At 40.2% G+C, this 72,089-nt stretch overlaps 1 protein-coding gene across 6 annotated transcripts; it reads left to right on the forward strand.

The window, feature by feature from the left end:
• Positions 1-798: 798 nt before the first annotated feature.
• LOC114691792 (THO complex subunit 2-like) lies at positions 799-36,390 on the forward strand. Of its 6 annotated transcripts, none has more exons than XM_037209239.1 (10): positions 799-1,011; positions 8,057-13,390; positions 14,635-14,775; positions 14,890-14,930; positions 17,852-18,004; positions 26,378-26,535; positions 29,754-29,880; positions 30,130-30,207; positions 32,395-32,617; positions 34,291-36,390. In XM_037209239.1, exon 2 carries the CDS (start codon positions 8,286-8,288, stop codon positions 13,050-13,052), a length of 4,767 nt encoding a protein of 1,588 aa, XP_037065134.1. In that variant the 5' UTR covers positions 799-1,011; positions 8,057-8,285; the 3' UTR covers positions 13,053-13,390; positions 14,635-14,775; positions 14,890-14,930; positions 17,852-18,004; positions 26,378-26,535; positions 29,754-29,880; positions 30,130-30,207; positions 32,395-32,617; positions 34,291-36,390. The 6 variants fall into 6 exon arrangements, with proteins under 6 accessions (XP_037065134.1, XP_037065137.1, XP_037065133.1 ...); XM_037209242.1 differs by having other exon boundaries at positions 32,451-32,617; XM_037209238.1 differs by lacking the exon at positions 30,130-30,207.
• The last annotated feature ends 35,699 nt before the right edge of the window (positions 36,391-72,089 follow it).

Consider the following 72,089-nt stretch of genomic DNA (forward strand, 5'->3'; position numbering starts at 1 on the left):
AATCTAAAGAAAAAAAAAGTGTAGCCCTCACCCTTCATCAAAGCTTCTGCTTTTCATAGCCGATGGAGACCATGACAGAAAACCACAACTAGTCAATATCCCAATAACCCCCGTGTAATTTCCAATAGCTTTATAAAATATTTCCATGTTTGTCAAGATGCATGCGTCCTTCAGATTAAAAAAAGTTTTAGTTTTAGCCGGGCGGTGGTAGTGCACACCTTTAATCCCAGCACTCAGGAGGCAGAGCCAGGTGGATCTCTGTGAGTTCAAGGCCAGCCTGGTCTACAGAGTGAAATCCAGGACAGGCACCAAAACTACACAGAGAAACCCTGTCTCGAAAAACAAAACAAAACAAAACAAAACAAAACAAAAAAAAGTTTTATAAATAGCTTTAAGAGTTCGGTTGGGAACAAATCTTTATCGCATTTGTGCGCACTGAACAATTTTAGTCATGCTTCCCTAGCTTGTGGCCTGTTTTGTAGTTTGGAGACTCCTTAGCACACTTGCAGAAATAAACTGAAGTCTCCCTTTAACACACGTGCAGATCTTCCATCAGTTAAATCGCCGCAAGGTTTTCCCGAAATTTCACGGAACTGTTTGAACTGAGCATTCCCTTTGGAATGAAACTGCGAGCGACCACACCGTCAGCATCGGGGAGGTGTTTTCTAACAGGAGCGCCCTCAGGGCCAGGTGACCCAGGTTACCCCAGTTCAGTTCCCCGCCCCGCTTAACCGCGGCCCGGCCGCGCATGCGCGGAGGGCACGCGGAGGAACCGCTGTCGCTCGGCAGTGACGTCAGCCAGGTGCCGGGGAGCGCCTGCCGGGTTCTCCACGCGCGTCGCTCCGTCGGGCCGGCTGGGTCTGGTCGGGTCTCCGTCGAGCTGGGTCTGGTGGACGCGGAGCGGCGAAGCCCCTTCCCGAGCCGCGGCCTCGAGGCGGTTCCCGGCGGCCGGGGCCGGAAGGCGCGGGTCCGACACGGCCGCGGACGGCGACGTGGGCCGGGCGCGAGGAGGTGAGTTCGGAGGGCGGGCGGGCGGGCGGGCGTGGGCAGCGGCCTCCGTCCCGGTGGGCCGCGACTGGACGCCCACCCGTCCGGAAACACGCCGGGAAAAGCCGGGGCTCCGAGTCCTTCCCGGGCTTTCTCGGAGGAGGCGGAGGCCATCCACTTGCGTGCCTGGGCTCTGGGTGGCTCCTCTTGGCGTCGCTCAGGACACAAAATGCCCACCTGACGGGCACTAGGTGGTGTCTGGACAGTGAGCTTCGGAGAGTTAAACTGTGTCCCAGGTGCAGTAAAACCAGGAACGGGAGCAAAAGGGGTGAAGAGCCTGAAAGTGTTCCCGGGAGCGGTTTCATTGTTCTTCTCACTGTTGTTAGAAGTACTTTTCGGTAATAGTCTGAGGCTGTAGAAACGCTGGGGACGGGGGGGACGGGGACGGGGGCGGGGGGCGATTAGATTAGTTTAGGTTCGAGAAGAGGACGGAGTACCAGGCGTTTAGGAGTGTGAATTGCTGTCTCTGGGTTTGCCTGATGCATTGCCCCTCAGAAATGGAGCACCTGTAGGAGCTATTTTAAGAATCACATTTATAAACAAAATCAGAATATCAGCCGTGTTAAATTAACACTGGGAGTTATTGTTAATTTTTCACGCGGTGCAATAAACGTAGCCAAGATGTTCAGACAAGAACACTGATTGTTTAGAGTGCTGAAAATACTACACTTATGCATTTAACAAACGTTAGGTATGTCTCCATGATATGCTCAAACATTTGGCAGAAGTTATTCTTTTGGATGCCTTTTAAAAGACGTCTTAATCTTAAAAAACTCATACAAGTACACACATGCTTCACCTACTCTTAACAATTATTTTTATACCAACAAACTCCATAGTTCCAAGAGAGGACATAGAGAGCAGTGGTTCTTAACCTATGGGTCACGACCCCTTCAGGGGTCAAACCACCCTTTGACAGGAGTCACCTAAGACCGTCAGAAAACACATGTTTACATTACGATTGATAACAGTAGGCAAAATTACAGTTATGAAGTAGCAATGAAAATAATTTTATGGTTGAGGGTCACCACACATGAGGAACTGTATTAAAGGGTTTCAGCATTAGGGAGGTTGAAAACCACTGACAGAGAGGTAAAAAAAACAGAAGAAATTAAAAGAAAGCACATAACAAAACAGACCAAGACAGTGAGCTGAATGAAAGATTCTGGCATTATGAAAATAAACCATGTAGGCCGATTTTAATTCACACCATTGCTAATATAGAGAGGTGTGTGTAAAACACACCAAATACCTATATATCAGAACCAGCTGAATGGAAATAAGGAAAATGTTAATTGGCTAATAGTATAAGGGTTTCCCTTCTTCCTTTTCTTTCCTCTCACTCAAAATAGGTCTAAAACCAGTAGACCAAACCATAGCAAAGAAGTTTTTGCCATATTTTTGCTCAGAATTTTAAGACATTTTAGTTTGTCATTTTTCATATTGAGGGATTAGTTTATTTCCTGAATTAATTCCTTATGTTACCCAAATACTTTTCAAGTTAATCATAATACTGTCATCTTTTATTGGACAAATTCAGAAAGCGCCCATATTTCATAAATATACTGCATGACAAACCAATCGTTTTAAATTAATAATTTCTCGTTTTGGAAGCTTTTTTTTTTTTTTTTTTTTTCGAGACAGGGTTTCTCTGTGTAGCTTTGCGCCTTTCCTGGAACTCACTTGGTAGCCCAGGCTGGCCTCGAACTCACAGAGATCCGCCTGCCTCTGCCTCCCGAGTGCTGGGATTAAAGGCGTGCGCCACCACCGCCCGGCGGAAGCTGTTTTTTAAATTGGTGTATTTTATTGTATGAGTGTTCTGCTTGTGTGTATGTATACCACATGTGTGCCTGGTACCCATGGAAATCAAAAGAGGGCATGAAGTCCCCTGACACTGGAGTTACAAATGGGTGTGAATCACTGTGTAAGTTTTGGGAATTGAATCACTGTCCTCTGCAAGACCAGCCAGTGTTCTTAACCACTGTGCCATCTCTCCAACCCCTGAAGCTAATTTTATAATATTAATTTGGTGAGTGTGTGATATATGTATGCATGTATTGGCAAGTGTGCTCACCCACATGTTCCTTGCCAAGGCCAGGGGTCAACATGAGGTGTCTATCACTTTCCACCTTTTTTGTTTGTTTGTTTTTTATTTTTGAGATGGGGGTCTCTTAATAACAGTTGTATGTTCAACTTGTTTATTTTTTTAAAGTAGATTCTCTTTTTGAGTATTTATTTTTCTTTCTGCCTTTGTTCTTAGTTCTTTATAGGTTTTCTGCCCCCTAACTCCCCCCAAATAGGTTTCTCTGAGGACACAGTAAGAAATCCTAATTGCAAAGGTATAACAATAGATTTGTTTGAGCAAAGCAACTCCTGGGCGGGTTCTCTAGTCCCAGAGATTGAGGTTGGAGAAGCTGCATGCCTGAACTAAAGCAGGGAGATTATATAGGTTGTAGGTGAGGGGTAATGACGTGTCCACCACAAGCTGGGTTTGTGCCCAAGTATGGTAAAAGCTGAATGCTTTAGTTGGGGACTTGGGCAGCTGGCAGTTTCAGGGGAGGAAGCAGCCTTAGCCACCAAGAATGTAGAACTGGGCTTTTTGGTGCCTTTCCTTTGGAGATTCTCTGAGTGGGCAGGGTTTGGAGAGACAGGAATGGGGCTTCTCAGACAGTGCAGGAGCAACCTGGAGGTTCCAACTGAACAGTTCTATCTTTAAATTTACATTTTGAAGCAATGCTTACAATATTTTGTTCATTTAGACAAAATTACATTTTTTTGTCACCAAAATAATTCACTTTATATCTTTTGCTATATTTTTCCTTGAAATGCAGCTACTTCCTTTGTATAGTCCTTGCCATTAAATTGAATGTTAATTAGATTATCTAACTGTCACTTTTTAGTAAGGACCTGTGAAAAAAGCTATTTAAAACACTATCCTCATACCAATAATTTATGAAAGCTCATTTATTAATAGAAACAGTTATTTTCCTTTCATAGAAATTAGGGAGCCAAGAATACTTAAATATGTATTTAGCCATTCATATTTGAGAATTTCAACTTAGAGCTGACTCAGATACTTTATCTCTATCACTTTTTTTCCCCAGATAAAGCAGTTCTTTTAGCATCATGATTTTTTAAATGGCCCTTTTTTATCCTCCCAACCCCCTTCTTCTTTCCCATGTTCTCAAGTTCAGTATTTACATTCTACTTAGGTCTACCTGAAATAGCAAACTCCAGTTGACCTTAAATAACAAAGTTATCTTAATAACCACAGTCAGCAGAAGAAAAATAAAGGCTCTTTTACACGATAACTCTACTAATTGTAGTTTAATATCTTAGAAGTGTTCACAAGAAAAAATTTAAATTGGACATACTGGTCAAACAGAAGACTAAATTAGATGATGGAGACAAGAGTGTCAAACTACCACACACTTCAGCCTCATCAATCTCATGATTCTCAAAAGGCTTCCGGATAAAATGTTCTCTCCATTTCAGTGTAAGTTCTCTGTTAAAGTGTGTTAAACAGTATCCGCTGAAAGCACTGTAGACTTTTTTAAGACCGTTGTGTAGGAGCCATATCAGTAGGGTCTGCAGTGAAGAGAGGGTCAGTAGGCTCCACTCCAAGTTTGGGATGGGCAAGAGGGAATTTATAGCTAAGAATTAGAGTTGGGGGGCGGGGTCAGTGAAGAGAAAATGCCTAAGGGAGATTCTGTCTAAACTGACTTCTAAAAGTCCTTACTGAAAACAACCCGGAGTAGTTAGACATCACTTGGGGAATAGTGGAAGATAAGGAATCTGTCCTTACTGTGGTTGTGATCTAATATGAAGACTGGGTTCCAGGGTTCTTATTAAACTGTCTACCCTGTTGATTTTCAACCTAAGGATTTCCTGGTGTTCCCATTGTGACATAATATATGACCAGTTTTTATAAATCTTCCACAAATACTTGAAAAAAGATATGATCTTTTTTTGGTATGGTACAGAATGAATATCCCTCATCCGTAATACTTAGAACCAGAAGTATTGGATATTTGTGGTTTCCCCAGATTTTAATATATTTGCATATATTTGATATATCTTACAGATTGGACCCAAGTTTGTATATGCCTTTATATATGGTATATAATGTAACATATAATAACATTTTAGCAATGTTGTAATGTTTTTGTGAATGAAACAGAGTTTTGTGTTGTGTAATTTTTTTCATTTGTGGTGTCCGTTGATCAGACTTCAGACTTTGTATCAAATTCACATCTCTAACTTTGGGGTTAGGGATCCTCAGCATGTATGAAGTTTGATATATTTTTTAAAATATGACTTGATGCTTTGTTCAATATATTAAGAATTTATGATAGTCAAGTCACTGTTATATGATAACAAAATAATTTATATATATCTTAGTACTTTTTACATGAATCTGAGTCTCTGTATGTGGTGTGTGTGGAGGAGGCCAGAAGAGCATGTCAGATCCTCAAGAGCTTGAGTTACATGTAGTTGTAATATAGGTATGGATATGGGTGCTGGGAACCTGACGGAGGTCTTCTTCAATAGCAGCCAGCATTCTTAACTACTGAACTATCTCTCCAGCCCCAATATCAAATAATTTTTATCAAACTTAATACTTCATTAAGTAGGTCATTTTCTTTATGATGTAGGTCGTTTTCTTTACTTGATGAATATAATATCACTTAACTTGTTTAAAAATTTTTTTGTCCTTACTGTTTTTTAAAGATTGCCTTATTTTTTACATAAACGTCCACTTTAAATGATGTTACAAAAATTCTAGAGATGCCTTTTACATTTTAACCAGTTATTGGAGCTTGGTCATCTTACAAGCATTTAATCCATTCACATTCCATTCATTGTAATCATTAATCTCTTATTATCATTGGCCATTTTTATAATAGATATAATTTTATACTGTCTTGTATATTGATAAATAGTTGCACATGTATTCTCTCTATAATAGTAACAAGATAGTCTACACTAGCTATTTTGAAGTGATCAACTGTGTTTGAAAGTAGCTTCCATTAGTTTCCATGCTGGTTGTAATGACCTGTGTTTTGGTGTGTATTATTTTCGATTTTGTTGTGGAAAGAAGAAAATTCAACTGTTAAAACAAGAGTTAAATAAAAAAAGTAATGTTGTATGTGATGCTTATGTCTGTTACCTGACATTTTTAATATTATTCTTTTTGGTCCTCATTTAAAGTTATTTCATACTCACTTTGTTCTCCACAATACATTTTTGTTTAGAGTGTGTGGGATTTTTTTCCAACCAGAATGAAAGAAGTGAACTGATACTTTTCCATTGCAATTGACACTATACAAATAAATTCACATACATTTCTGTGTTTAGGCTTCATAAAATGTTTGATGCAAATCCAGCACTCATAGACTGTAGACTTGTGGTCTAGCTGTTCCTGACTTGTGTAGAACTGTCAGTCATAGATATCTGAGATTTGCCAGAACCTGGCTCAAGACAGGGTCTAAGGTCACTTAGGGTGATCGTAGGTCTATTAAATAGTCATCCTTCAAAGCTAGAGGCTTCTCTGGCTGTGCAGCAGAGGGTGTTACACACCAAGCAGATTTGTCCTCTCTGAAAGCCTTGAAAGGCCCTATAGAGCCTGAGAACTTCAGCAACAGATGCCAATCTAAATCTGATAAGAAAATAAAACATTTTAAAATCACTGAACAAAATGCATATATTTGTGTATTTGCACATACCTATCAAATTTAGAAGTAAAAAAAAATTATTTTAAAAACCGTTTTCTCACAGGAAACCCCAGTATCATCTGTTACCATTTTACATTAATTGGGAGTAATCTTAATCATTTAGTTGTCATTGAGGATTCATTGGGTCTTACTCCTTCAAGTCCTCTTCACTCTTCTATTGACTTCAGAGCAGTGGTTTTCAATCTTCCAATGCTGTGACCCTTTAATACAGTTCCTCATGTTGTGTTGACCACCAACAATAAAATTATTTTGTTGCTACTTCATAACTGTAATTTTGTTACTGTTATGAATCATAATGTAAATATCTGATATACTTATCTGTTGGGTTACCTACTATGTGACCCGCAGGTTGGTAACTGCTACTCTACATCTGCAAAATGCTTCTGCAGAGGACACTGTCCATTGCTTTATGCGAGCTGGATGGGCAAGATACCTGGAACTACTAGGAGCTCTTCTGGAGGGATAGATTAACTCTAGATTATCTATGTATCTTCCAGCCTCCTCCTTGGTTCACTCAGTATGAGCTGAATATTTGTGGTTTAGGTTAGAGATTTCCACCCAGGATTTGGTTAGCAGACAGGAGGCAAATGGGTATTTGTCAGCCTTCAAAAGGAAAATGATGATGAACCAAAGTGGTAATTAGAGCAAGTTGAAGAAAGACACTTTATGTAGAGATGTGGTAGAATTAAGGGAACCAGCAGGGAAGGAGAGGCACTTGGGGAAGTTGCCTCCTCGAGGTTTAGGGGGACCAGAAAGAATAGCATGGTAGGATGCAGGGAAAAGGTTTTCCAGCAGTGTGGCCCACACTAGAAGCATGGTTGAACAAACTGTAGAAGGGGAAAACTCAACCTCAGCCTCCTAATCCACAGAGATCAAAGGCTCCCAAGTGGTAGTCACCAAGGGGTCGTTTCTCAAAGCCAGAACCAAGAGGAGTGGAGACTCCACCGGGGGAACTGGGAAGGGTCCCTAGTAGAGTGAGCAGATCAAACACAGGTTCAGCATGAGGAGAGAGCAAGGCTTAGGTGGGATTCTGAAGACAGTCGCAGGGTCTGCTGACTAGCCTGTCAGAGTCAGCTGTTTCACATAAGCCAATATGAACAAGCCAATAAGATTGTGATACCTAGAAAAATGATGCAGAAAGAAGGTAAGGCTGAGAGAAAACCTGGGTGGGTACTCAGTCCTTCACTAACGACAGCTCCCAGATGGAGGTATTTGGCGCAGGGAACTTCTGAGTCGTGCCTTTGGAAGTTTATTTGGCTCTTTCTTCGTTGCAGTGACCTACAGTGTGTGTGCCAGAGGGCACAAAGTCACCCGGACAGCAGACTGTGACACTGCGCATCAAGCACTCCCAGCTTCCAGTTCCTGAATCAGAAAAGTACCTCAACCCTAAAACCCTTTCTTCAGAACGCTCAGCTTCCAGCACTCGCTGTGGGCGGGGCTTTTGACCTCCAGCAAGTGTGAGTGCGGACTGCACATCCGGGCTCTGTTACTAGCAAAGAGAAGATGGCGATGGCCTCTGCAACTGTGGTGGTTCCTGCGGAGTGGATCAAGAACTGGGAGAAATCTGGGAGAGGCGAGTTTTTGCGTTTATGCCGGATTCTCAGTGAAAGTAAAAGCCGCGACACTTTGGCTTGTAGAGATTTCCAACAAGCTCTCTATGAATTGTCATACCATGTCATTAAAGGAACTTTAAAGCCTGAACAGGCATCAAATGTTCTTAGTGACATCAGTGAATTTCGTGAAGATATCCCACTTATTCTTGCTGATATATTCTGCATATTAGACATTGAGACGAATTGTTTAGAAGAAAAAAGCAAGAGAGATCACTTTACACAATTGGTATTAGCATGTTTATATTTAGTTTCAGACACAGTTCTAAAGGAACGCTTGGATCCAGAAACATTGGAATCATTAGGCCTTATTAAGCAATCACAGCAGTTCAATCAAAAGTCAGTTAAAATCAAGACAAAACTCTTTTATAAACAGCAGAAGTTCAATTTGTTAAGAGAAGAAAATGAAGGTTATGCCAAGCTTATTGTTGAATTGGGGCAAGATTTATCTGGAAATATTACTAGTGATTTAATCTTAGAAATTCTCAAATCTTTAATAGGATGTTTTAATCTGGATCCCAATCGAGTTTTGGATATCATTTTAGAAGTGTTTGAGTGTAGGCCAGAACACCATGACTTCTTTATATCTTTATTAGAAGCCTACATGAATATGTGTGAACCACAAACACTGTGTCATATTCTTGGATTCAAATTCAAGTTTTACCAGGAGCCAAATGGTGAGACTCCATCATCTTTGTATACAGTTGCAGCAGTACTTCTGCAGTTTAATCTTATTGATTTGGATGATCTTTATGTACACCTTCTTCCAGCTGATAGTTGCATTATGAATGAATACAAACGAGAAATTGTGGAAGCCAAGCACATTGTTAGAAAACTTACTATGGTTGTATTGCCTTCTGACAAAAGTGATGAACGAGAGAAAGAAAAGAAAAAAGATGATAAAGTAGAGAAGGCACCTGACAATCAAAAGCTTGGCTTGTTGGAAGCCTTGTTAACTATTGGTGATTGGCAGCATGCACAGAGTATTATGGATCGGATGCCTCCGTACTATGCAGCATCACATAAAGTAATAGCCCTTGCTATTTGCAATCTTATACATGTAACTATTGAGCCTCTTTACCGAAGAGTTGGTGTTCCTAAAGGTGCTAAAGGCTCACCTGTCAATGCTTTACAAAGCAAGAAGTCACCAAAACAGGCAGAGAGCTTTGAGGACTTAAGGAGAGACGTATTTAGTATGTTCTGTTATCTTGGTCCTCACCTTTCCCATGATCCCATCTTATTTGCAAAGGTTGTTCGCATAGGCAAGTCATTTATGAAGGAATTTCAGTCTGATGGGAAACAAGAAAATAAAGAGAAAATGGAAGTTATCTTTAGTTGTTTGCTTAGTGTTACTGATCAGGTACTGCTTCCGTCTCTTTCTTTGATGGATTGCAATGCATGTATGTCAGAGGAACTATGGGGAATGTTTAAAACATTTCCTTATCAGCATAGATACCGCTTATATGGCCAGTGGAAGAATGAGACTTACCACAGTCACCCACTTTTAGTAAAAGTTAAAGCCCATACAGTAGACAGAGCCAAGTACATCATGAAGCGTCTAACCAAGGAAAATGTGAAGCCTTCAGGAAGACAGATTGGGAAACTGAGCCACAGCAATCCAACCATTTTGTTTGATTATGTCTTGTCACAAATACAGAAGTATGATAACTTAATAACACCTGTGGTAGACTCATTGAAATATCTCACTGCGTTGAATTATGATGTTTTGGCCTACTGTATCATCGAGGCATTAGCTAATCCAGAAAAAGAAAGAATGAAACATGACGACACAACCATCTCAAGCTGGCTTCAGAGTCTGGCTAGTTTCTGTGGTGCAGTTTTTCGTAAATACCCAATTGATCTTGCTGGTCTTCTTCAGTATGTAGCCAATCAGTTAAAGGCAGGCAAAAGTTTTGACCTGCTTATATTGAAAGAAGTGGTTCAAAAGATGGCAGGCATAGAAGTTACAGAAGAAATGACAATGGAGCAGCTAGAGGCTATGACTGGTGGAGAGCAGCTGAAAGCGGAGGGTGGATATTTTGGCCAGATAAGAAACACTAAAAAATCCTCTCAGAGATTGAAGGATGCACTACTGGACCATGATCTTGCCCTTCCTCTTTGTTTGCTTATGGCTCAGCAGAGGAATGGGGTGATCTTTCAGGAAGGCGGAGAGAAACATTTGAAACTTGTCGGAAAGCTGTATGACCAGTGTCATGATACTTTGGTACAGTTTGGTGGATTTTTAGCATCAAATTTAAGCACAGATGACTACATAAAGAGAGTACCTTCAATTGATGTGCTTTGTAATGAATTTCATACACCCCATGATGCAGCATTTTTTCTGTCTCGGCCAATGTATGCACACCATATTTCATCAAAGTATGATGAACTTAAGAAATCAGAAAAGGGAAGTAAACAGCAACATAAAGTCCATAAGTACATTACATCGTGTGAGATGGTGATGGCTCCTGTCCATGAAGCAGTGGTCTCCTTACACGTTTCCAAAGTCTGGGAAGACATCAGCCCTCAGTTCTATACCACATTCTGGTCTCTCACAATGTATGACCTTGCAGTTCCACACACCAGCTATGAACGAGAAGTCAATAAACTCAAGATCCAGATGAAAGCAATTGACGACAATCAAGAAATGCCTCTGAATAAAAAGAAAAAAGAGAAAGAGCGCTGTACTGCCCTCCAGGACAAGCTTCTTGAAGAAGAAAAGAAACAGATGGAGCATGTACAGCGAGTGCTACAGAGACTGAAATTGGAAAAGGACAACTGGCTCTTAGCAAAATCCACTAAAAATGAGACCATCACAAAGTTTCTCCAGTTGTGTATATTTCCTCGGTGTATTTTTTCAGCAATTGATTCTGTTTACTGTGCTCATTTTGTTGAGTTGGTCCATCAACAAAAGACTCCAAATTTCTCCACACTTCTCTGCTATGACCGAGTTTTCTCTGACATAATTTACATGGTTGCTAGCTTTACTGAAAATGAAGCTAGTCGATACGGGAGATTTCTTTGCTGTATGTTAGAGACTGTGACTCGGTGGCATAGTGACAGATCCACCTATGAGAAGGAATGTGGAAACTATCCAGGATTCCTTACTATATTACGAGCAACTGGATTTGATGGTGGAAATAAAGCTGATCAGTTAGATTATGAGAATTTTCGACATGTTGTACATAAATGGCATTATAAACTAACCAAGGCATCGGTACATTGCCTTGAGACAGGTGAATATACTCATATCAGGAATATCTTGATTGTGCTAACAAAAATACTGCCATGGTACCCCAAAGTTTTAAATCTGGGTCAGGCTTTGGAAAGAAGAGTGCATAAGATCTGCCAAGAAGAGAAAGAAAAGAAGCCAGACCTATATGCACTAGCAATGGTCTACTCTGGGCAGCTGAAAAGCAGAAAGACATACATGATACCTGAAAATGAATTTCATCACAAAGATCCTCCTCCAAGAAATGCTGCTACAAGTGTACAAAATGGGCCTAGTAGTGGGCTGCCATCATCTATAGGAAGTACATCTAAGTCAGATGAAAGCAGTACTGAAGAGGCTGACAAGTCACGGGAAAGGTCTCAGTGTGGTGTGAAAGCTGTTAATAAAGCTTCTAGCGCCATACCAAAAGGGAATTCAAACAATGGAATTAGTGGCTCTAACACCAAAGCTGTTAAGGAAAATGACAAAGAAAAGGGGAAAGAGAAAGAAAAAGAAAAAAAAGAGAAGACCCCAGCTGTTATTCCAGAGGCTAGGGTACTTGGTAAAGACAATAAAGAAAAACCCAAGGAAGAACAGCCAAGTAAAGATGAGAAAATAAGAGATACCAAGGAAAGAATGCCTAAATCTGACAAAGACAAGGAAAAATTAAAGAAGGAGGAAAAAGCTAAAGATGAGAAGTTCAGGATCATCGTCCCCAATGTAGAATCAAAATCCACTCAAGAAAGAGAAAAAGAGAAAGAGCCATCAAGAGAAAGAGATTTAGCAAAGGAAATGAAGTCAAAAGAAACTGTTAAAGGAGGGGAAAAAACACCAGTTTCTGTGTCCTTGAAATCCCCAGTTTCCCGAACAGATAATGCAGAGCCCGAAAGAGAAAAACGTCGAAAGGTTGATTCCCACCCTTCACCATCCCATTCTTCCACAATAAAGGACAGTCTGGTCAAACTCAAGGAGTCTTCAGCAAAGCTCTACATCAACCACACTCTACCGCCATTGTGCAAGAGTAAGGAGAGAGAAACGGAGAAGAAAGATTTGGAGAAGTCAAGGGAGAGATCCAGAGAAAGAGAGAAGAAAGACGAAAAGGACAGGAAAGAGCGGAAAAGGGATTATTCAAACAATGACCGGGAAGTGCCCCTAGACTTAATCAAAAGGCGGAAGGATGAAAATGGAATATTGGCAGTTTCAAAACACAAAAGTGAAAGTCCCTGTGAGTCTCCTTATCCAAATGAGAAAGACAAGGAAAAAAATAAGTCAAAGTCTTCAGGCAAAGAAAAAGGTGATTCATTTAAACCTGAAAAGATGGATAAAATATCCAGTGGGAAAAAGGAGTCTGGACATGATAAAGAAAAGGTAGAAAAGAAAGAGAAATGGGACAGTTCTGGAGATAAGGAAGAGAAGAAGCATCATAAGTCCTCAGACAAGCACAGATAATGAAGACTTTCAGCCAAGAGTGTGGGCAGGCCTCTGAGCTAAAGGTTTCCCTGCAGAGGATGCCAGAGCTCTGTGTCACTCAAAACAATATCTTCTTTAATTAAGAGCTCTTGGTGCTGTCCATCTTATGAGAATCTGCTTTAAGTCAGAAGATGAATATGCATCACCATCCTCTTGAGACATTGCAAAGTCACTGGTTTACAGACCATTATTTTCACCTCCGGGCAGTTTCTTGCAGCAAGATCCCTGTGCGTACATTTTTTTCTTGAAACAACACCACCCAGGAACAGCATCTATGAAATTTTCACCAGCTGAGTTTTAGATCACCCTTAATAAAGGTAAGTTGGTTGTTTCCTAGGCTGGATGCTTTGGTATAGGGAAGGCTGCATTTGTGTGTAAAATACAACATTGGAATGATTGTTACCTGACAATTTTGGCTTCTTGCAAAAATTTTAATTTGTTTGTGGGAAAGATCTTTCTTACATGTGTAAATCACAGCAGTGTTTTCTTCCAATGTGCTCTTAAATATGTCATTACATTTTCCCTTACCAAGCCTGCAAGATGGCTCAGTGGGTTAAGGTACTTGCCACCAAACCCAAAGACTGAATTAGATCTCTGGTAACCCCATGATGGAGAGAGAGAGAACTCTGGTTCACACAGATTGTTCTCTGACCTACACACACCCTAAATTAATAAATATAATGAACACGTTTTAATTTCCCTTGTCCAGAAATTCTCCTGATATGACCTCTTCATCTTAAAGAACTTGCTTCTTATGCTCCTAATCACAGTCATGGACACTGATCTTTATTGGAACATTATTTTTAATTTGAAATTGAAATTAATTCACCCTTTTAGAGTACAGAGATCAGTGATCTTTAGCATGTTCATCACATTCTGAAATCACTGTCTAGTTTCAGATTTCTCTCATCTGCAGAAAAAGCCCCAGGTGTGTTGGTGTCCACTTTTAAATGACTCTTCCTCAGCCTGTGGGAACTGCTGATAGAGTTTCTGCCTGTGGGTTTGCCAATTTGGGGCATAACATAAATGGAATCATGAAATAACGTGGCTTTTGTGTATGGGTTCTTTTATACCTCCATGTCTAATGTGTACTAATAATCCATTCCTTTTTATGGCTGTATGCTTTGCTTATCCATTCATTGATGGACAGGAATAGTAATTTTTAAGTATGAAAATTATAATTTAAACAGTAGTGTACCCATACTTACAGTGAGTGACACCAAGATTATATGTAGTATGACTGCTGTATAGAAATGATACATAAATTTTCAGTATTTTGTGTGAGTGTGAGGTTTTTCTAAGGGCCATTTAACTCTGTTTTAAGAAATATGTGAGTGTAGTATTTTCATCAATAAAAGTTAACTACCTTAAGTGTTAATTTGAAATTTGAATGAGAACATTAAACAAATTGAAATTGTGCACCACGCATTAATGATTATGTGTTGAATTTATGTCACCATATAAGAAGTATAGAGTATAATTGAGTCAACATGTTTTATAATAATTTTTATAATACAGCAAATACTGCATTTTAATACCACTTAAAATTATATCTTCGTAGGGGGAAAAATCCTCTTTTCTTCAATGGAGGACTTCTGGAAGATATTTGAAAATGACTTTGAAAGCACTCATTTTCCCCTGAAAATTGTTCATTTGGTGGGGGAAAAAAATCATCTTTTCTAGACTGGAGGACTTCTGGGAGGTACTGGAAAATGACTTTGAAAGTACTCATTTTTCCCTGAAAATTGTTCATTTGGTTTGTTAAATTCAATGCACAAGATTAAGAATAATTTAGGTATCATTTCTGTTTCTTTAGGACCTGCTGTGCATTTACCAGTATATAAGAAATGGACTATGGTAAGTTGTGGACGTTACTGCTCTACCTTCAGAGGGTAATAGAGTCCCAATTATAGAAAGTCTGGCAGGTGCCTTGCAACTATTTATGTCTTCCGGAAAATCACTACCTATTTAATCTCCATAGCAAACTTAGAAGGTGAGTACCAATGCTATTTATAAGTTAAGCAATTTAGATATAGGTTGGTTAACTATAGGGAATGAGAGAAAGGGATTTTGTGTATGTTTGTGGCAGCCATTCTCCTTTATTCTATTTTATTATTCACTCTATTAATGATTTAGCAAATATTGACTGAAACTCTCCTACTATGTAAGATATAAAAATGACAGATTGTTCTGTGTTAGTTCATTACTATATTTTTGCATAAGATTATGGCATATACCACCAGTTCCCAAAACAGTGCCCGGCAGAACTTTTAGAATCGTCAGTTGTAAATTCAACTCAGTCCTTTTCCTAGTTATTAAAGAACCTAACATAGTATACCAGATCTTGAAAGAATTGATACCTTTATTCATGTTTACCAACCTTAATCTCATCTGAATAATTTTGGCTTGGAGTCTGCTCTTTCAAATACTAGTTTCGCTACATGGGGTACTTAGAATATGTTTTTTCATCTAATAGATTAATATATTGATAAAGGCAAAGAGACCACTTGGCTGAGTCACATTCCCAAAGCTCCTCTGAACACTGCATAAGGTGTGTGACTAAGTCTTGAGTATATGAGTCCTCTGGGGAGACCATTGATATCCCAGCTGCAGCATTCCACCTCTGGTCCTCGAAACAGTCATGTCAATCTTATAATGCAAAAATAAATTATCTCCAAGTGTGCCAGTTCAAGTATTGTTCAAAAGTCTAAAGCCTCAGACTCAGTAAAGATTTACCTCTGTGAAACTCAAAAATGTGTTACATTCTTCCATGATAGAATGGCACCGAGTAAACATCCCATTACAAAAGAGAATAGTAGAATAGCAAAAATGACTGGACCAGAGTAAGACCAGAACCCATCTGAGTATGGTGCACCCTGTGGTAGTGAGATTGTAGAACCTTGGAGGAGGTCATAGCATGCCTTCTTCATAGTAGTGTTCTTTAAAGCCCACGTGGCCTCATCTGTGGGCTCTGCTCATTGCTCACATTTCCCACAGCTTTTCTTAGCATGTGGTCCACATTCCTGGCACATCCGAGTTCTAGACCTTCAGTTGAAGCCTCAGCTGTCCTCTCGCAGCTTTGTATGCTGTGCCACTCTTTTCGGGGCTGCTTGCAGGGATTCCAACCTGATCATCTATTCTTCCAAGGTTTCCTTTAAAATCTAGATAAAAGCTAGGATTTTTCCCTCATAGTCTTCTCATTTTGAAATTTTAATAAGTGTAATGAGGGACCTGGGTCATTTTATCTCTCAGGCCCAGACAGGACTATATGAAGGCTGAGTCCAGCCAGCCCTGCCTTACCTACTTAGAGTGCCTGAGTCAAAACATGGGCTGAATGTATGGCACTGATCCCCAGCAGATCCACAATGCAGTGATTGCATGAGCGGCCTCCAGGCTACTCCAGGCAACAGAATTCATGGACAGTTGGAGTGTCCCTCTCACTAGAGGTGCTCTCCCTTTACGCACATGAGTATGAGAATGGCTGAATAGTGTTCTGTTTCCATCAGATTACTCTGAGCACTAAGTGGGTGAGGTGATCAACCAAAGCAATTTGCACTCCATGCACACTGAGCCTTCGCTTGTTATCCACACGTGGCTAGATTTGTTCCTCTTCTTAGAGGTCTGGCAGTGTTTCTCAGTTTGATCCACATTTTCATTCATACCACTATGTCTGTCCCGTGGACCTGTGTCCACTTCAAATCAAAACCAGGTTCCTGGGCCTATGATTCTCAGTGTGGTCACTTACACAGTTGGCTTGGGACTTAGGATAGAAAAATGGGTGGACCACTGATTCTCCCTGCTCCAGCCATAGAGTTTGATGAGGTAAACATCCTCTGGATGTGGTTCCCCACCTTGGCTCACAAGCTAGAAGGTGCAGGGAACACCTTCTTGGTGTTTACTCTCTGTGGAGATCACACTTCTCATAAACTGTTTTTGCAGCCCCAGATTCTGTGTCTGGCTATTGTCAGGGTTTTCTCTCTTTCTTTCTTTCTTTCTTTCTTTCTTTTTTTTTTTTTTTTTGGCCTAAGACTCCATTGAGGAAGATTCTTCTTCCCCACCTACCCTGTCACCAGGTGTCAAAATAGGATGTTTTTTCTTCTACAAATACAAAGTGCCTCTCACTACCAAATTCTGTCGTAATTGTGTACTGCCCTTTCTTTCTGTACTGCCCTCCTGTCCCTGAAGGACTGCACTGGGTAGCTCTCATCTGCCACCTTCCCTCTATAACATGTTTCTATTAAAATCACTTTTTAATTTTAAAATCACTTTAAAAGTGTGAGCTGATGAGGACTTGTCTGATATCAAAGCTTAATGTTAATGAGTTTATATTTGTACATGGGCATATCTGCAGGAGCTTGTCCATTTTGATACCAGTGCTTTAAGCACCTTGTGCATTAAATGAAGGTATGTATTCTTACAATTACTGAAGACAATCCAAAGAAGTTTTGAGCACTCAGGCTGTTTCAGAGTGGGCCACCTAGTGTCCTCTTGCTCTATTGGCCCTGAGCAATCGTTGTGGCCCAAGTCCTCTTTTTAACCATGTGTCTTGATTCTGTGAGGTTATCTAGATTATTTTATGGAAACTAACTGAATTACATCACAATATACATATTTTTGATGACCAGAGTATGTCAACTACCCAGTATACACTCTATTTAGTATTGTTTAAACAAAAATTTAGCAAAAGTTAGTTTTAGAGAAAAGGCACTAAATGATCTCAAAAGCTGTTGTTTCCATGTTAACGATGGTATTGATTCTTCTAACACTCCTTTTCCTAGTTCCTACAGAGCATGAGCATGTCCTCAGTCTGCGGTGCCTTTTCCAATGTGCTGCTTCATCTCACATCATTGATAAAAGAGATTTGTACAGCTCCTACTATGTGCCAGACCCTGTTCAAAGATAGAGTATCTCCCTCACAGAATGCCTCTAAGGTACGTACCCTTATGTTTCATATGAAAACACAAAGGCTGAAAATGAAACTCCTTTCCCTGTTCTCTATAATTTTTACTGGGGACATTGTGTCATCTAGTCCCTGAGTCACACACCAGGGAAGGCAGCCTTGGAACTGAGATTCAATGGCATAGGCTCTGTGAACAGACATCCTTGTGTGGGTTCTTCATACTTTTAGGGACTAAATTGACATACTAAATCTTCATTTCTGAAGTAACTCTGAGGATTCAGTAAGAATCATCATGTGTGTTTACCCAGAGTGAAAAATTTATGTTAAATACCTTATTTTACCAGGAAACTAGTGCCTGTAATTGACACAAGACACAAATGTTCTGATGATTTTACTGTTTCTATTGCCTGTTTTTGTTTTGGGGGTTGTGTTTGTTGTCTGTCCTTTTAAATTAGTTGGATATACACAAGTTGAATTGTGTAGAGTGGAAGAAGAGAACAAGAGTCACCACTGGAGAATAGTTGCAGTGGAGCAGGCTATTACCTGAATTTGTCAAGAAGCAGGGAGCAAACCGCTGCCCACATTGCTGGCTTTGGAAAACATCTGTCTGGATCAAGAAACCTAGTCAACTTTTAGTGACTTTTCATTGTACAACACCAACAATAACCTGTTCTGTGGGTCAGGTGTGTACTGCAGGCTTATGTCCTTCCTATTTCTAACCAGTTGTCTAGACATGTCCTATTCTGAATATGGACTAGGGAAAAATACCCTTCTTGCCACTACATAGACAAAGGATGCTAAGGGTCCAGGCTGATAGCAAGGTAAGAGTTGAAGCTGCAGGATTGATGGAATAAGAGTATTTGACAAACAGATAGAAATATTATGATTTATAGAGGACTTTAATTCCAGGGTTCTGGAGATGTAGCTCAGTTGATAGAGTGCTTGCCTAGCATGCACAAAACCTGGCTTGATTCCTCAGGACCACTTAAATGGGTTATGGTGGTCTGTGCCTGTGATGTTATCCTTGGGAAGTAAAGGCAGGAGATTAGAAGTTTAGCATAATCTTCAGTCCTTAGCTACTCAGCATATCTAAGGCCAGCCCAGTCTACATGAAACCGTCCCAGTCAATCAATGAAAACAAAATAAAACAACAACATTTTAAATAGAGGAGAGCTAGTTCAGCTGGTAAAGTGCTTACTGAGGAAGCATGTTTGACCCAAGTTCAAGCCCCAGAACCCACAGGTAGGCATAGAACAGAGAGGAGAATTGAGAGAACAGGATAGTGGAGAGAGACACTGCCAGCCGCTGCCATGGCAGCATGTGAAGATGCCGGTAAGCCACAAGCCACGTGGCAAGGTATAGATTTATAGAAATGGGTGAATTTAAGGTATAAGAACAGTTAGCAAGAAGCCTGCCATGGCCATATGGTTTGTAAATAATATAAGCAAGCGTCTGTGTGTTTATTTTATAAGTAGGCTGTTGGACTGCTGGGGCTCGGAGGGATCCAGAGAGAAAACTCCACCTACAAAAGCACGCACTTTTTTTTTTTTTTTTTGGTTTTTCGAGACAGGGTTTCTCTGCGTAGTTTTGCGCCTTTCCTGGAGCTCACTTGGTAGCCCAGACTGGCCTCGAACTCACAGCAATCCGCCTGGCTCTGCCTCCCGAGTGCTGGGATTAAAGGCCTGCGCCACCACCGCCCAGCTAAAAGCACGCACTTGTAATCCTAGCACTGGGGTAGGGGTGGGGAGGGCAGCCAGTTACAGGAGGAACTCTGAAGCTTACTGGCCAGCCACCTTAGCCCTTTTAGCCAGCTTCAGGTTCTACTGAAGAGTGATATCCAAGGTATACCTCTGGCTTCTGCATATACCCACACACATGAACATACAGATGCTCAAAAGAACTTTAATCCAATATAAATTCATCCCAATTCTATAAGCTTTCTAGAAAAAGCACCCGTTCCCAATCCCCGCTCCCCCCCAGCAACTGCCTCTAATCATTACTGGGGTAATCAGTATGTTCACCATTGTTTTTCATGACTCCTTTCTCCTTTCCCTCCTTTTTCCATTCACAGTTGACAGCCACACTTTCAGATCAGTCGGAGAATTCAGGGGCCTGGTAGATTCCCAGTTGCTTGCTCATGCTTAAGAATCTCCCAAGACACAAAGTTCTTTCAAAAACTTTGATGATGCTACCATGACCACTCTGGGAAACAGTGAGGAAATAGACACACTTCACTAGCTTCTTTGGGAACTCTTATTTTCTGATGCATTGATCCTGTATTTCTCAGACAAAGTATTTGTACAGGTACTGTTCTTGGCTCTTGGGACATATCAGTGAGAAACACAGACCCTTACCTACACAGCTTGCTTTAAGCAAGAATGAGATGGATGGTGAACAGTAAGCAAAATAAACTGTGTAGTACCTTAGATAAACAGTGCATCTACCAGAGAACAAAATGTCAAGCAGAGCAAGGAAGATTCACAGTTCACACTGAGTATCATGTTGCAACACTGGAAGATCAGTCACATGGACTACACATATATTACCGTTCAGTATGTCTCATAATATATATATATACTTTGTCATAATTTTCCACATTAATCTCAGTTCTCCTTTAACTTCACATTAAACTCAGCTCTTGCCAGTTGTAACTAGGATGAATCAAAGTGCATTATAATTACTGTCAAGCTTTTTCTAATGATTCCTGTGAAAATCAGGACAGGAGAACGATAGGCAGGTAAGTGACAATTAAAAGTCAATCGAATGTCTTGAGTATATCTTTCATTCCCAAGATTTTAAGGATGAACATAATCAAGGCAGTTCCTCCATGACTTTACAGTTTTCTTGGTTTCTGGAAGTGGTTGACAGATTCAGAGCTACATCTTAAGGTATATAGATCACTTTCTTCTCTTGAGTTCACTCTGAGGCTGTCACAAGGTAATGGTTTTTCAGTATTTGCTCTGTTGAAAATACACTTCAAAATTTAACTAGTAAAGAATGGAAGAGTTGATAAAGGAGAGGAATTCTCATTTACCACAGTTCTTGTCTTGATTGCTGATGTTAGAGCTTACATGAACTCGGGAAGGCCAGCCTCCAGGTGTGGCCACTTGTCCCGAAATGGAGGTAGTGGTAATATTGACTGTTAAATTTAGAAACTTTCAAATTATGCAGCTGGGCATTTTATTTTGCTAATAAGATGATGCCATTAAGTGTATCATTTCACTTTCTCGGTATGACATCTCTCCAGTGGGAATTTGTCAAGAAAAGTCTTTCAGTTATAGTAAACACATAAGATCAGTGCCATCAGTGTGGCTGTCAACAGTATTTCAGACCACAGCAGGTTCTGAGTACTGTGGTCTGTAAAGCCCTGGGAAGGGGAGAAAACTATCCCAAGGCCAACTCTGCACTTGTAATATGATGTGACGTAACTGAGTGACTGCTCCAGTCCCTAAGAAGTGAGGGTTGGAGTGCTGCTGAAGCACACATGGGACACGAAATTGGGGCATTAAGGAAGGTCGAGGGAAGCAGGAGCTGCAGGAGATGAAGGAGGAGGAGGATCTCCTAAGACAGTGTTCAGAGATGCCACGGTGTAGCCTAAACCTTATATGCTATTCTTCAGTCCAAGGCTTGTGTTTTCTCATGGTGTAGAATGCCTTCCAGCTCTTAGAAAGGCTTATTTGTTGATGAATTTTTTTATTTAAAAATTATACAGTAATCAAAGCTAAGATATATACATATGTTTATATGTGTGTGTATGTGTATATCTTAGGTTCTATGCATATCCTAAGAAGGAAATAATACTTTGGGGTAGATGGTCTTATGAAGTCTTAACTTCTTTTATAGCCCATGCTCCTACATGGAGCTAGTAATGATGATCAACATTATTATTTAACAGGTTGAAGTAACTTGTGGTAGCAGGTTTTTGTTATTGCTTTTTTTCTTTTCTTCCTTTTTTTTTTGTTAAGAAAATTTTGTTTTCATTTTACACACCAATTAGAGATCCCCCTCTTCCCCCCTTCCCCCCCTTTCCCCCCAACCGGCCCCCCACTCCCCTCACAAGAAGACAAGGCCTCCCAGAGGGAGGCACATCCAGTAGAGGCAAGTCCAAGCCCTTCTCCCTGCCTCAAGGCTACACAAGATGTCCCATCATAGGTAGTGGGCTCCAAAAAGCCCCCTCATGCACCAGGAATGAATTCTGATTCTACCACCAGGGGGCCCCCCAAGCAAAGCAAGCTACATAATTGTCTTGCCATGCAGAGGGCATGCAGGCTCCATAGCCAATGATCCAACTTTCATGAGTTCCCACTAGTTTGGTTTGGTCATCTCTGCAGGTTTCCCCATCATGATCCTGATGCACATGCTCATAAAATCTCTCTTTTCTTTCCAACTGGACTCCTGGAGCTCTGCATCTACCTCCATCAGTCATTGGAGAAAAGCTCTGTGATGACAGGGTATTCACTGATCTGATTACTGGGGCAAGCCAGTTCAGTTAAGGCAACTTCTCCCTATTTCCCAAGTTGGGGTCATCCTTGGGGATTCCTGACAACTTCCCTAGCACCAGGTTTCTCTCTATCCCCATGATATCTCCCTCCATCATGGTATCGTTCTCATTGCTTTCCCACTCCATCTCTGTTCCAGCTCGACCATCCCATTGCTTATGTTCTCATCCCTCATGCCCTACCCTCCATTGCCCACCCCTCACCCCATTTTGCTATAGAGATCTCATCTATTTTCCCTTGTAGTGGAAGGACAATAGATGGACTGGCTTTCCTGATTCTGCCTATGCATTGTTGTGGTTTAATTGTAATGTAGATTATTGGTTGAATTGCCAGGCAGTATGGTTGGTGTAAGTGATGTGCTACATCACAGCTTTTGATTTCTTCTTGGCAGCCTGTGAGATTTTCTTCGGTTTCTTTATTCTTCACTATGTGGTGGAAGACATACTGAAAATTTGGATTCTCAAACTACACTGTCATAAATTACTATTTATGTAATTGCCTGGATATTTTGATCATCATGATAGGTTGGAGAACAATACTCAAAGCTGTAATGTATTATAAAAGCATGTTAATTACAGTCACTGGTTCATCATTGTGAGTGTTTATATTCAAAATTTCAGTTATTTCAACTTCTGTGAGTACTCTCATTTTTTGTAAGAAACTTGCATGAATCTTAAAGAGTCTTGTTAATAAAATCAAACCTGAGGCCAATTATTGGGGTAAATACTGGAAGATCAGAGAAGTAGAACAAGCCGCAGTAACCTCACTTTGCCAATTCCTCAGCTGATCCCGTTTCCTCAGACTGGAAGCTTCTGAGTCCTCATCCGAATGGCTCTCAGCTGAACTGTTGCTCCAAAGCCTGAAAGCTTAACCAGCCAAATACTACTAGTTTCTGGTTTTCACGCCTTATATAATTCTGCTTTCTGCCGTCACTTCCCGGAATTAAAGGCTCACTTCTTGGGATTAAAGGCGTGAGTCACCATGCTTGGCTGTATCCTTGAACACATGGATTTCTGCCTCTGGAATGCTAGGATTAAAGGCGTGTGCTACCACTGCCTATCCTCTATGTTTAATATTGTGGCTGTTCTGTTCTGTGACCCCAGATAAGTTTATTAGGGTGCACAATATTTTGGGGAACACAATATACCACTATAAGAAACCTTTCTGAGTATGACATGCATGGTGTTTACAGTACCCTCTCAACCATACTGATCATGAGAATAACTCATGAGCTCATATTTATCTTAACATATGAGACAAAATTAATTTTTGTGATAATTTTATTCAACTGAGAATAAAAATTAATATTTAAATGAAAAAGTGTAAAATTAGAGCAAGAAGAAACAGCATGGAATATTTTTGTAGGAAACATAGTATAGAATGTCACAGGGAACAGAAATTGTTAGATCCATCAAGGATTTCTGTATGAGAAGCAGAAAGCGTAAGGGAGAATGATGATGTCAGAGAAAGACATCTTTCAGATGTTGGATCTCCGGCTTCTGATAGACGTTCATCTTATTTTCCCCTCAGCTAAGTCACTTAACTAAGCATTGTCCTAACTCACTTGCTTCCAGAGGTCTCATGGAAAGACTCATTTTTATAAACTTTTCTTTAATAATTTCAGACCTTTCATTATACCATGTTATGCATTTGGACGTATAAGTGTGCCTGCTCATTACTTGCTTAAATGTTTGGTTGGTGTATCTTGCCACGTATTTTGTGCCCATGCTCCCTGTCCTAAAAATGACCCCTTGAAATTGTGGAATATTCTGCATTACTCTGTTGACATTCTTTTCTTCTATTTGCTGTCCTCTTGACAATCATTCTTGCCTTTGCCCACTTTCTAAAATTCATGTGACCTTGTAAATAGATTATGAATAATTTTCCATTAAATCTTTTTGACACAGATAATATGAGGTTGGTGAGGTGTCTCAGTGGGTAGATGCTTTTTCTGCCAAGCCTCACAGCCTGAGTCTAGTCCCCAAGACACACATGATGAAGGACAGAAAGGACTCCCACAAGTTGTCTTCTTACTGCCTCGCATGCTGTGGCCTATCCATACACATAATTAAAAATACGATGTAAATTTTGAAGGACATACTGTTCACCTGGGAGAGAATGAACACATAGGCTATGAAAGAGAACTTTGTGCATATGTCTTGCATTGCATCAACATTAGCAGCAATAATGATCCTAACAGCTTACCCTTCAGAAGCTAGTGTATGTTAGATTGTACACATAACTGTCTCTAGAAGAACAGATGTGTGAAAGTCAGAAAATAAAGAAAAATAAGAATTAAAAAAAACAGAAATGAAGATGATATTTAGCAAATAGAAGGGGTGGGAGAGATGGCTCAGTGGTTAAGAGCACTGGCTGTTCTTCCAGAGGACCCAGGTTCAGTTCCCAGTACCACATGGCACCTTAAAACCATCTGTAACTCCAGTTCTTCTGTCGCCTTCGCTGACCTCTGGCTACTGCATGTATGTTGCACACAGACATATGTGCAGACAAAACACTCATACACACAAACTAAAGCTAATCTTTAAAAAGAAAGGAAGTAAGTAGAAATTGATCTGCATGAAGGTGACAAAGACAGCATGCTTTACCATTGGAACTTAAATTTGTTATAGAATCACCTCCCATGCATGTGAATGCAGGCACACATACATACATGCACAAATGCATGTAAACAGCCTTGTACATATCCAGCAGATTTGTATCCCTGACTGCCTAGTATTTCCCTTTTGAGTGACTACCTCTCATAAATGCTATTGGATAAGTATCATGGTCAACTATAGAGTTCATACATTGGTGGGGAAAAATGAGTCCTAACTTTTATATTGCAATAAAGTTCATGTTTTTATTCTCTACTTAGAGTAGTAACTGTGTGATAATATATATATCAGACATTGAGGATGGAGGGATTTTTTTTTCTTCAGGATAATTGAAGTTCTTTACTCATCTTTGTGCGTCTGGCATACTCAGAGTGCACTTATACAATATAGTTTCTATCACTGTATTTTTTTCTGGGTTGAGGTAACATATATGATCCACACTTCAATATTTTTTTCTTTTTCAAGTCACTCAGAAGGTGGCAGTGCAAAGCTGCTCCATGTTTTACATCAGGTATGCTGTGACCATTCCTCTCACTATGAATGAGGCAACTTCTGTTATTTGGATTCTTGTTAGATAAAATCATACACATTTTAACACATGCAGTAAGAGGCCATTAGTATGTTTTCTGAGCCTGGAGCCTTAGACTAACACTGGGAACCATTTGAATTTTACTTCATAGTAAAGTAAGCAAGTAAGGAAAAAGGATGTAGAGAAAGAAGAGAAAGAAAATGTGAAGTTGAAGAAAGGAATAGATTCTGTACCTGGAAATGTAGGGGAAGGATCCCTCCTCTCTGGGAAGAGGCCAGAGGGATATTCACATGGCAACGGTTCCTCGCACAGGTAGCCACGCAAAAAACACTGTTTGAACAAGAGGATAGATGCTGGTGGGCTGAGTACGGGAACAAGCATGTTGTAACTCTTCTGTTAGAGTAAATATAAATAAACATATTATAGTAAATATAGCAAAACCTACACTGTCCGTATTCTAAACCATTCAGTGACGTTAAGTACGTTCATCGTAGTGGTCAACAATCACCAGTGCATTACCATACTTCCCCATAATCCTAACATGAAATCATATATGCTAGCCACAGCTTCTCTTCCTCTCCTTGTGCCAGCCTCTGTACTCACTATTATTTCCTGTGAGTTGAGTAAATCTAAATGCATCATCTAGAACCATACATTAAAGTCACATCTGTTCCTGTTAATGGTGGAGTTATATTCAGGTGTGTGCTTAGACTACATTGTGTTGTCCACTCATCTGCTAATATTGTCCTTCTCTTTTGCAGCTCTTGAAACTCATGTTCTAACAAGACCATGAGCCAGCTTTTACAACCGTGTCATGATGTGCCATTATGTTCTTCACTGTTTCCTTGGCATACTCCCAGTTGGCATGGCTCATCATTGGCACTCAGTTGGATGACTTAAGTGCCTTCCAAGAATACATGTAAGTATTTATCAAATCACATAGAAAAATTTATTTGTTATTGCATTCCCAATAAAAACTGTGTTTATTTGGGCCCCTTCTGTTAAAAAGTTATTTAAAAACAGTTATAAAAATAAATGATGTGTTTCACAAACATTATGCCACCAAAGAAATGAAGAAAATGTGAAATGCTGATGATTAGGAAAGCAATTCTCATGAACCAGGCATGATGGAGCATGCCTGTAATATCAGTACTAACAAGTGCAGACAGGAGAATTAGAAGTTTAAGGTTACTTCCTTCCTCTACATAGCAAATTCGAGGTCAGCCTTGAAAACATGGGAACTTGTCTCTCACACACAGAAAGCAACTCTTAATGGTGAGATGTAAAGATATAGATACAGAAAGCACTATTGGAATGGCCAACATCTTTTTAACATTCAGTGCAGGTGAGAACTTTCATTTTTATTATTTATTTTATTGCTTTTATGGTGGGGGTGTGTACATACAAACATGTACAGTAACATGGAGGTCAGAAAACAAACTTGCAGGAGTCAGTTCTCTCCTTGCACCATGTGGGGTTCTGGTTACAGAGCTCAAGTTGTCAACACTGGCAGCAAGTCCTTGACTCCCTGGGTTGTCCTGCTTCACTGCAACTGTGAGGTTTGTTTAATACTTGGCCCTGGGTCATCCTTTTACAGCCAAAGACCATTAGTTTATATTTTTATACTTGATTGTTATTTCAATAGAGTTTCAATTTCAGATAAGTTAATGAGAAAAAAGTTACAGTATTTTACGATAGAGTGGTATAGGAATTTTTTTTCCAGTGTTTCCATTTATAAAAAAAAAAAAAAAAACCCAAAAACAACAACAACAACAACAACAGTGCTATGAGACATTCTGTGCCGTTTACAAAGAGTTAGCAGTTAAGAAAGGAGATTGCATGGCTTTAGGTTAGTAGGACCTTGGCAGAAGGGGGACAGAAACAATACTGTATTAGGTAGAATTTGGGAATGAAAGTGATTTCATAAGACCCAGCTTTGGCAATACCTTGTTTCCTATGCTTCACTTTGAATGTGAGAATATTAAATCTTTGAATACATAAAATTCTGGCCATCCTTCAGAAATCTTTCATTTTTAAGAAATTTTTAACTTCTAATCTAAGGAGACCTTGTGAAGATCAGTTTACTCCAGAGTATACATTTGATTCTTAGACCTGATCACTACATGCACCACTTAAATAACATTTTGTGTGTTTATACCAGGTGAAAATAAAACGTAATCTGGAAACATTCTATTGTTCCAGAAGGCATTGATTGATACAAACAGCAAGAATTTTTCAGAGGTCAATAATTTCCTTCTGTCTTGCTGCTTTGTACAGTGGGGGAGTCATCCTTAAGAAATATTACCTTGCTACCTTGTTTACACTTTGTTTTGTTTTCTGTATAGTTCCACATCTTTTTGGGAACTGAGCTTTGTAATCGCTAAGGAAGTTAATCGAGTTTTAGGACTACATTTTTATGTATTTGGAATGTACACTTCTATTTATGAGACAATTAAAGTTCATGCTTATAAATCACTGTCTTCTCTATCTCTGATGCACATATTCCATCTTTCAAATAGAAATCAAGATAGTAGGGAGAAATGTGTTTACTTCAGAAAATGTAGAGATAATTTATTTTTCATTGAGTCACAGTTTTGAGTCTTAATGCTGTGCTTCTCCCATGGTTTTTCATTTATCCACGTTACTATATATGTTTATTCAATGCTTTTTAAAGAGAGTTGCAGGTGCGTATTTGTAAAGGTGCCTTCAATGGGGATTTGCTCAGCAGCAGAAAATGCTGTTAGAGCTGCCGTTGTCACTTGCTAGCATGACTTCATTGTCCTTTTCCTCCTCTCTCCTTCCGTATTCTGTGGTTTTGAATTAACAAGTCAAACTAGAGCTAGGGTATCAGGAATAGTATTTAGTGAATTATTTGCTTGTCAAGAGTAAGGTACTTTATTTTAACTTATTCAAGGTACTTTATTTTAACTTATTCAGTTCATATTTCACATGTGTAGTGACAGCTTAGAAAGAAGACTACTTTAAATCTCATAATAAATGGAAATTATTTTCAAAGTCATTAAAAAAAACTTTGATTCTCTTGGTCTGTTCCAACTTAACATTTTTTTTTTTTTTTTTTTTTTTTTTTGGTGGCATCATGATTGAGACAGTCTCACTATATACTTCTGTTTGGCCTGAAACTTGCTACATAGACCAGGTTTGTCTCAAACTCATGGAGATCCACGTGCCTCTGCCTCCCAACTGATGGGATTAAAGCTGTGAGCCACCACTCAAGCTCCAGCATAACACTTAACTATTTTACATTAAGTAAGATTTTTTTTTTATTAAGCTATTTAGCTTAATTTAGGCAGTATTTGTGTGTGTGTGTGTGTGGGGGGGTCTCACATTTAAGACTTAGTTTATGTGAGAAGTAAGAGTACCAGCATTGTTTCCATAGTCAGTAAATTTGGAAAGGTCCTTTGCAAAGCATTGAGTGATGTTTTTAGTAGTTCACTGTTAGGTCATCAAAGTTGTATCCTGGTGTATTGGTTGTATTCACTAAGCACTAGAGACTTCTTCTTTTTTTTTTAAAAGATTTATTTATTTATTATGTACACAGAAGAGGGCACCAGATCTCATTACAGATGGTTGTGAGCCACCATGTGGGTGCTGGGAATTGAACTCAGGACCTCTGGAAGAACAGCCAGTGTTCTTAACCTCTGAGCCATCTCTCCAGCCCCTAGAGACTTCTTAATAGGACTGACAAGCAGCATTTGCTGCATGCAAGTAAGAGGTAGTTGTTATCATAACTCTCTCTAGTATCTTCTTGAAAAAGAACTTACCCGCCTTGATTACTTAGTTCATGCTGCAAAATTGTGTTCTTCAAGGTTCCTGGTACACTGCCATGTAAAAAAATCTTTTGGTTTTCTTCTTTTCAATGCTATTATCAACCTGGGGCCTCCCTTCTGCTCCGGAAAGTGCCCAATTCTAAAGATAGAGTCTTGGTGACAAGGGTGTTGCTGACCTAGTTGCTCTTAGAAAAGCACTTTCATTTGGAGTTGGATATCTTTCTGAAACATGCTGTGAGGGGAGAACTGGCCTCTATTTACTCGCTCTCTTTTGCCCCAGCATGGGACATCACTGTTTGGTTTAAATCAGGGATCCTAATGAGCTGGTCTGTGTCTTAATCATCTCTAGGAAGGACCTTGGCAGTCATCACAGAGCATGGCCAGGCTTGACACCAGACACTGAGCATGATCTTCAGCAGAATGAAGTTGGAGTCTAATGCGGAGGGCCCATTTGGATGTCACACCCACCGTGATTGGTAGTCTACTTCCTATCTTCCTCTACTCCTGTCTCAGCTTCTAAGAGGAAACTGGCTTTTGCATGCAGTGTTTGTATTGTCAGTACCTCAGTTACAGTAGGGTTTTTTGCCTAGTGCTTCAGCTGTATTGCAATTCTCAGGACCTGCTGTAATTGTCTTGGCTATTTGTGTTTGTGTTTCTTTGCACTTCTGGAGTTAATGATGTTTGAAGTTTTTCTTGGTGTTGATAACTGCTTTTGTCTTTTTTAGTTGGTGGTGATTACATATGTCCTCTCTGGATCCTCGGCTGGGTGGTTATGGGGTCCCTAGTATAGAGAGCTTCTGCAGGTCAGTGGGTGGCAAAAGGGAATGGAGATGGGCTAGGAGGAAAGGCTGAGAGTGGTTAGGGCTAAAGCTGGGCCATGAGGTCTGCACCAAAAGGCTGAATCCCCAGGGAGTGGAGCTTTGGTCGATGGTGGGCTTCTGCACTCAGGCTGCAGCAGGACAAAGACAGGGATAAAGGCCTAGGGGAGGCCAGGGTCCACACCCAGAAGTGGTTCCAGTGAGCAGTGTTGGAGTAGGAGGAGGGGCCCCTGAAAACAGGCTGCTCCAGGACTAAGTCAAGTCAGGAGACACTTGAATGGAGGACAGGAAGGATAGTGAAAATCTCCTGAGTCCCAGCCCAGTGTGACTACTGAGGGTCCCTGTTAAAGTGTTTCTAGGGATAGGCAGCTGACACACAGGAATGGGGATGACCTGGAAAGAAGGCAAGGAGGGAGTTAAGCTGGGTTTGCCTGCTTTGTTGGTTTGGTTTTGCTATATGGCCTTAAATATTTTAAGGCATTGAAACTTTTGTTTTCATAAAATTTTATAAAAATGGGTTCTTAAAAACTAGATGGGGCTTGAGAGATGGCTCGGTAGTTAAGAGCACTGGCTGCTCTTCCAAAGGACCTGGGTTCAATTCCCAGAACCCACATGGCAGCTCACACCTGTCTGTAACTCCTTTTCCAGAGGATCTGGCACCTGCACAGACACATGCAGGCAAAACACCAATGTATATAAAATATAAATAAATTATTTAAAAAAAAAAAGAATACCTTTAAGGGTTGCAGACTTGACTTGGTAAGTACAGTGCTTCCTGCATAAACAGGCATGAGAACCTGAGTTCAGATTCCCAGCAATAAAATAAAAGTCAGGCATGTGGTGTATGCACTGTAACCCAGTACAGGCAGCTTGATGCAGTGGGCAGATGCCAGGGCTCACTGGCGCCCCAGCCAGCCAGATAACAGTTCAGGGTTAGTGAGAGACCGTTTTTCAGGGAAGAAGGCAGACAGCAGTAGAGGAAGATGCTTCACAGTGACCTGTGGCTTCTAAATGCATGTGCGCATGCAGTCAGTCACACCTGACATATTTACACGTGTATGTACACAGCACACACAACTTTTTAAAAAAATAAAACTTTGGGCAGTTGTATTTGTTTCAATGGGAAGACAACAGACATCTCATGCTCTCGTCAAGAAGTCTTCAATTCATGTTTTTAAGGCATTTATGTAATATTTTTATACAAAGTAATCAGATAAGAGAACATTATTTTCATACTGCTTTGTGGTGATATTGTGTTCCCCAATATATTGTGAACACTAATAAACTTATCTGGGGTCAGAGAACAGAAGAGCCACTAGATCTAGAGGCCAGAAAATGGTGACACACACACCTTTAATCCTAGCATTCTGAAGACAGAGATCCATCCATATCTCTGAGTTCGAAGCTACACTGGAAACAGCCAGGTATGGTGACACATGCTTTTAATCCCAGGAAGTGATGGCAGGAAGCAGAAAGGTATATAAGGTGTGAGAACCAGGAACTAGAGCCTGGTTAAGCTTTTAGGCTTTTGAGTGGCAGTTCAGCAGAGATCCATTCAGATGAGGACTAGAGGCTTCCAGTTTGAGGAAACGAGATCAGCTGAGGAATTGGCGAGGTGAGATTAGCTGTGGCTGGTTCTGTTTCTCTGATCTTTTCAGCATTCACCCCAATACCCAGCTCTGGATTTTTTTTTAATTAATAAGACCTTTTAAGATTCATATTACACTGCTTTATTTATTTAAAATACATTATGAGCATAATTCTGTTTCCTTAAATATTTTCTTATAGTATATTTCTGGTATAACCTTAGAATCCTATTTGTGTAGATAAACAATATATTTAAGCAATTTTGTATGTATTGATTTTTTAATGTCACTATTCTTTAAAAATTAGCACTCCAAATGACTATCTTTGTAGCCACAAAAACTTGACGTATAAAAAGTTTTATTTGAAATTTTTTTTTAGTGTAGTGTCTGACTGTATGGATGTGCATACATGTGAAGACTTCAGATACCATGTTCACTGGCAGAGATTTAGCCCTTAGTTCTCACCTACGAGACCATGAACCAGACCATGAATTTTTATCTAAATGCTGAAGCCACTTAGAAAGTGTTTCAGATCATACTATTAAACAGAAAAACATTACTGGGTTTTGTTTGCTTGTTTCAAAAGACAGGATAGCAGCAAACCCTGAGTGGTGTGGTCCTCTGAGTTGTCATTTCCTGCAGCCTGGTGAGAACACAAACAGACGCATGGAGCATTCCACTGGCAGCATGGTGTCCCAGTCATAGGTGTTGACCATACAGCTAGAGATCGTGGAGCTGGCCAGACTGAAGAGACATGAGGCATGGAAGACTGCTAGATGCTGTGGCCATGCCCTTAAAACTGCCTGTTGGTGAGGAAAATGTTTTGTTATGTGTCTATTTGCTAGTGACCGTTTTCTTTGGGAATACTGAAGAAAAGTAACTGATGGGCAGGTCCCATCCCCATCAGTAACGTTACATGCCCCAGACCTTAGCATAACTGATGCCATGTTGGAAATACCATTCAGACCTTGGCACCCAGCAGGTAGGCAGCAACACCTGCCAGAAAGAGAGCAAAGACTAGTCCCTCAAAGTCCATAGTGCTGGGAAAATTCCTAGATGTACTGTGCTTCTTGGCTTCTGCCTAATTGGGGTGTGCCAACTCAGGATGTGGTTTTGTGCTTAAAAGCTCATCCTTAGAAAGGCTCAGGACTGTAGCTGAGGTTTTCTGTGTCCACCCGGCTCCTGCAGCTGCTCAGACCCAAATAAACACACACAGGCTAATATTTTTTAAAACTGCTTGGCCATTAGCTCAGGCCTACCACTAACTAGCTCTTACACTTAAAAACTTAGCCCATTTTTGTTAATCTATATGTTGCCATGTGTTCCATGGTTTTACCTGTGTGCCTGGTACATGTTGCTCCCTGGACGGCAGGCCAGTGTTCCCTTCTCAGCCTTTCTGTTCCCACAATTCACTTCTTTGCTTGTCCAGCCTGTACTTCCTGCCTAGCTACTGGCCAATCAGCATTTTATTTATACAGAGCGAAGTGGAAGGCTGAGTGAGGAGACGCTGCCAGCTGACGCTGCCATGAAAAGCAAGATGTACCAGTAAGCTACAAGCCACGTGGCAACTTACAGATTAATAGAAATGGGATAATTTAAGATATAAGAACTAGATAACAAGAAGCCTGAGCTATTAGGCCAAACAGTTTAAATAATATAAGTGTCTATGTGTTTATTTGGGTCTGAGTGGCACTGGAGAAAACTCCAACTACACAGGACTGCACGCTGGTCCTGAACACCCAGTGCAGTCTCTAGAGGCTAATAAAGACCTATTGGCCTAAACTTGTGCCTGAGCAGTCTTCTCTGGTAGATACCTCATAACAGTAGATGGCCATTTATTGTTTTCCTACAAGTTCTTTGCAAATATATTAGCCTTCCAGTTGTGTATTTTTATGAGAGTCCTGTGTGTACGAATGCGTGTCTTTGTGTTTCTTGTGCTTTTTCTTTGGCTTTTTTTTTTTTTTTTCTGCTTATTTTGTCCTGTTCCTGTTTGCTTGTCTTTGTTTTTTTTTTTTTTTTTTTTTTTATTACTATCCTTTAGACACTTCTTTTCTAAGGAGAGACAGAAAGGGTGTGGATTCAGATGGGAGTGGGGGGATAGTAATCAGAATATATTGTATGAAAAAATCTATTTTCGATAAAAGAAAAATAGCTTTAAAATGCTTTTACAGACAGTTGCGTTGTCACAATTTTTTTATCTCTGAAACAGAAACCCTTAATTCTATGAAACATCCCAGTAATTACATTCTGTAACCTTTACTGACTACAGACCACATGTTAATGTGAGAGCATGGCTCTTCATACCCTCACACTTTGTCACCCTATGACTCCAAGGACTGCTATGAGTTGCTGTTCCTCTCCAGTCTTTTCTAACCATAAACATTATTTGTCCCAAATTTCCTAAGGCAACTTCTATATAGGAGAGTGTGCATCACTGGCTGGTAACATGTTCTTGTTTTTCTTCTTTTTTTAATAATGGCAGACTGGTGGTGACTGAGGTCACAGGGAACAGATGAACTGCTGGTGCAGTGCACAACGGTTGGAGTGTTGGAACTGATGATACAGTGCCCCAGTCAGGCCAGCATCTTCAGATGACAGTGAGACTCAGCCTTGCCCCAGAAGTCCTTCACCTCCTTCCAATCTACAGTGGACCTAGAAGTTGGAGGCGGAAATGGAGATGCCAGGATCCACATTTGGTAATCCACTGTGTGGTCCTGAGTGGATTTGCCATAACAAGTACAAGTACATTATTTATGCCTGATAATCATATGATGCTGGTCTTTATAACTAATTATTAATCTTCTGCACTTGATTTTATTTTCCATAAACTTTACCCATGGATGAAAGAAGATTTAAAATAACAAAACAAAACTACTTTTCCTCATGTGACAGATCTAGACTTTGAAATATTGAACCAAGAAAAAAAACAAAAACAAAAACTGGAAAGTATGTTGAGAAGTACGCCCAATTGCTGCCCTGCCTAATTCTTTTCAGGTGACAATGAAGTAGCTTTTTAAAGCTTGAACTATAAAGGACTCCTGAGTACACTTCCAGCCACAAGTCAGCACTGCCATTTTTAGCCAGCATGTAGAAGAAAAGGAGGGCATTTCTTCCCATGCTGGTGGAACTATGTGGTGGTTCATTTCAGGTGTCCTCTACTGGTAAACTTTATACTGATAAACCATAGTGTGGCCATGTCCCCATTGTGCTGGAGTTTGTATGAATAGTTAAGATGTTTACTGCACTGTTTTTTTTTTGTTTGTTTGTTTATTTCTTTGTTTTTTGTTTTGTCTACTTTCTCATAGTTAATGTTTGTGGAACTAACTGTATTACTTGGATTTCATATTGTTTTAGCTCTATAAAATGGCCCCAGAAAATCTCCAAATATTGTCTCTAACTACAACAAAGGAGAATTGTATGGTTCCTTAAATTCACACTAATTCAACAGTTGGTGTTTTAGTGTGAATATTTTCGTCTCTTTTTCATGTCTCAATTTATTTGAAACTCAATATTAAAAGCTATCTAGTAGAACCAACTTATTAAATGTTACTTTAGTGTGCAGTGAAATATTCAGTTAAGCAAATGTTTAAGAAAGATACTTTGACTGTTTTGAAATTCATTATGAATCATAAACCAAAACTCATTTCATAGTATTTCAGAGACATGGTCTCAAATATTCTTGGTCCAGTATGTCAGAATAGAATTTGTAATACAAATAAAGTTTGCTTTAATTAAAAGGGTTTTTTTTTGCTGCAAGTCCCATCTATTGTCAGAAAGCATCAGGTAGAGTTAGCATTAGTAGTAGTTGTTTTCATTAGAAGAAGGAGGCTTTGACTAACTTTGTTTGTAACAAGTCTATTCTCAGTAAGAGGGTTTTGTTTTCCAAACACACAACACAGTATGATTCTCTGAGATCTGAAGGGATCGAAAGATACAGTTCAGGGCTGGTGGTTTACCCCCAGCTGTAGAACCAGTACAGAAACCCTGTTTTTAGTGCTGTGTCTTACATTCTTGTGTTCACTTGATTACTAAACTATGTCAGTCCTTTCTCCAATGAAAACAGGGGCCAACAAGTCTTTCAGAGTCAATGAACAAAATATACTGATTTTTAAACAGGTTTTTCATATGATTTCGTCTCTGTCTCTTTTTTGAGTATGCTGAACAAATTCTTTCTTCCTAGGTGGTAAAGTTTGTGTTCCAGGCATATTGAGTTTATATATTTATTATGTGTACCCTGTTGTTAAATGAAAATAAGTGTGGTATCCATATACTGACCATGTACCACATATCCATTGCAGTCCCTAGAGAGTATTTATGATACATATTATATACTGTGTTTTATTATACTTATAAGATTGTACAACATCTTTCATTTTACCCATGAGCCCCATCTGTTTGTTTTTTGGTTTGTTTGGGTTTTTTTCTTCTTGAGTCAAGAATAAAGTTTAATACCTTTACTGTACCTTGCCCTCGGTTGGTATAATTAGGAAGTAAATTGTTCAAATCTCCACAATTAAGAGTTTCAGAGTTTGTGATACTGGTCACTTGACTTAATAAAGACTAGATTATATGAACAGAAAAATTGTCTATTTCCTAACTAAAAGTAATTGAGCAAGTTTTCCTTTTATTAGCAAATGTTAGTAATAGCCTAGACTGAAAATGTCTGTATGTGGGGGTGACACACAATGAAACAAGCCTGCTTATGACATCGAGTGCTATAACCAGTTAGCACTGCATGTGACTGTCATATGGGTATTGTACTCTTCTGAGACAGTTGAAGCATAGGTAGTTCTTTTGGGAGAGTAGATAATAGTGAGGCTTGAGGAAGGCCAGCACCCACCTTTTAAAGATTTTTTTAGGAGGAGAGGATAAGAAACTTTTAGATAAAAAGATAGCAAAGAGGAGAAAAAAACAGGATAGCTCCAGGAGTACCTAAATCAAAACCCAACAGTCCTTCCTGCCTCTTCAAAAGTGTTTTTTTATAACAATGCCAAGGGGTGGAGCAAAAGACCTCCCCCTTGCTAGATCAAAGCACACTGAACAGCCAATTGTAGACCCTTCCAAACATGTGATAGCCATGCCCGTGATCTAATCATTTCCCTATGTCGTCCTGCTGGGTAAAGCAAGCTCAGATTCTTGGACCCTGAGTAAGTTCTCACTAGGAAACCTCTGTGGGTCTCTACAGCTCCCCCTTCTTAATAAATTAAAGGGCTCCTCAGATCCTTCAGATAGACTGTGCCTGCCTTGGGTCATCTTCACTAATCAGCCTTACCCGTCATAGAGATACACTTTCCATCAAGCATACTCTGCCTTATGTTGGCAGCTAGCAAGAAGAACTTAACTGGTCTCTGACTACCAGCCTGTGGCAGGGGAAGGTATAGAGTTTAACTCAGCTTAGACTCGGGCCCCTACTAAGAGCTTACAAGTAGCTGGAACAACCACAGCAATCCCTATAGCTACCACACCCCCTAGTAGAGGAGAAGAGGATGACCAAGATGGAATGTCCTTTTTGAATGGGTCTAAGATGTCTATTACAGCCTTAGCTGCACCAAGCCCTTTTTTAAATCAAAAAACTCTTGATGCAAATGCATCAAATCAATAAACTGCTGATGCAGCTACATCAAGCTTAAAAGACTCCCTTAGCTTCAACAAACTATGGTTCATTAATATCAACATATTAACAATTCTAGCATGAATATTGCTATACATATTTAAAATTCTTACAAACTTACATTCAGAAACAAACTATAGGACTATTTACACTTAGCAAACTTTAGCAAACATTCAAAAGTGATCTCTTAACAGAACTATTTACATTTTCTTCCAACAAGACAGACAGTACATGGATTAAGAGTCACCACAGTTAAAATTGTAGGTGAACTCAAAACTGTTTGATTTATGAGGTTTGCAAAAGCTCAAAAAAGTCAATTCTAGTAACCGTTTCACTGACAGCCCAAGATCAGGGCCTGGCTCATCAGCCGTCCTGAAGTCCGTTTGAGCAGTCCAAGTTGTAATGACTTTTAGACAAACAGTTCCAAATATGAGCAGTCCAAAATTTGTTACAGCTCCCCTTGATGCAGCTTAGTTCAAGCAAGCATCTCTGAAGCTTCACTCTCAGCCACAGAGGCACTTTCAGTTAGCTTTCCCTAGGAGAGGTGCCCTAGGGTGAAGACAGAATTACTGTACCGAGCTGCTGTAACTCTTAGAAAAGCTTGCTGCTCAGCTAGTAGGAACCAGGAACCCATCTCTTAAAGGAGCCATGCATTGGTTTGTCCCTAGTAACCAGAATCAGTGTGGCTCCAGAATCTGTTTGATTCCAGCTTTTACAGTTCCAGTCCTTGAGTACCAAATAGAGACAAAACCTTTGTCCCAAACTACTCAGCAGTCTGGAGGACCCCTTTAGTCTCCTCCTTTCCCCACACTGCAATATGGATTATGAGTGCATCAAGAACACTGGCTCAGCCGTTCTCACTCCAGCTCCTCTGGGGAGCCGACATTCCTGTTCCACGCAGTGCATCAAGCACTCAGGCAGCCAACAAGCTTTGGAGGTGGAGTGTGGCTCTCTCCTCTAAACTGTACTCCAGGAAAACAAAGATGCTGAGAACATAGAGTGTTTGCCGGTGAAAGAAGCTTGCATGAGCAGAGCCAGTTCATGACAGTATCACTGTAAATAGTGGCAGGGCAGGTCTGCACAAGCCTCTCAGAGCTTTCAATATGTTACCCTGATGCTACACAAAGTTAGAGATTTTTAGCATTTTTTCCTGCTATATTTCACTGTTGCTTTAGTCCTTCCTTTCTGTCCCACCTTCTCTTGTAGCATTGGGATGTTTATGTGCTGTCTTGCCACTCTATATTAGAAACATGTACTTCAAACAGCATAGTAGTCTTCTTCAGGTTTGTGTGTTCCTACTACTATCATGACTATCATCCTCGAGTAAAGATCACAGGATATCTTAAGTACCTTTGCATTCCAACAGAAGCATTCTGGTGATTTAGACACCACAGAAGACACCAGTAGACAAGTATATTCTTTTAAAACAGGTAATTTAAACATTAATGCTACATAGGGATTTTTGTCATTTAATATTTTATAATTAATTTGATAAAAGTAGCCTATTATTGATGAGGCATAGATTAAAACTGTTATTCTTTACATTAGAATGGAAACTTAAATGAATTATTGAGAGGTACAAAGAGCCAGATGCTCTTTATATAATTTTATTAGTCAAAATCATTATCCTAAAATGTAGATCTCTATCAGCCATAGTTTTGGTTCTTGTCCAAAGCATTGGCTCAGATCTGTGAGAAGGGCTCGAGCAGGAGGCCTGGCTCTGCAGTCAAGAGCCTGTGCTGCTCCAGCAGAGGGCAGCTCACAACTGCCTGAAACTGCAGCTCTGGTCGCTGTGGGTAACTATATGTGTGTATAGGCGCCCCCTATAACCAGAATAATACAATAAACCTTTTTTAAAAGTTTAAAAAACAGAATCTAAAAAGTACTCAGGATCCTCTTTCTGACAAAACTAGAGTTTTCAAACAAATTGTTTCTTTAACTATCTTTGATCAAAACAGGAAATACCAACACAATGACAACATAACACTGCTTCTAGGTGAAGAACCATCACATGGACTAGTTATATAATTTTTCTCTTGCTAGTTTGGTTTCACAGTTTTCTTTCATGTAAAACCTTGGCAACTGTTGTCTGGTAATATAATGCATAAGAATAACTACAAAAAAAAAAATCTGGTCCAGTGTTTTGAAATGCTAGGATATCACCTACTGGATGGATAGGTTTGATTTAAAGGTAGAGTCCAGGTAAGCAATGCCTCAGACCCCATCTTCCTAAACCTCTTAGTGGCCCTACTGTGAGATAGGGAGTGGAGACAAGAGGATTAGCCAGAGCATGCACACTAGCTTGTCTGTAGTATGTTGCTGTGCAGCAATAGAAATGAGAAACTGTCTCAACAAAGTTGAAGGAGAGAACCAACCTCTGCAAGGTGTTCACTGAGCTCCACACACAGGCTATGTCGCATGCACACCTGTATGCATACATACATACACAAATAAAAACTTAAACCTCTTAGTTACTTGAGTTTGATCGAAAGGGTTTGCTGACATTAACTTCTAGGTATCTACCACTTGTGGGACCAGATGACACCAAACAACTTTAAGCTAGCAACAAGAGACTATCAAAACCAATCAACAGGATAATTAGTGGTATATGGTGATATTTTGTTTGTGGTCTAACAAATAAAGCTTGCCTGACTATCCACTAGTTAACCATAGAGGTCAGACAGTGGTGGCACACACCTATAATCCCAGCACTTGGGAGGAGGAAGCAGGAAGATCAGGAGTTCAAGTCCACCCTGGGCTACACAAGATTGATCCACTCTAAAAGAGAAACAGCCAGGTAGTGGATACTCAGGCTTTTGATCTCAGCACTTGGGATCTCATGCCTTTGATCCCAGTACTTGGGAGGCACAAGCCTTTAATCCCAGCACTAGGGAGGTGGAGACATGAAGTGATATGTCTGGGTGGAAAGAGGAATATAAGGCAGGAGGAGACAGCAGCTCAGCTCCCTTTCAGGCTGAGGAGTTGACGAGGTAAGTGGTGGCTGTGGCTTGTTCCTTTTTCTCTCTGATCTTTCAACATTTACCTCAATATCTGACTCTGGGTTTTTATTGTTAAGACCAATTAGAATTTGAGCTACAATGGTACCTTTAGAAGAAATCATTTAATGGGAGAAGATTTTCTGAGTCAAAATGGAATCATTTGTATCCACACTAGAAAAAGAAAGTAAACCAAGAAATACAGGGAAAGGGTTTTACCGAGTACTGACAGGGACTAAGAGTTTTACCCTAGCGTAGAAAAACAAAGACATAGAGAACACTTATCCAGACAGTTGAGGAGATAGCTCAGTCCAAAAAGTGTGTACTCATCTAGAACAAGGACCTGAATTGGATCCAGGACCCATATAAAATCCAGAGAGTGGATTGCCTTTGTGATCCCAGATTTGGATAAAATGAGCACACTGGCCAGTTAGCCAGCCTAACCAATGAGATCAAGTCCCAATAAGAGTCAGTCTCTCTCATGCACAATCACACACACACACACACACACACACACACACACACACACACACACACGGACTATAGAGATGGCTCAGGGTATAAGAGTGCTTGATATCTATGGTAGTTTGAAAGTTTGAATACAATTGGCACCATAATCTCATAGGGTGTGGCACGATTAGGTGTGGCTTTATTGGGGTGGTGTGTATGGTCTTGTAGGAAGTGTGTAGCTGTGGGAGTAGGCTCTAAGTTCTATGCTCAAACTACTCCCACTGTCACCGATCATTTCCTGTTGCCTGTAAGACGTAGGATTCTCTAGCACCATGTCTGCCTGCACGACACCATGCTCTCCATCATGATGATAATGGGCTGAACCTCCGAGACTAAGCCACCCCAACTAAATATTTTCCTTTGTAAGAGTTGCCATGCTCGTGGTGCCCTTCACAGCAAGAAAAGCCCTAAGACATTACCTTTGCAGAGGTCATAGTTTGGATCCTGGCACCCACATCAGGTGGCTCACAACCACCTGTAACTTCAACCCTCGGGGATATGACACCCTCATCATTTCCAAGGGCACCTGTGCATGGAGCACACACTTGGGGAAAGGGGGAACAAATAAACAGTTACAAGGTGGTCATATCCTAAAAAATGACACCTGAATTTGCATCTGGTCTCTACACAGGCACCATATACACATATGCAAAATAAAAAGGGTTGTGGTGATATATTGTGTACCCTAATATGCCTGAAGATCAGAGAACAGAACAAGTCACTAGATTAAACCAGGCAGTATGGCACACACCTTTAATCCTAGCACTCGGGAGGCAGAGATCTTTCTGGATCTCTGTGAGTTCAAAGCTACCCTGGACTATATGAGATTGATTCGGTCTAGGAGAGAAACAGAGCCAGGAAGTAGAGGCACACACCTTTAATCCCAGTACTAGGGAAGCACACATGCCTTTAATGGCTGGGAGGAGAAAGGTATATAAGGTGTGAGGAGACAGGAACTAGAAGCCTTTTCAGCTGAGGAAGCTCATTTGGCTAGAGGGATATTGGCTGAACTTTTCAGTCTGAGGAGTCTTAGAGGTAAGGCATGGCAGTGGCTTGTTCCTTTGTCTCTGACCTTCCAGCATTTACCCCAATATCTGTTCTGGGTTTTTTATTACAAGACCTTTTAGAAATTTGAACAATTGTTCTCAATGTTTTAAAACTATACAGCCTACCTATTCTACAATGTGTAGGTGTCCTGATTAGCTTTAACTGTCAACTGACATAGCCTGCAGTCATCTGATAGCCTCAACTGAGAAACCACCTAGATCATATTGCTGTCTGTGCAGGACCATCTTGTCTGTTGATTGATGTAGAACCCGGACGCCATGGGTAGGACCACCCTGTGGCAGGTGACCCTGAGATGTAAAGGTAGCTAAACCAGAGTGAGTGAGCCAACCACTAAGCAGCATTCACTAGGATTCTCAGGGCATTTCTTTGGCTGTGAAGAATTCTTTGTTCAGAAGGAATGCTGTGTGGAATACAAACAGGCCTGCCTTGTTCCTGCCTTGACTTCCCTCAGTGATCGACTATGACCTGGAGTTGAAAGCCAAAGTACACCTAGACTCCACTAAGATGCTTTTTATCACAGCAATAGAAAGGAACCTTAAACAGTAGGTTAACTCAAATAAGTCCCAAAATGGAAACAACATGTTGAAACACAAGGTCTTAGTGCCCAGTGAGCCCAGCAACATTTAGGGCCAGGGAAATTAGTGATAAGCCCTCTTAGAAAAGCACACATAGAGTGTGTGCACTAGGGCTGAAGAGATGGTGCAGTGGTCAAACATGCTCAAGGCTCTTCCAGAGGACTTAAGTCCCAGCATCCAGTCTGACAGCTCACAACTGCCTTTCGCTGCAATTCCAGGAGATACAAAGCCTTTGACTGGACTCCACGAGCACATGCACATAGATAGATAGATAGATGATAGATAGATAGATAGATAGATAGATAGATAGATAGATAGATAGATAGATAGATAGTAGGTAGATAGATGATAGATAATAAATCAGTAAATGCTTTTAAGAAGAACCTTGGCTACTGTGTGTACAATACAGTTGGAAGCACTAGGTATGCTGTATCATGGATGTTTCTCAGTCTCCTATGTGTTTTATGTCACACATACATACAAGACCCATTTCCATCAAAAGTAAATGCCAGCAAAGACCGAAAAGCCAGCACGTTTCCCTTTTTACTGCCCCTGACCACATGACAGATCATTGTTTTTTATTATGACACCCAGGATGCAACTTTACTAAATTCAGGAGATCCTCAGTCTATCACGTCTATTTCAATGAGCCTTCTAATGATAGTTTTCCACTCAAGATTGTTTCTTTTGGCAATTTGTCATATTTATTCTGTCTTCAGAGTTTAATAATGATAAATACAGAAACAGATTTTGCATGTATATCTTATCCCATGTTACTACAAAAAAAAAAAAAAAAAGGTGTATTTCAAGTGCTGGGGATTGGCTCTGCTAGTGTAGCCACCAGCGCAGGAGTTAAGAGCCCCAGAACTCAGGAAATGGTGAGTGGGCTTGGCTGTCTGCCTAATTCAGGCCTCAGAGAGCAGCGACAGAGGGTCTGATACATGGCGGGAGGGGGGAGGAAGTATATTTCCTCAGATTTAATGCACAGAGTCCTGTGGACAACTGCTATTATGAATCTGTATGTTTTTCTGAAAAAGAAATGAGCCTTTCCATTTCCATGATTAAGCAAGAAAATAAAGCAATATTTTAGCTATTCCTTAACTGATAAAATGTATAATCTACCTTTTTGGGTTCTGATTTGGGTTCTGATTTGCTGTTCTGTTCAGACATTTTTTAACAGTATCTGAAGTAGGCATTATGGTAAAGCTGGTAAGCTCTTTACGAGAAGTTAGATATTCAGATGACAACCACAGGGATGCTATTGACTCTAGCAAATCACTATTTGCACAAATTTCATATCCTGAGAGTAACAACAAACAGGCTGGCCAATCCCTTAAAAATACCAGTGTTTTTAAGATTTTAATAGTACATTAATCTCTCTGCACCTGTGGTAAGTGCCCTGATGACTAAGTTTTATCCATCTAGTAACTAGACTTACTTTAGCTCATTTGGAGAACAAGGCTTGTATCGTATCAAGTGTGGGAACCCATAGAGGTTTCCTAGTAAGATCTGAGCTTGCTTTACCCAGCAGGACTGCATAAGAGGATGATTGGAACACAGGCCTGGGTATCAGGTGTTTGGAAGGGTCTACACTTGGCTGTATATAGCAAGGGGGAGGTATTTTGCCTCACCCCATGGCATTGTTATAAAAAGCCCCATTGAATAAAATTCTGGGCCATTGATTATTGACCCAGGTTCTCCTGAAGCTTTCCTGTGTTTCTGTCTTTTTTCTTGTCACCATCTTTCTATCTACAAATTTCTTATCCCTCTCTTGTAGCTGAAGTTTTTCTGTGTCCCACCTGGTCCACAGCCACTCAGACCCAAGGAAACACACAGAGGCTTATATTAATTAAAACTGCTTGGCCTTTAGCTCAGGCCTACCACTGACTAGCTCTTGTGGTGGCATTTTATTTGTACTGAAATGTGATTTTCATTGTATGTTAATAAATAAAGTTGCCTGGGGGTCAGAGCTATTAGCAAGCCATAAAAAATCAGGGTGGTGGTGGCGTACACTTATAATCCCAGCACTTGGTAGGCAGAGCTAAGTAAGTCTCTGTGTGTTCAGGAAAACAGCCAGCATTGGAGACACACGCCTTTAAGACCTGGAGGGCTGTACATACAGGCAGTGACGAGGCAGTTATGTGTTTGGGTTTACAACCAATGAGAAGGCAGAACAGAAAGACTATATAAAGACAAACACACAGGAAGTAGGTCTCTTTCGGAGAGGTAGGACCACCACAGGAGGAAGGGTAAGGTTTTAGCTCTGAGCTCTGACCTCTTGGCTTTCTTCTTTACATTGGTTCTGTGTTTCTTATTTAATAAGGCGGTTGGTTACATCTACAAGCTCTTATACTTAAACTCAGCCAATTTTTGTTAATCTATATGTGGCCACATTTTCCATGGCTTTACCTGTGTGTCATACATGCTACTCCCTGGATGGTGGGCTGGCATCTCCTGACTCAGCCTTCCTCTTCCCAGAATTCTCCTCTTCTGCTGGCCTTGCCTATACTTCCTGCCTGGCTACTAGCCAATCAGTATTTTATTAAACCTGTGTACAAAAGCATTTTTCCACAGCATTTCCCCTTTCCTGTTCAATTAAAAAGGAAAGTTTTAACTTTAACATAATAAAATTATATATAACAAAGCAGTTATTAAGCAAGAATTACAGTTATAATATCTAGTCTATATTTGGCAAATTTAAAGAAAATACTCTATTCTATATTTGTGAGTCTAAGTTTTCATATCTAACTTATCTTTTATCATAACTAAGGAAAATTATAACTTTATAGTCTTCAACTACATCAAAGACCTCAGAAAGATATAATATTACCTAAGTAAACAGCATTGTAAACAACTTCCAAAATTCTAGAAGTGACAGAGACAGCTGCCTGCCTGAACAGTCATCCAAAGTTCCTCTGCAATGTTGGGGCATCCATCTTCTGCCTATGAATCTAGAATCTCTCAGTCACTTCTCTCTGTATCTTGTAGAATGTCTGGCAGTTTCTTCTGTGAAGCAGGAACCTGAAGGACCATCTCACTTTATAAAATTCAGTGGTCACCTTCCTATGGGTCCTGCATGTCAGTCAGTCAACACAAGGCCACTATTTTGCCCAGTGGCTAACTTTTGCCACAAAGAAAGAAAATTCCATGAGTTTATTCAATGCTCATCATTCTCCTTGAAGCAGTTGGTGCTATCAGGAGCATATATGTTTCATTGTCCAGCAAAGTCTAAGTTTTTAAAACATTTTATATGCTATATTCTGTAAGTCTTTGATGTGTTTGAAGATTACCTACCTAATTGAAATATATCTATATTTATCTAGAAAACTTAATATGACTATAAGTTTGACTATCATAGGAAACTAATTATTAATCTATATTTCTTAATTATCCATTACAATTTAAATGAGTTACATAAACATAATACCTTAAACAAGAGTAGAAGCATAATACAGTATAACAAAGTTAACTTTAATTTATATCAATAAACTAAAATCTATATCAATGTAAAATATTTTTAAACAAGTTGTTCTTTAAAAGTAGGTTCAATAATCTACTTTTTCATCCTATCATATCTATACTATCCCCTTTTCTTCTTTAGAAAGAGATTGCATTTATAATCAACCTGCTTTAAATAAAAATAAACATTCATAAACAATATTTTGGGAATTTGGGCATCACTTCTCATACTACTTCCTGCTGGTTGAGGGCATTGTCAATCTAATGGGGATCCTGAGAAATTAAGAATTATGGTTAAGTCCTGACTGGAGTAGTCTGTGAGGCTGTATTCTCTGAGCCAGTTGCTTTGAAGTTGAATTTGGATGTTGGATGATGTGGGCCATGGTGTCATTGGAGACCTTTCAGTGGGTTTTGGCTGGTCAAACAGTATTAGCCTAGAAGCAATCCACAGGTTCTTATCATCTGTGGAAACAAAAGCAGAACCTCTTTTCCAAAGCAACATATCATTAGACATAAATTTTGAACTCAAAATATCATATATATATATATATATATATATATATATATACACACACACACACACACACATACACAAACAAACGTGCACGCGCGCGCGCACACACACACACACACACACATATATAGAGAGAGACAGAGACAGAGAGATTTAACTCAGGGGCTTTTACAATCAAATGTCTCTCTGCAGTTAAAAATCTCAATGACAACACAATCCAGATTCTCTGTATAATATCCAACTTTATGTGGCCTATTTTTCATACTACCTTTGCTGTCTCTTTAAAGACTTTATTTTTTAAAACTTTCTGTTTCTTTATATAACTGTCTATATTCCTTTTCCTCTTTCAAGCCTACATACATTTTTATACACACTGTAAATCATTTAAAGTTCTATTCTATCTGAATCTGCCTTATTGTGAATCTATCACTTTAAACTGTAGTATTACTAGGACTGAAATAGCAGCTTTGGCTGCTTGCTCCACCCACCCCAGCTTTCCAACATGGTGGAACTATGTTTACCGCCAGCTCTGAGAGAACCATGCTCATTGATGACTGTGAAGCTGTGGGTCTATGCTTCCATCCAGCAGCATGTAGCCCAAAACCCTTTTCTTTCTCATGTTTTTTTTTTCTTTCTGTACTTACAAAAGCTATATCCACCACACACCATGCTGCATGGCTTGCAGATGCCTGTGTGCTGTGGTAGAAATCTGCCATGTTGCCCTCAAGGCCACACACCACTGTGGGCCTGCCATATTGTAGCTCATTGCTTGCCTGAGAGACACAACTAGAAAGCCATTTTTAGCTCCATTTCAGATTTTTTTTTTTTTTAGCTTTCTCAGGTTTTAAATCCCACATTTTTTGTGCCATTTGTAGCTGTAACTTTTCCTGTGTCCCAACCTATCTGCAGCTACTCAGACTCAAATAAATACACAGAGGCTTATATTAATTAAACTGCTTGGTCATTAGCTCAGGCTCACTACTGACTAGCTCTTTTAAACTCAGCCCATTTCTGTTAATCTATATGTTGCCACGTATTTTATGGCTTTACTTGTGTGCCATTACATGCTGCTCCCTGGGCTGTGGGCTGGTGTCTCCTGACTCAGCCTTCCTATTCCCAGAATTCTCCTCTTCTGCTGGCCTTTCCTATACTTCCTGCCTGGCTACTGGCCAATCAGTGTTTTATTAAACCAGTATACAAGGGCATTATCCCACAGCACCTACCTGCTTCCTAAAAGGGCATTGTTTTTTTGCCAAATTCTCAAGGTTTCTCAGCTCTCTGGACCTTGGTTCCATTGCATTTATTATTCTAGAAACTTGTCTGTTTGGCTTCTACCCCCCCCACACACACACACCTTGGTGTGTTTCCTGATGCTACTCTCTTTCTCAGTTTCTTTGTGAAACAGGGAGGAAGTGTGTTTATTCACAGAGACTGGATCCTTGGCTTTCTCTTCAGATGCCTCAGTCACAGAAAGCTTCCCATAGATGCTCCTTGAGTCCTTGTCCAGCATCTTTCATGAGCTAGACACCTGTGCCAACTTCTCCCAGACATCCGCAAGTGCACAGCAAGGGGCTGGTTTGCTGTTCTAATGGTCATGTGAGATGTAAACAACAGAAGACGGAGGCCATGCTCAGTCTGCTGCTGTGGTCTCTGCCCTGAGAGCAGCTCTTGTCATGATATAAGCATGGTGGCTCCCAGCTGTCTATACTTCCTGCTCCAGGGGAAATCTGACACCCCCTTGTGACTTCTGTGGATACTGCACACACACATGGTGCACTACATACATGCAGGCAAAACATTCATATAAAAAAATCTTTAAAAACTAGAGTGTGGACCTTTAAACAAAGGGAATGAAAACATGCTGTAAAGATAGGGTTGACAAGATGGCAAACATTTTTATGAGTAGTTCTGTAAAGGAAGAATATCTCAAAAGAAAGGTCTGAAGCAAGTGCTGATTGAGATAAATTTTTAGTAGTGTCCAGTGAATGCTGTGGTAGAATGACTATCTTCTATCATGAGCCAAATTTGCAGCTTGATTCTAAGGACACATGACTTCCAAATTAGTCCTACACATAGGGTAGCCTTGACCTCTCTTCACTCTAGGAAAATGTCTCACTGTGGGGAAGAGCTGTTTACTTTGTAATAATGGTAGAAGATAAGAGACTGGCAGTAATTTTTTTTTTTAATCTGGGGAGGAGGTCCAGGTTTAATCTAAACCATGAAATCATCAAATGAGCTCAGAGACATTCAGCTCAGACATCTTATTTTTGATATCAGAGCTCTGGGATCCTCAGGAATTTAACACAGTAACCCTAGTTAAAACCTTTCTGATGCTGTCTAATTTTATAAACATTGCATTTGTGCACAAATAAGGAAAGCCACTGTTTTCTGGAAAACTCATACTTTGTAACATACTAATTAGAGACATCTACTATTTCAGGGAAGTATTTTCACAGGAACTCCTTTTTAAAAAGTGTTTTTAAGCTATTTATTTATTCTTGTATTTTATATATATGAGTACCCTGTCTGCATGTACACCTGCATGCCAGAAGATGGAATTGTATCCCATTGTAGATGTTTTTCAGCCATCATGGGTTTGCTGGGAATTGAACTAAGGACCCCCAGAAGAAAAAGCAGTGCTCTTAATAGTGAGCCATCTCTCGAGCTCTACAGGAACTGTTAGAGACACTGCTTTACTAAAATACACAGCCAATGAAATGAGCTGCCAAGAGTCATGACATGAGAACAGCAGATGGCAATTGTTCAGGTGTCAGCCTCCAAGGGAAAAAAAACTCTCTAATATGAAACCTCATTTTAGGCAAGGCCACGAGGCTAAAAACTCGGGAATATCATTTCTTCTGTCTGAAATTACAAGTGTGCTATTGTAATTTTCCCTGGCAGCTATGGGGAATCCCCCATGCCTGTATTGTAGTGTGTTTTTCTCATGAATGCATCCCAATCTATTGGGGATCTCTATCTGCTGATTGTTTGGAAGATGGCACCACTTTAAGCTGTATTATCCATTTGACATCAATAATGTTAGCTTAAGTCAGGGATTATAAATTCACTGGAAGCTACTTTATATCACAGCTCAGGTTGACATAGGAAAATTGTTGAATTTCCCTAGCTGCCAAGACAGTTGTATGCTATTAGGTAATATAAAGTTTCAAAGTAGCTTTAGATTAGACCAGGTGCCTTGGTTGGTGTGGGATGTTCTGTATGTCAAGTTGCTCTGATTGGTCAATGAATAAAACCTGATTGGCCGTGGCTAGGCAGGAAGTATAGGCGGGACTAACAGAGAGGAAAAATAAAAGAACAGGAAGGCAGAAGGGGTCACTGCCTGCAGCAGCCGCCAGGACAAGAAAGATGTAAAGTATCAGTAAGCCACGAGCCACTGGCAAGGTATAGATTTATAGAAATGGATTGATTAAGATATAAGAACAGTTAGCAAGAAGCCTGCCATGTCTATACAGTTTGTAAGCAAAATAAGTCTCTGTGTTTACTTGGTTGGGTCTGAGCGGTTGTGGGACTGGTGGGTGACAAAGATTTGTCCTGACTCTGGGCCAGGCAGGAAAACTCTAGCTACACTTGCTGGTAGTTTTTAAGATTAAACTATTTCAAGGAAAAGCAGTCCAGTTCACAAGAACATGATAACCAGCTGTCTGATGTGGATGTGTGGAACCAAGGTTAAAGGTACAAAGCAACAAATTGCTATGCAAGTTTCTCTTACTAGGTCTGGCTGATAACCTAGGACAGGGAACGACTGTCTGCACAAAACTCCTAACCTCAGTTTATTGATATGGGTGTAAAACTTGAAGACTCAAAGTTCAGCCAACTAACTGTTTTTATGTTGGGTCCTGAGATTAAGCAGGTGACAGAGAGCAATTTACTGAGGAACAGGGACAACGAGCTTTTGTTCAGCTACAACTCAGGGAAAGATTTTCCAATTGGCCAGGACTACAGAGAGTAATCTGACTTCATAGCCCCACAAAGAGCTGCAAGTTTCCCTTTTTAAGGTCTAAATTCACACACAGGACAGAAACATATATTTTAAGATTCAAAATGCTTTCAATGTCTCTGTGCCTTGGAGAGTGTCCAGTGAGCTCATATTAATTGATATTAGGCAATTCTGAGTGTCAACTGAAGCATTTACAACATTTCTCTCTCAGTATATATTCCAAGTCCAAAAGAGTCAGTCGTAGCTAGAGTTTTCCTGGTCTTGGCTGGCCCATGGTAAAGGACAAATCTCTCTCACCCGCCAGTCCTGCAGCTGCTCAGACCCAACCAAGCAAACAAAGAGAGGCTTATATTACTTATAAACTGTATGGCCATGGCAGGCTTCTTGCTAACTGTTCTTATATCTTAAATTAACCCATTTCTATTAATCTATAAGTCACCACGTGGCTCATGGCTTACCCATATCTTAACATTTGCTTCTTGTCATGGCAGCTGGCAGCATTTCTCTCTGCCTCAGCCTTCCTCTTCTCCTAATTCTCCTCTCTCCTTGTCCTGCCTATACTATATGCCTGGCTACTGGCCAATCAGCACTTTATTTATCAAGCAATCATCCACAGCACCCAGTATTTTATGAGACTGTTAATCACGAAATGTTAGTTTAAAATATTTATTACATCCAGAAATATAGAATATAGTGCACAATTTCCTTAGACTCCTCAATAGTTTAGTTTTATGACTCCTTTAAAGTCCTTTATAAGACATAAAATCCTTTATAAGCTCAGAAAAAGAGTAAATATTAAGATGTAGACTCTGATAGGAAGAGTAAATATGGGTGTGTTTGTTTTGATGTCTTTTGGTGCTAGGATTAAAAAGACCACAAACAGGATACACTTAGAAAACAACATAAAATCCCAGTTTTGGACCTGTGAGTTTAAAATCAGAGTGCCAGCATGCTGGTGTGTGGTGAGACTTCAGCTAGGTAACTGCCCACAGCTCATATGGTGGAAGGAACCAGTGTGTTGTCTGGGGAGCACTGTGTAAGAGCACTAATTCCAGTCACAAGAGCTCTTCATCTCCACTTACACATCTCATAAAAGGCTTCCCATCTTGACTGAACCATCTTCTGGGGTAGAATCTGAGAACTGAATTTTTGAGAAAGATAAACATTTACTCCACTGCAGGATGTGTTTGTAATCTAAGACTCAATCTCAGAACCTTGGATCTTACTGAGTTGAAGATTAATATATCTTTTCTGGTTCGTGAAGGACTGGGGACTTTGGTGACCTTTTATGTGTCTGCATGTGTGTGCATGCGTGTGCAGGTGTCTAGTTGGTCTTGAATTGAAAGTCTGACTAAGTTAGACAGGGCTTAGAATAGGGCAGTAGGGGTCAGAAGTGCATAAGATGCCACAGAGGGTGGTGTGGAGATGGTGCATATCCCAGGCAATAGGAAGTGGTTAAGATTTCTGAGTGGTATAATTCTTTTTTTTTTTTTTTTTTTTTGCTACTGTGTCTCTCGAAGACCGCCAAAATGGTGATTAGCATTTCTGCCTGGCCCTGGCAGCAGGCCTGTCTACATGCAGTCTGATTACAGAAAGATTTCAAAACAGTGCCATAAAAGGCTATCTTGAAAGGCAACAAGAAGGGCAGTGGGTCTGGGGATCTGACCTATGCGGCTTCTCCCTCCACACTGAACACACTTCCAGCCTTGCAGGATTGCTGCCAAAGCCGGCCCCTGAAAAGGCATTTCCTGGGGTGTAACTCTGGTGGAAACCGAAAGCAGCTGAGCCTCTTCTGTAACTGGGGCATTTCTAAGAACTCGGTTGCTTCTTGTGTTAGCAAAGCAGGAAAGTGGTTTCTTTTCTGCTCTAAAGAAGTTTGAAAATACAAAATTAAAGTACAAAGGCAATTAAACCCCTTAGCCCTGTTGTAGTTTTCTTGTTTTTTAAAAACTGTCTGTCTCTCTCATGATGTGTGTGTCCATGTTTGTGTGAGTACTTGTCTATGAGTGTAAGGGAAGGTTGTGTGTGCCACGTTGCTGTGGAGGTCTGTGCTCCCCATGTTGTTTGTTATAAGGTGTGCAAGCTGGCCCACAGGTTTCTGGGTATTTTTCTGTCTCTGCCACTTGCCTTGCCACACTAGCACTGAGACACATGCACGATACAGCATGAGCTTTCCCATGGATTCTGGGGATTCAGACTCAGGCACTCACGCTTGAATGGCAAGGGCTTTACAGACCTAGTCATGTTTCCACACCCCAGTGTACATTTGTGGAACCTATTTAGAAACCACATTTTCCCACTGGCAATATCTATGTTTCACAGTCTAGAACAGCTTCTTTTCATGGCCAGTGGTTTTGGCTGTGAACTTCACCAAAGCCTCACAATGGTCAATGTGTCCCTTAACATCTGCTGTCTCCACCACCCTCCATGGTGCATATCTCCACAGGGCTTCCAAAATCAGGGAGCTGTGTTAATTTCAACTGTCCATGTTTTCCCACAGCCTCCTTGTTACCTATAATTAAAACAGCCACTGGAAAAACATAGTAAAAAGGCAAAATCAGAAGCTCTTTATTTTAAGACACAACTGAAAATTCTTGATAAAAAAGGTTGTACTAGTGTTTATAAAATCTCCTGACATAGCTTAGGAGGGGGTGGGGGCATAAATAAGAATATAAAAACTAGAAGAGACCTAAACAATGGAAGAAGAGAGAGAGCAGAGGAAGAAGAACCAGGCCCTAAAATACTAAAATATTCTGTGAACAAGGGGACTGGGCCACTCAGGACGCCAGGAATAAGATGGAGCAAAAGGCTGAGTGTAGTCTCAGGACAGGTATGCTGAGGATGCTCTGTCTTTGCTGTTTGTTGTGTTTGATTTCCTACAGATGAGGGATGCTGGGGAAATACACAAGGGCTAGATGCCTACAGATGAGGGATGCTGGGGGAATATACAGAGGTAACGACCTAGACGCCAAAAGGAGGCCTGTGCGCTGACTTGTTAGCAATGTGGAGTAAAACCTTACACGGATGATGGCTGCCACACCACCTTGCAGGTAAATCACCTCTGCGCTTCTGAGTCTGCAGTCATTTTCCATGTCTCTTTGATCATCTTCTCTACAGGCACATAAATAGAAAACTCAGAACACTCTGTGAGGGGAGCTGAGATTACATCGTGAAGCTCATCAGGCTCATTGAAAATTGTAGCACTTTCTTTTTACTTTAAACAATATTTTTATTGAAAAACTTTTTCCATACAGTACATTCTGATCAAGCTTTCCCTCAGTTCCTCCCAGCTTCTCCCTGTCTCCCTGCCCACAAATCCGTGCTTTTTCTTACTCTCCGTTTTCAGAACACAGATACAAGCAAGCAAGCAAAGAAACAAAAAACCATAATAAACACACACACACCCTATAGAAAACAAAATTAGAAGCCACAATAAGAAAAACATCCAATAAGTTAAAAAATGCTCACACCTCACACAAAGCAATATCAGACAAAAAGCACAAAGACACCATTGGGTTTGTTTGTGTTGACCATCCACTGCTGAGCATGGGGCCTACCCTTACGTGTGGTTTGTATCCACTGGAGAAAACTGATTTTTCCTTTACAAGTGGGTGTCAATTGCAGATAGCTTCTTGGTGGGGGTGGGGACCAGTGTCCACTGCCCCCCCCCTCAGTACTGTGACCCTGTCTGGCTTGAACCTGTGCAGGCCTTGTTAGTGCTGCCATGGTCTCTGTGAGTTTTTCTGTGTGTCACTCCTGCTGTGTCCGGAGGATACTGAGTCCTTGGGGTCATCCATCAAATCTGGTTCTTTCCAGCTTCCTCTTCCACATAGCTCCCTGAATTCTGAGGGGAGGTGTAGCATGAATGCTAATTGGAGTTAATAAAAACCATGAGCCAGATATTGGGGTAAATGCTGAAAGATCAGAGGAAAAAAGCTACAGCCACTTCTCAGCTTGCCAACTCCTCTTCTGAAAGGGGAAGATCCTGTCTTAATGAATCCTCAGACTGAATGCTCCTGAGTCCTTAGCCAAAAGGTAGCTGAACTCGTGTTCCCTCCCACCTTATATTCCTTTCTCTGCCTAGCCATATCACTTCGTGTCTCAACCTTCCTAGTCCTGGAATTAGTCATGTGACTCCCAAGTACTGAGGTTAAAGGTGTGTGTCACCACTGCCTGGCTCTGTTTCTCTCCTAGACTAGATTAATTTCGTGTAGTAAGGGTGGCCTTGAATTCACAGAAATACAAATGGATCTCTGCCTCTGCTTCCAGGTGCTAGGGTTAAAGGTGTGTGCCACTACTGCCTGGCCTATATGCCTAACCCTCTGGCTGGCTGTGCCCTCTGATCTTCAGACAAGCTTTATTTGTTAGAACATATACAAAATATCACCATAGGGAGGGATTCGATGAAGACATCCTATTTAGTACTGAGTGTTCCAAAATCTCTCATTTGTAGCATGAATCCTAATTGATCTTTTTTCTTATCTTTTCATATCCATATTGCCCTTTTTTTTCAGAGTAAATTCAATAATCTACCATTTTTTCTATCATATCTGTATCCCCTTCTTTTTTTTCAAATAAGAACACTGAATCTAATCTCTGTTGTTCAGCTTTTTTCCTGACCATTACTGATACAACTTGTAACCAACCAGCCTGAAAATGATAAATATCCATAACTCACTGAATGACCAAAAACCTCCCATCCCACCTCTTTGGAATGTGGGAGTCATGTTCTTAAATTCACTACCTGCTATCTGGGAGTGAGCACATCTTTAAGGGATTATGAAAAGAAATTTTTGGGTTAATAGTCAAGTCCTGGGAGAGCTAGTTGTATCGTTTGTTGTGCACTCTCTGCATAATGTTTGAGTAGTCTGTGAGGCTGATCATCTCAGCTAGCCACCTTGAAATTGTCCTGAGCAGTTTGTAGTCCAAAGCTGATCTTTAGGTTGTGTTTGTCAGCCTAGTTGTGTTGTCATCGTTCTTATGGAATCATTGTTGTGGGGTCCCATCATATTTTGGTGACTTCAGAGATTGAATTAGGTTAGATTATTCCTTTTCTTTGTTTTATATATATATATATATATATATATTATTTTACAATACCATTCAGTTCTACATATCAGCCATGGGTTCCCTTATTCTCCCCCCTCCCACCCCCTCCCCTCACCCTCAGCCTACCCCCCATTCCCACCTCCTCCAGGACAAGACCTCCCCCGAGGACTTCGATCAACATGGTAGACTCAGTCCAGGCAGGTCCAGTCCCTTCCTCCCAGACTGAGCCAAGCGTCCCTGCATAAGTTCCAGGTTTCAAACAGCCAACTCATGCAATGAGCACAGGACTTGGTCCCACTGCCTAGTTGCCTCCCAAACTGATCAAGCCAATCAACTGTCTCACCTATTCAGAGGGCCTGATCCAGCTGGTGGCCCCTCAGCCTTTGGTTCATAGTTCATGTGTTTCCATTCATTTGGCTATTTTTTTTTCAATAATTGAGTAAAACTGAGATTTACTATAAGCCACAGTCGTCCTAGGGACCTCCATGCTATATATATATAGCCTCTATGGTTCTATGGGTTGTGGTCTGATTGTTCTTTATTTTATATCTAGAATCCACCTATGAGTGAGTACATACCATGACTGTCTTTCTGGGTTTGGGTTACCTCACTCAGGATGATTTTTTCTAGTTCCATCCATTTGCCTGCAAATGTCATGCTTTCATTGTTTTTCTCTGCTGAATAGTACTCCATTGTGTATATGTACCACATTTTTTTCTATCCATTCTTCCGTTGATGGGCATCTAGGTTGTTTCCAGGTTCTGGCTATTATAAATAGTACTGCTATGAACATAGCTGAGCATGTATCTTTATGGTATGAATCAGCATTCCTTGGGTATATGCCCAAGAGTGGGATGGCTGGGTCTTGAGGTAGTTTGATTCCTAATTTTCTGAGAAACCGCCATACTGATTTCCACAGTGGTTGTACAAGTTTACATTCCCACCAACAGTGGAGGAGTATTCCCTTTGCTCCACATTCTCTCCAACATTGGCTGTCATTGGTGTTTTTGATCGTAGCCATTCTGACAGGTGTAAGGTGGTATCTCAGAGTCGTTTTGATTTGCATTTCTCTGATGATTAAGGATGTTGAGCATTTCTTTAAATGTCTTTCAGCCATTTGTGATTCTTGTTTTGTGAATTCTCGGTTTAGCTCTTTAGCCCATTTTTTAATTGGACTGCTCAGTATTTTGATGTCTAGTTTCTTGAGTTCTTTATATACTGTGGAGATCAATCCTCTGTCAGATGTGGGGTTGGTGAAGATCTTTTCCCATTCTGTTGGCTGTCTTTTTGTCTTATTGACTGTGTCTTTTGCCCTGCAAAAGCTTCTCAGTTTCGAGAGGTCCCATTTATTAATTGTTGTGCTCAGGGTCTGTGCTGTTGGTGTTTTATTTAGGAAATGGTTTCCGGTGCCAGTGCGTTCAAGAGTGCTTCCTACTTTCTTTTCTATTAAGTTTAGTGTAACTGGATTTATGTTCAGGTCTTTGATCCACTTGGACTTGAGTTTTGTGCATGGTGACAGATATGGATCTATTTGTAATCTTTTACATATTGATATCCAGTTATGCCAGCACCATTTGTTGAAGATACTTTCTTTTTTCCATTGTATAGTTTTAGCTCCTTTGTCAAGAAAGGTGTTCATATGTGCATGGATTAATGTCAGGGTCTTCAATTCGATTCCATTGGTCCATATGTCAGTTTTTATACCAGTACCAAGCTGTTTTTATTACTATAGCTCTATAGTAGAGTTTGAGGTCAGGGATGGTGATGCCTCCAAAGGTTGCTTTATCATATAGGATTCTTTTAGCTATCCTGGGTCTTTTGTTTTTCCATATGAAGTTGAGTATTTTTCTTTCCAAGTCTGTGAAGAATTGTGTTGGTATTTTGATGGGGATTACATTGAATCTGTAGATTGCTTTTGGTAAGATTGCCATTTTTACTATGTTAATCCTACCTATCCATGAGCATGGGAGATCCTTCCATTTTCTGATATCTTCTTCAATTTCTTTCTTTAGAGATTTAAAGTTCTTATCAAAAAGGTCCTTCACTTGTTTAATTAGTGTTATCCCAAGGTATTTTATATTATTTGTGGCTATTGTAAAGGGTGATGTTTCTTTGACTTCTTTCTCAGCCCTTTTATCATTTGTGTATAGGAGGGCTACTGATTTTTTTTGTGTTGATCTTGTATCCTGCCACTTTACTGAAGGAGTTTATCAGCTGTAGGAGTTCCCTGGTAGAGTTTTTGGGGTCACTTATGTATACTATCATATCATCTGCAAATAGTGAAAGTTTGACTTCTTCCTTGCCAATTTGTATCCCTTTGATCTCCTTTTGTTGTCTTATTGCTCTAACTAGAACTTCTAGTACTATATTGAATAAATATGGGGAGAGTGGACAGTCTTGTCTTGTTCCTGAATTTAGTGGTATCGCTTTGAGTTTTTCTCCATTTAATTTGATGTTTGCTGTTGGCTTGCTATTAATTGCTTTTATTATGTTTAGAAATGTTCCTTGTATTTCTGATCTTTCTAAGACCTTTATCATGAAGGGGTGTTGGATTTTGTCAAAGCCTTTTTCAGCATCTAAGGAGATGATCATGTGGGTTTTTTCTTTCAGTTTGTTTATATGGTGTATTACATTGACTGATTTTCGTATGTTGAACCATCCTTGCATCCCTGGGATGAAACCTACTTGGTCGTGATGGATGATTGTTTTGATGTATTCTTGGATTCGGTTTGCCAATATTTTGTTGAGTATTTTTGCATCAATGTTCATGAGGGAGATTGGTCTGTAGTTCTCTTTCTTTGTTGCGTCTTTGTGTGGTTTGGGTATCAGGGTAATTGTAGCCTCATAAAAAGAGTTTGGTAGTGTTCCTTCTGTTTCTATTGTGTGGAACACTTTGAAGAGGATTGGTATTAGTTCTTCTTTGAAAGTCTGGTAGAATTCTGCACTGAAACCATCTGGTCCTGGGCTTTTTTTCGTTGGGAGACTTTTGATGACTGTTTCTATTTCTTTAGGGGTTATTGTTCTATTTAAATGGTTTATCTGGTCTTGGTTTAATTTTGGTATGTGGTATTTATCCAGAAAATTGTCCATTTCTTCCTGGTTTTCCATTTTTGTGGAGTACAGGTTTTTGAAGTATGATCTGATGATTCTCTGGATTTCCTCGTTGTCTGTTGTTATGTCTCCCTTTTCATTTCTGATTTTGTAAATTTGGGTGCTCTCTCTTTGCCTTTTGGTTAATTTGGCTAGGGGTTTTCTATCTTGTTAATTTTTTCAAGGAACCAACTCTTTGTTTCATTGATTTTTTGTATTGTTCTCTTGTTTTCTATTTCGTTGATTTCAGCCCCCAATTTGATTATTTCCTGGGATCTATTTCTCCTGGGTGAGTTTGTTTCTTTTTGTTCTAGAGCTTTCAGTTGTGCTGTTAATTCATTGGTATGGGATTGCTCCATCTTCTTTATGTGTGCATTTAGAGCTATGAATTTTCCTCTTAGCACTGCTTTCATAGTGTCCCATAAGTTTGGGTATGTTGTACTTTCATTTTCATTGAATTCTAGGAAATCTTTAATTTCTTTCTTTATTTCTTCCTTGACCCATTGATGTTTCAGGTGGGCATTATTCAGTTTCTATGAGTTTGTGGGTTTTCTATAATTTTTGTTGTTTTTGAGGTCTAACTTTAAGGCATGGTGGTCTGATAAGATACAGGAGGTTATTCCAATTTTTTTGTATCTTTTGAAATTTGTTTTGTGTCCAAGCATGTGGTTAATTTTTGAGAAGGTTCCATGGGGTGCTGAGAAGAAGGTATATTCTTTTGTGTTAGGATGGAATATTCTGTAGATATCTATTAGGTCCATTTGAGTCATAACACCTTTATTTCTTTGTTAAATTTCAGTCTGGTAGATCTATCTTTTGGTGAGAGTGGTGTGTTAAAATCCTTCACTACTAATGTGTGGGGTTTGATGTGTGTTTTAAACTTTAGTAGTGTTTCTTTTATGAATGTGGGTGCTTTTGTATTTGGAGCATAAATGTTTAGAATCGAGACTTCATCTTGGTGGATTTTTCCCATGATAAATATGTAATGTCCATCCTGATCTCTTTTGATTGATTTTAGTTTGAAGTCTATTTTATTAGATATTAGGATAGCTACACCAGCTTGTTTCTTAGGTCCATTTGCTTGGAAAGCCTTTTCCCAGCCCTTTACTTGGAGGTAGTGTCTGTCTTTGAAGTTAAGGTGTGTTTCTTGTATGCAGCAGATGGATGGGTCCTGTTTTCTTATCCATTCTGTTAGCCTGTGTCTTTTTATAGATGAGTTGAGACCGTTGATATTGATGGATATTAATGACCAGTGATTGTTAATTCCTGTTATTTTTTGTGGTTGTGTTGTGTTGTCCTTCTTTGGTGTATGTTGGTGTGGGATTATCTATTGCTTGATTTTTCATGGATGTGTTTAGCTTCTTTGGGTTGGATTTTCCCTTCTAGTGCTTTCTGTAGGGCTGGGTTTGTGGACAGGTATTGATTAAATCTGGTTTTATCCTGGAATATTTTGTTTACTCTGCCTATGGTGATTGAGAGTTTTGCTGAGTATAATAGTCTGGGTTGGCATCCGTGGTCTCTTAGTGTCTGCATGAGATTTGTCCATGATCTTCTAGCTTTCATAGTCTCTATTGAGTAGTCTGGTGTTATTCTGATGGGTTTGCCTTTATATGTTACTTGGTCTTTTTCCTTTGCGGCTCTTAATATTTTTTCTTTGTTCTGTGTGTTTAGTGTTTTGATTATTATGTGGCGAGGGGACTTTTTTTTTGGATCCAGCCTATTCAGTGTTCTGTAAGCTTCTTGTATTTTCATATGTATTTCTTTCTTTAGGTTAGGAAAGTTTTCTTCTATGATTTTGTTGAATATATTTTCTGTGCCTTTGAGTTGGTATTCTTCTTCTTCTTCTTCTATCCCTATCATTCTTAGGTTTGGTCTTTTCATGGTATCCCAAATTTCCTGGACGTTTTATGTTACGACTTTTTTGTCTTTAGTGTTTTCTTTGACTGATGAATCTATTTTCTCTATTGTGTCTTCAGTGTCAGAGATTCTCTGTTCCATCTCTTGCAATCAGTTGGTTATGCTTGTTTCTGTAGTTCCTGTTCGTTTAGTCAGGATTTCTATTTCCAGCATTCCCTCAGCATGTGTTTTCTTTATTGTCTCAAATTCCTTTTTCAGATCTTGGAATGTTTCTTTCATCTGTTTAATTGCTTTTTCTTGGCTTGGTTTGATTTCTTCCCATTTTTTGTTCGTTTTTTCTTCCATTTCTTTAAGGGAGTTTTTTATTTCCTCTTTAATGGAGTTTTTCATTTCCTCTTTAATGGAGTTTTTCATTTCCTTTTTAAGGAAAGTTTTTATTTCCTCTTTGAGGGAATGTTTTATTTCTTCTTTAAGGGCCTCTATCATCTTCTTAAAGTCATTTTTAGGGTTGATTTCTTCTGTTTCTTCCGTCTTGGTATGTTCAGGTCTTGCAGGTGTAGAATCACTAGGTTCTAATGTTGCCATATAGGTCTTTATGTTGTTGCCTGTATTTTTGCACTGGCATCTACTCATCTCTTCCTCTGTGCGGTGCAGGTGGTGTCTGTGTCTGAGAGTGCCTCTCTTCTTCTAATTTTTAGTCTTGGTTTAGTAGGTGTTCTTGGTTAAATTGCTGCTATTGGGCTATTTCTTCAGGGGCAGCTGATTCCAGTCGGTGAAGTATATACTTATGATTCTGGTGATCTGGTTTGGTGGCTGGGTAGCACCTTCGTCTGTGTTCCCAGGTCATGTTTTGTTCATTTGTCAACTCCTCAGCTGATCTTGTTTCTTCAGACTTCCAACTGTAGGCATCTGAATCCTCTCCCAGATGGGTTTCAGCTGAGCGGGGTAGTCTCACCAACACCTCCAAGTTGTTGGGTTTCACAGGATCAGCAGCTGGGCCCTGGTTTGTCCTCAGACGGAGTGTTCAGATTCGTTCTGGTTCTGTCCCACGGAGATAGCTTCTTCACCAGGTGTTGGGGTTAGAGGCGTCCCTGTTCCAAGCTGCGTCTGCTTGCCTCCGTCCCTGGGCCTGTCTACCTCTGCTGTCCGCTGCAGGGCCTGTATGTCCCTGTCAGGTGCCGCTGGGTCTGTCTGCCTCTGCGGGCCGCCACTGGGCCTGTATGTATCTGCCAGCTGCCTCCGGGCCTGTATGTCCCTTTTGGCCGCCACCGCTGGGCCCGTCTACCTCTGCGGGCCACCGCTGTGGACCTACCTGCATCTGCTTGTCTCCGCAGTGTGGCCTGTCTACCTCTGTGGGCCGCCGCTGGGCCTGAATGTCCCTGTCGGCCACCACCGCCGGGCCGTCTACCTCTGCGGGCTGCCTCCGCGGGCCTACCTGTGTCTGCTTGTCTCAGATTATTCCTTTTCTTCGTAATTTTTTCTGAGTTGTTCTCCCTTCTTCTTTCCATGCTTATTTGTCCAAAGGTCTTTAAATTCCTCAAGATGGTTATTTTTATTTTCCCAGAACGACAAAAACAAAACCCTCCCAACCCCAACTTTGGGGAGTTTCCCTTTTGTCATATTATATCTAATTAAATGAAAAGTGTTTGTTAGTGTAGATTGAGTGGTCATGCTGTTTGATGAACTATCACCTCTTCTAATCAAGAGGTCTCTCTTGTACTGGTTTCTCTTGAAATTTTTGTTTTATCTTCTATAGCTGTTCTATCACCCAGAGCAGTGTGGTTTCTTACAATAGGCATTAGGTTCTTTAATTGCTCTGAGAAGGAGTTTCTTCTATGATGATAGGAAATGACTGAACTGAATTTGACATGGTGCCTGTGAGAGCCCCTCCCCACCCCCCGCCCCAGGCATTTTACCAGAGCAAAGGGTTACCACGTCTGACCCTTGTTAACCTGCATTCAATAGACCAATGCCTGACTTTGCCATACCTTCTGCATGATCCAAAAAGGAGGGGCATTCTATTCGGATTAGTCTTTGAAAAAAGATTGTTTCTAGGAAGCCCTGTTTATAATCCCTTTTTAGGTGACCTTGTTTACTGCAATTGAAACATTTGACACTTTGATTTTTCTTCAATCCTGTAGAAATCACCTTTCCTATCCAAGCATCATCATGGTTATAAGATTCAATATTGATTGTATCATGGATCCATTCCTTTAATGGCCTAATTACCTTTTTGCATTGTGAATTAGCATTTTCAAAAGCCAGAGATTCAATTGTTATCTCTCTAGCTTCTGAATTTGTTATCATTCTATTAACTGATGAAGTCAATCTTTGTAAGAAATCAGTGAAGGTTTCTTTTGGGCTCTATATAACTTTAGTAAATGACTCAATTTTCTTTTCTACTTCTTCAATTCTATCCTAAGCATTTAAGGCTGCTGTATAGCATAAAGCCAGGGTGTGGTCATCATATAGAGATTGCCTTTCTACATTAGCATAATCTCTCTTTCCAAGAAATTGGTTTTGGGGGATTTCTTTTTTTTTTTTTTTTTTTTTTTTTTTTTTTTTTTTTTTTTGGTTTTTCGAGACAGGGTTTCTCTGTGTAGCTTTGCGCCTTTCCTGGAGCTCACTTGGTAGCCCAGGCTGGCCTCGAACTCACAGAGATCCGCCTGGCTCTGCCTCCCGAGTGCTGGGATTAAAGGCGTGCGCCACCAACGCCCGGCTTGGGGGATTTCTATACCCCTAGAATTTTGTTGTTCAATGGTCTTAGACTGATCTTTTTACCAGGTCTTCCATGGCTATTGAGGACCAGCCTCCGAGACTGCTGTAACCAAATCTCTCTAGTATTGAAGGATAATTTTATTACAAGTTGACCATGAGTTTAACATCTTCTTCATGAAAGGTGAATGCATGCCATCTGAAACAATTGCTTCTTTGAATCTCCTTAAATCTAACATTTGTATAGGTGTCCATTTAGTTCTTACACAGCCTGGGGGATATCTCTCATTTGGCATTTCCTGTAAGGATAAATTAAGGTTGGCTGTTTGAAAGCCTTAGGCTACTCCTTTCTAACTTTATAATGCAGTGCTAAGATTAGTTCTCCTTTAAATTCCTCTGAGTCTGAATATCGCTATGATCTGTTTTAACAAGTTTTTCTAAAACTTTTATCTTGGCACTCATATTAATTGATGTTTTTAATGATAAAACAGAGATGATCAAACAGATAATATTTATAGTTGACATTGTATAAATCCCATCTAAATTAATTATCCTCTCATTTAATTGTTCCATTTTCAAACTATCTAGCATATTATCAAACAGAGACATAACTCCCTCCATTCTAATAATGTTTCCCATTTTTTCATGTGGGAGAAAAACTTACTGTGTCTTTTAAAAAAAAAGCAAACAAAAAAACCCAAATTCCTCCCTTTAAGAAATCCCAATTGACTCACCAAATTTGGTGACAATGATGATTTGGATGATGGTAAACTGAGGGAGCTACCTAGTGTGGCAGCAGTCCAAGGGGGGGGGGTTCAGGGAAAGCCCACAACCCACTGGGAAAGAGAACCTGCTGTCTAAAAACACACACAGGGGACCGAGGGGGAAGAAATACTTGTGGTGGGAACTGACTAAAAGGCAGAGCCGGCTGGTGGTGAGAAGCACACTCCAAAAGAAAACCTAACAGCTTTTTCATGAATTCATGGCCTACAAGTTGGGCATCAGATGTAGCACAAATCTGGATTGGCCTTAATAAAAACCCAGAGCCAGATATCAAGGTAAATGCTGAAAGATCAGAGAAACAAAGGAGCCAGCCACTAGAGGGACTTCTTAACCTCTACGGAATCCTTAGGCTGAAAGGGCTGAGCTCCGGTCACCATCCACCTTACATTCCTCTCTCTGCCCAGCCATATCATTCCTTCCCCACCAGGAACTTAGGTCACCTGTAAAGAGGTGGCCTGGAACCGAGGAAAGGCAAGTGCACAGCTCGCTGGTTCCCCAGCCTCCCTCTTACCCAGAGACAGTCAGACGCAGCGGGGAGTCAAGTCAACCGAACTCCTTTATTGATAGGCAGTAAGCTTCTTTTATACCAGAAAACCTCAGAACCCTAGGAGGGGGTGAAGGAACCAACCAATCATTTTAAAGGGCACCCTATTTACAAGTTGTTTATGCCCTGACATCATCTCCTGTTTTTAGTATCTTATCTTAGCATAAATAACTTGAGCTAACTTCCTTCCTCACCATTTGTCTCTAATCTCCATACAAACAACCCAAGCTAACTTCCTCTTAGCCATCCTTTCTATCTATTCTCTGCACAAACAGCTTAAACTAACTGCCTCTGGTACCATTTGTATCCACCTTTGCAGCCCATGTATGCCCCACAGTTTCAACCTCCTAAGTACTGGGATTAAAGGTGTGTGCCACCACCACCTGGCCTCCATGGCTAACTAGTGGTCTGGCTCTGCCCTCTGATTTTCAGGCCAGCTTTATTTGTCAGAGCACATACAAGTTATCACCACACTACCACACTCATTCTCTGCACATTGTCCAGTTGTGGGTCTCTGTGCCAGTTTCCATCTACTGCAAGAGAAAGCTTCTCCTATATAGACTGAACAAAGCCCTGACCTATGGGTATTGCAGATTGTCATAAGGAACCATCTTATTGCTATGTTCCTTTGGCAGAGCAATAGTGTTTGGTTTTCCCCAGGGCCATGGCATAATAAGTCAGGTTCTTGGTCACTTTAGTAGTGTCATGTAATGGTTCCATCTCATGGAGTAGCTGTTACATCCAATGGAAAAGTGATTGGTTACTCCTAACTTCTCAACCCACAGTGTTTCAATCATAGTTGATACTATTAACTCAACATGAATATGGAAAAACCTGGTGCTGAATGCCAAATAGATTCCTTCTTCCTTCTCAGATGGGAGTTAGCACTCTATAAGAAGTAGGGATGATGGTCCATGGTGAATTATAAGTCAGTTAATGTAGCCACAAATAAAAGGGGGAAAGTGACTCGATCAATATCCTACAAAAAAGTGAAATGATGAGAGAGAGAGTGTGTGCTAACCCATCACCAAATTGCAGCTATATGCCTGAGCCAGACAGGCAGAAAAACCACCCCACTGACACCCTCACCTCAGAATTGCTAGATAAGGAAATAACTGTTACCTTAAGCCATTAAGTTTAATGGACCATTTTGAAGCAAAAGTAACTGTAATAATAGTTACTCATTAGCTAATCATCTTAGATCTTAGCACCACTTGAGCATCTACACAGTAAGATACTTGAGAATATATAGTATCTTTTCCAAAATCTTCAGGACTTCAGATAGTAACAGGTACATGACTGAATTTGTATAGACAATTTGGTAAAAGTTGCCCTCCAACAATCTATCTATCTATCTATCTATCTATCTATCTATCTATCTATCTATCTATCTATCTATGTCTATCTATCTATCTATTTATTGTTATTGTTTGAGATGAGGTCTTCCTCTAGCCCTGGCTGGCCTGAAGCTAACTATGTAGACCAGGCTAGCCTCAAACTCATGAGCTCCACTTGCTTCTGCATCCTGAGTGTTGGAATTAAAGGCATGTGCCACCATGGCCCACTTAATGTGAGTTCTCTTTCCCTCTTGAGGATGAGGTTAATCATTTTTGCATACAGTGATATCACCTAAAGACAAACCATTGGACAGTATGTAGAGTGAGAGATTTGGGAGCACTCAGTCCTACATGGATGTCTTCATCAAACCCCACCCCTCAAGGTTCAGGGATCTATGCAGAAGAGGGGGCAGAAAGATTGTAAGAGCCAACAGTGGTGGATGGGTCCAAGCAAATAATGTCTTTCAGACATAACAGGACTGATATACATGACTGTGGCAACATGCAGAAGGCCTACACAGCTCAAGCCAGACAAAATCTCTGCACTGAGAAGAGGAAGTGAACACAAAATCCCACCCCTAACAAACAACTCACAGGCCCATCCTGTACCATATCCACTATTCCAGTCTTTCTACTGAGCCAGGACTACACCACACTCCATATTTAGACAAGGGGGCATATTCTGCACATCAGCCAGTTCCCTCTGTCTACTTGACTTAATTTCACCAAACCATCTCCAACTCTAGGCCCAAATCACCTGCACACCTCTCCTCTGCCCCAATATGTTTGTATCAGACTTAGAACTAACAAAATACTTCACATGCTCATATCTAATTGCAAAATACAAACAGTATATTCTCTTCAAAACCTACTGGTTTTGTAGAAATGTTTGCTCTGAGAATTACCTAGATGAACTTCAGCACACAGAATTTAAAAGAACAATCATAAACTTCATCAAAGAATTCAAGGAGTTTAAAGAAAATGCAAAGAAACAGCTCAATGAAGTTAAGGAGAAAGAACTTAAGGAGTATAAATGCCTGAGTGATGCCCAAGAAAAGAGACAAGGCTGAAGAAAATGAAGAAGACAACCCCAGGACTTGAGAATGGGATTCTGTAAGGAGATAGAAACTGTGAAGAGGACTCGGGCTGAGGTGCAGATGGAAATAAAAACTCCAATAACAACTAGAAAACTCAAAGGAAAACCTTATATTAGAATATCAGGACTCAAAGTAGAGTGTCTAGACCAAATCATCAATGAATCTAAAAATAGAAAAACAACCCATAGGAAAGGAACACACAAAAAAAATGTGGGACACCATAAAGAAACCAAACCTTTGGATTATATGCATAGATGAAGGAGAAGAATCCTGAGTCAGTGGCACAGATGAGAGCATCATCACAATCATAGAAGAAAACCTCCCCATACTAGGAAAGACACACCAATACAAATACAAGGAGCACACAGAACACTAAAGAGACAAGACCAGAAAAGACACTGCTCATGGCCTATCATAGTTAAAACACTGAGTATACATAACAAAAAGATATCAAAAGCTGCAAGAGAATAAATGAAAGTCACATATGAAAGAAAATCCTTCAGAATAACAGCTAACTTCTTAATGGAAACTTGGAAAGCCAGAAGTGTCCAGAGCACTGCAGTTCAAGTCCTAAAAGACAATATTATTTAAGAAACAACAAATAAAGCAAATAACAGCTGTTGAGATATGCCTTAGTTAGGTTTTTTTTTTTTTTTTTTTTTTTTTTTTTTTTTTTTTTTTTTTTTTAATTGCTGTGAAGAGACACCATGTCCTCAGCAACTCTTACAAAGAAAACATTTGAGCTGGTGGCTTACAGTTTCAGGGGTTCAGTCCATTATCATCATGGTGGGGAGCATGGTGACATGCAGATGTGGTGCTGAATACATCTTGACCAGAAGGCAGCAGGAAGTTGGCTGACTGTCACACAAGTGAAGCTTGAGAAAAGAGGCCTCAAAGTCCACCCCCACAGTGACACACTTCCTCCAACAAGACCACACCTTCTAATAATGCCACTCCCTTTGGGAGGCATTTTATTTCAAACCACCACAAGATAACTCAGTGAGTAAAGGCATGTGCAGATATAGCCTGGTTTGATCTGAGAAGATCTGTCAAGGTGGAAAGAAAAAACTGTCTGCACAAAGTTATTCAGTGACCTCCACAGGCATACCACATCTCTCTCTCTCTCTCTCTCTCTCTCTCTCTCTCTCTCTCTCTCTCTCTCTCTCTCTCTCTCTCACACACACACACACACACACACACACACACACACACACCCCTATATCACACATGCACACATATAAACACACATACATGGAATAATAACAATAAGTTTTTAAAAATGTCAATTTTCTGAAGCAACTGCATAGATTTTATTTTCAAACCTATAGCACAGACCTTTAGTATTCTTTTTTTTTTGTGTGTGTGTGACAACTGAGAACTTCTCTTGACAATTTTTTTTTAAAGATTTATTTATTTATTATGTATACAGAAGAAGGCGCCAGATCTCATTACAGATGGTTGTGAGCCACCATGTGGTTGCTGGGAATTGAACTCAGGACCTCTGGAAGAGCAGTGGGAGCTCTTAACCTCTGAGCCATCTCTCCAGCCCCTGACAAATTTTCACTTAATTGTAGCCGGAGTTTTCTCCAATCCTGCCCAGCCCCATGGACCCCACAGCTGCTTATAAAATAATCATTCAGAAGCTCATATTAATTAAACTGCTTAGCCATTAACTCAGGCCTACCATTGTCTAGCTCTTACTCTTATACTCAGCCCATTTCTGTTAATCTATATGTCACCACGTGTTCTGTGGCTTTACCTGCTGCCTTTACATGCTGTAGGCTGGCATCTCCTCCCAGCTTCCACTTCCCAGCCTCTCTTCTCTGTTTGTCTTGCCTATCCTATACTTCCTGCCTGGCTACTGGCCAATCAGCATTTTATTTATTCACAGCATACAAGACATCCCAAAAACAGCACTTCCCCTTTTCTGTTTTTTTTTTTTAAGGAAGATTTTAACTTTAACAACATCAAAGATCTCAGAAGGATATAATATTACCTGAGAAATGGGAGAAGGATGCAAGAAACTTTCAAGAGTCTTCAGAGAGTAGACAAAGCCAGCTGGCAACCTGGACAGTCATGCAAAGTTCTTTTGTAAAATTGGGGCATCTGTCTTCAGCCCACAGGCCTAGAGTCTCTCAGTCACTTTTCTCTGTGTCCTATAGAATGTCTGGCAGTTTCCTCTGCAAAGCAGGAACCTGAAGGACAATTTTGCCATGCAAAGTTCAGTGGTCACCTTCCTATGGGTCCTGCATGTCCAGTTGATACATTTTTTCAGGCAGTCCAGGCAAGAACAGTTTCTTGCCCAAATGGCTGTTTTTGTCAAGAAGAAGATAAACTTCATATGGAGTGTCTTCAATGCCCATCCTCCTCTCTCAACTAAATTGGTGCTGCCAGGAGCAGACATGTCTCACTGTCCAGAAAGTCTAAATTTTAAAACATTTTAAAAACGCCATATTCTGTAGGTCTTTGAAGTATTTGAAGATTACCTAAGTATCTGAAATATATCTATGTATACCTAGAAAACTTAACTAACATGGCTACAAGTATGATTATCATAGATGACTAATTAGTAATCTATTTCTTAATTATCCATTACAATTTTAAATGACCTGTACAAACATACCTTAAACAAGAGTAGAAATATACACACAGTATAACAAAATTAACTTTAAATTGTTATCAATAAACTAAAATCTATACCAATGTAAAACATTTCAAGCAAGCTGTTGTTCTTAAAAAGTAGGTTCATTAGTCTACCCTTTCATCCTATCATATCTATATCATATCCCCTTTTCTTCTTTAGAAAGAGATCAATCTGATTTAAATAAAAATATTGACTTTTCTCTGTCCCACACTAGAGGGCTCTTCTGATATGGGACAAAAGAATCTCTCAACCTTTTTTTTTTTTTTTTAGCAATATGTTTGGGTTTAGAGAAGGAGTGAGCAAATTCCATCTCCAAAGCCAGCTTGGTATATTTGGGAATTTGGGTGTAGCTTCTCTGACTACTTCCTGCTGGAGGGGGCACTGTATCTTATGGGGACACAAAGAAAACTTTAGGATTATGGAGTAGTCTGTGAGGGTGTATTGTCTGAGCCATTTGCCTGTAGTGGGTAGCCATTCCAGCTTGGATCTGGAAGTTCCAACCCCCATTGAGACTCTGGCAACTGTCATGCCTACAAGGCGGGGCGAGGGGAGGCACCTGGAGACCCGAGAGCTGGATGGGCCAGCGCTCTCTCTGTGCGCTCTCTCTGTGCCTGGACGCTGAACGGTGAAGGTGGACTGTGCAGAGCTCCGGAGAACACCACTGGACTGCGTTACACCTTCCCCAGACCCTGCGACCTACCTTTCACTTAATTTGTGAGTTACGCCATTAAATAAATATCCTTTTAACTACGTGGAGTGGCCAAAATAATTTCTCCAATAGTTGCCTTGAAACCGTTCTGGGTGTTGGACCATCTGGGCCATGGTGTCATCGGAGACCTTTCTGGGGGTCTTGGCTGGTCAAACCTGATATATCTTAATCTGGAACAAATCCATAGCCTCTGGCTTTCTGTCCTGTCCAAAGCAACATATCCTTATATCCAAATTTTGAAGTCAAGATGTCTTTAAAATATACATATTGGCATAACTCAACAGCTTTTACAATCAAATGTTTTTCTGCAGTTAAAAATCCCAAAGACAACAAAATCTAGATTCTCTGTGTAATATCCATCTTTACATGGCTTATTTTTTATATTAATTTTACTGTCTCTTTAAAGACTTTATTTTTTAAAACTATGTATTTCTTTATATAACTGTATATTACCTTTTTTTCTCTTTCAAGCCTACATATATTTTACACACATTGCAAACTATTCCATCTGAATCTGTCTTATTGTGAACGTATTGCTTTAGACTGCACCATTCTAAGATTGAAAGAAAGGTGCTGTGGCTGCTGGCTCTGCCCACCTCAGCTTCCCAACATGGCGGTGGTACATTTACTGCCAAATCTAGAAATAGTGGGTTATGGTGATATTTTATTTGTACTGAAATGTGATTTTAATTGTATGTTAATAAATAAAGTTGCCTGGGGGTCAGAGCTATTAGAGCCATAGCAAGAGTGTGGTGGTGGTGGCGTACACTTATAATCCCAGCACTTGGTAGACAGAGCTAGGTAAGTCTCTGTGTGTTCAGGGATACAGCCAGCATTGGAGACACATGCCTTTAAGACCTGGAGGGCTATATACAGGCAGTGACGAGGCAGTCATGTGTTTGGGTTTACAACCAATGAGAAGGTAGAACAGAAAGACTATGTTAAAGACAAATACACAGGAAGTAGGTCTCTTTCAGAGAGGTAGGACCACTGCAGGAGGAAGGGTAAGGTTTTAGCTCTGAGCTCTGACCTCTTGGCTTTCTCTTTTACATTGGTTCTGTGTTTCTTATTTAATAAGATGGTTGGTTACATCTACAGTTGGTCTATGCTTTTATCAAAGCAGTGCATACCCCATAAACCTCTTTTTTTTTTAAACTAGCAAAAACTATATCCAACACAGAGCATAGTATGAAGCTTGGAGACACCTCTGTGTAACAAAGTGTAGGTCAAGCCCGCATGCATACCACTACATAAATAAATTCAAGGACAAAAATCACATGATCATTTCAATAGATATAGGAAAGGACCTTGACATAATCAAACACCCTTTCATAAAAACATCCTTGAAGAGAATATGAATTGAGGAAAAATATCTCAGCATGATATACTTAATGACCTGCAGCCAACATCCTGATACATGGAGGAAAAACTCAAGGCATTTCCACTAAGATCAGGAATAAGCCCGGCAGTCTGCACTCTCCCCTCCTGTTCAGTACACTGCTTGAGAACTTAGTTATAGCAACAAGACAAGAAAAAGACAGAGAGACACAGGAAGGGAGAAGTCAAAGTGTCCTTATGTGCAGATAACAGGAGCCACACGTAACAGACTCTAAAGACTCCACCAGAAAATTCTTAGAGCTAATAAACACCTTCAGTAAAGTGCTAGGACACAAGATTAACAAACAAAAATTAGTAGCTATCCTATAACCAATGACAAACGGATTGAGAAAGAAATCAAGGAGACAACATTAACCACAGCAACCTC

This window comes from Peromyscus leucopus, chromosome 10, assembly GCF_004664715.2.
Source record: "Peromyscus leucopus breed LL Stock chromosome 10, UCI_PerLeu_2.1, whole genome shotgun sequence".
In the NCBI taxonomy this organism is placed as follows: Eukaryota; Metazoa; Chordata; class Mammalia; order Rodentia; family Cricetidae; genus Peromyscus; species Peromyscus leucopus.

Bases quoted from the DNA above. Each gene is read 5' to 3' on its own strand.
- LOC114691792 (XM_037209239.1), top strand. From the start codon at position 8,286: ATGGCGATGGCCTCTGCAACTGTGGTGGTTCCTGCGGAGTGGATCAAG.